Consider the following 72,089-nt stretch of genomic DNA (forward strand, 5'->3'; position numbering starts at 1 on the left):
CGTCAAGCAGCTCAAAAAAATTCAACTCTTGAACATTACCCTTTCATCAAACCTTTCGCGGGGCACAGACATTTTATGAGAGTATATTAAGTAAGAAATTGGCAAAAGCTTGCAGGAAATCAGCTAGATTTTTAAAAATTTCTTTTAAACAAGATAATTAATTTAGGATATGTTGAAGAAATGAGGATCGGATGTTCTAGAGTCACAAATAGATTGGGCGAGAATAAATCTTTAAGAAAGTTACAGCTGAGTTTGCTTTAGACAGAAGGTTGAATTTTGATGACCTTGCATAACACCGACACAATGGAGAATTTAACAGGAAAAAGTAAGTTTGAGAATACTCCACTTTTTCCCTTTTCCCAATCAACCTGCCTAATTCGGATCTCTATATGTCTATATTTGGCCTTAAATGTGTAATTTACCTGATATGGTGAATGAGAGTAAACCAAGATCCTAAAATGAATACGTAGGTATTATCTATCATCGAGAGGAGCCTCTTGTTTATGTGTTGCCTGAACGGTAATGGTTTTCTCTATGGTATTTAGTTATATAGTTTAATTATATGCTGATGAGAAAAATCGCGATATATAAGTCATCTGATTTGAAAGGAAATGGATCTCAGATAATTAAAATTCAAATTTTGGCCGAGTTGAATATTTTTACGCGATTATTCTCTCCATATTAGTTTAGTGTATCTTATAGTAGTGTATTTGTAGATGCATTCTCCCCGGTGATATGATTTATTGATATGGGTTAAAGCACCTATTGTATTCCATTGGGCTAATACAACAATACATTTGATTTTTTGATATTTTTTCTTTTTTACATTTAAGGGGTGTTTCATAAAGTTATGTTTGGGATTTAATTATTTTATTTAAATATATTTCATCTAATAATAAATGGCGAGATATTTTAAGAGATAACTCAGTTAAAAATAAACAGCGAAGTTGGAGGTACAGAGTGGAGGGTTGCAGGGTCTATCCCAAAAATACGTATGATGATTTTTTGCCACCAATGCAGATGTCTGGAGTGGGGTGATTTGTGGTGGAAAAGGTAATGGAAGATCTTTGGAAAGCAATGCGACCCACGTCAGTTAACTGTGGGCATTTACCGTATGCGGATTGCAGCTAGACTGGGCCCATGTTCGACGGTCACGTCATGGGTTCACGATGCCACTTTCCATGGAGCAATGACATGCGATAAAATTTTGCATGAAACTTGAAAAATTATGTTTGGAGACCAAGACCATGTTTAAGGATGCTGATGGAGATGGATGAATTTCCCAAGTGGTGGTTTTATGCTTGCAGAGGATGTTTTGGGAGGATAGCGAGGAGGTTGATGATGAGGAACGCCCTGGACATCCATCAGCAACACAGAGGGATGAAAATGTGCAAAAGGTGAGACACATGCTCAGCTCTGGTTGACCCCCAAGTGCCAAGTGTGTTTGAAGAAGAGTGCGATATTCAGAAAACCACAGTGCATTGCATTCTTATAGAAGATTTAGCCATGAGGAAGGTGTGCCAAGATCCCTAAGGTGCTGCCAGAAGACTGCTTGTGTGACAATCTTGCCTTGGACTTCTTGGACCTTGGTGAAAGTGACCCGAATTTTGCAGAATATGTGGTTACTGGTGATGAGACATGGGTCTTTGAGTACGACCACAGTATAACCCCTTTGAGTACCATTTTGGGCAGCTGGATTATTTCATAGAGGCAATGACGAGGTGCCTGAACGAGGGTCCTGTTAATGCCTTACAGGAAGTATACCACAACTGGCGGAGGCACTGGTATTGATTGTCGATACGTAAAGGTTCTCTTATGAAGAATTTTAAAAATTTAAATTTTGATCAGCGAAAAATATTTTTCTCCACATTTATTGCACTTATTTTTGAGGCAGGCCTTGTATAGGTAGATTGAGCGAATTCTTCTCCTTATTTTGTATTTGTTACCTGTAATTATTAAATGAAAATTGAATTTCATGCAGTTTGATACTATGGATATTTTCAGGTGTAAAATTAGGCTTCGATGTATCTCGAACGATAGCGATTTGGTCAATTAGAGTAACAATTAATATGTTGCCCCTCTTGAGAGTCTTATTCATAAAACGATCCTTAATATAACTTGTGTTTTGCAGTCGTATTGGTTTTACTTTCAGTTTATAGATGCACTTATTTGCCCTAGGTTACGCTATTCAATAACTGGATTACAGTATGTCCTCAGCCCACTTCCTCAGGCTTTTTCAAATTGCCATTTCCAGTTTTTCTGTTTCTGCATCGCCAGCAACATTATGGTTAGATATTAGTTTTCCGTGGCATTGCACTCTGTTTACCTCTTGGCCGCTCCTTTTATTTCCTCATAACTCTTACATCCAAATCGCTCATTGATCTCCTTGAGATGACCACATTAGTTGATTGAGTAGAATCCCGGAATATGTTCATCAGGTCTTCCATCATGGAATACCTTTATCAAAATTCTTCATTCCTTATTAAGAAATAAAGTAGCTTTATTTAACATTTTTTACTCTACGTATGTTTTCAACTGACTTCTTTCTTCTCATAATATATTTTAGTGTTCGTAATCGATGATTTCCTTCAGAGTCTTAACACTTCGTCCAACATTTTGTGTGTGTTTCTCTTGAAGCTTCCTCCATCATTGGTTTTCTACCCCTTAGAATGGTATGCTCCATTTTTTTTGGCAATGAAAGGTTTTCTTACGACTAAGTTTACGCTCCCAGCATTTCTTCCGATCAGCAGCCATCGTTTCGTCAGATTTTCCGCTGCAATATCCTGCTTTTAACATAGCTTCCTCTCTTATGGCACCATGTCATATATTATTTATTTCTCTTTCCGCTATTCATATTTACATATTCGTAATTTTCATATTCCAACTCTCATCCTGCTTTTGTGAGAAAGTTATCTCAATACTCTACAGTGAAATGTTGCTCTTCACTGACGATAAACTGAAAGAGGGTTCATTCAGGGTGAAGTAATTTTGCGGGTATACGTGATGTTGAATTGAACTACCGATACAAATTGCCCTAAATATTCCAGAATTTGAAATGAAAAATCCTAACAAATTCATTGCGCGTGGATTCTGAATATAATTTTTTTATTTTATGCAACTCCTCAGTATTCTGCAAACAAATAAGCTTTGATCCCTGTGAAAATAATTTTCCGTCTTCTCCACATCGCATTTGAATGTGTGTGAGGGAACCCTGTATGAGAGAGGTTACGCCGTAAATAATGCTGTTATCTGAAAACCAGTAGATTGAGTCGTGGTGAGAAAGCTTCACGGGAGTGCGGTTGGGAGATTCGGCCACTGTTTTATGGTCCCACGAACAAAATTACTAATTAACGGAGCCAACTGGTGAGCATCAATTTCGATTACCAAGCCATGGCAGGGCAGCTTTGGCGCATGCTTTTTTTAATTCTCATTGAAAAAATTATCGCTGCATCGACATTGCATGAGTTACTTTTCCGGAACCGGCTGACGCATTTGGTCGCAGATAGGATAGTTGCGTCAAGAATGAGCAAGTATTGCCCTCGGGTACATAAGCATGACCATTATATTTTAACCTGAATTCACCTGCGACAAAGGTGTATAGAATTTCGTTCGCAATATTTTAGGGTGAGCTGCGATTGAATTCCCTGATTTCTGCGGTGATTTATATAAATCTGGGCGTAAGTTTCATCTTTCATATACCGTATTCAAATCCGGGCCCATAAAGATAATGAGTATGAAAAGGAAAAAAATTCTTCAATAGTAAATTTCAACGTTGTGTCAGCACAATTTATAGCGTAACCATGAAAAGGCTTACCGCAAATGCTTACCATCCACAAATACCATAGACAAGTACACATACTTCAGACTCAATTGGAATTAGGAAACTTTAGCTCGATAATGTTCTCGCCCATTTTGGAAAAGGTTTCTCATTTAATTGATCCTTTCTCCTTGCTCTGCCTTTAAAAATTGATACTAATATATTGGCAGTAAAATAAATGGCCATCAAATATATAAAAGAAGTGTTAATGGGCTTGCTGCAGAAAATTCAGTGCCTTATTAGATGACTCTAATAGTTTATTCTTATTTTTTAAGCGCCGTAGTGCAATTTACTTATATTATTAAATTTTGGTGACTCCTTCCCTGTCTTAATAATTTTGAATTTTACCACTCCCAATTTGTGATTTCTTTTGGTTTGCTTCCATAATTGTTTCCAATGATGTATACAAAATCCCACGTCATCTAAACTTCGCGACGGCGCTTTTAGAATTGGACGGACAAGGCGGTGCTTCGTAATGTCCCGTGCAAATTACTTTCGAGTCTTTACGGAACTAATTTCTTCATTTCTATAATGTGATAGATAAAATGTAGCCGAAAAAATGTTACTTGCTGCTTTTGATGGTTCCGACGGGCATCGCAAAAGATTGTAAGCGTGATTACTCATCTCGAAGTAGGTACACAACTCGAGGATGCAAGTCCGAGGATAGTGAGGGAAAAAAACACACCTTTGGGCTTGGCAATCTCCGAGGGCGCGGGAATTGCTCGCGATCCACGGGAGGTTCGGGGAGGGAGGGCGACCTCCTTACAATGGCCCTTCGCCTCTCCCTCCAGCGCGGCCCCCGAGCGGGGGTGAAGGCGCACTTGCTAATAATCTCCGACCGCATGAAGCGACGATGCTATCGCCACTGCGTCCGCCAGGGATTGGATCCCCTCCCCTCTCTCTCTCTCTGCCTCCTTCCGACCCCCTTTTTGCCTCGAAGGCGATGCCGGCCGAGATTAAGACTGGCGCGCGTATTGGAGGGCGTCGATTCGCCTCATCTCTCACCTCCTTCCCATCCGCCCTCCGACCAGAACCATCATTTAATCGGCTCATCTCCGGTTATTCCCGTCCGTGAATTTGTTTGCTCTTGGTAACGGGGTCCGGCGAGGGGTTGGACCGCGGGAAGAAAGATGAGGAGAAGCGTCACCCTATCGGTAACTCCAGTCGCGTTATCTCTTCTGCTCTTCCTCCTAGAATTTCGGACATGCAACGTGACACGGTAGATAACAGGGGTGTATGGAGTGAGGGAAGGGGTTTGGGAAGGCGCGTCGGACCTTGGCTCTAGGGTCGCAATATAAATCACCTCACGCCAAATTTCTTTTCTCTTCGAAAGTAACTAGCTCCTCTGCACGTGCAAGTTCCGTCCCTTCAAGAAATTGTTTCACCCCTCTGGAGACCTGTTTATTCTACTTAATTGCTATGGTACACTCAGCGTTGCTGGATCTAAGAGACAAAGAGGGAGTAGGCAGTGAGAAATTTGAAACTTGGCGTTCGGCTCTCTTATCTATGCGTTAAATCAGTGAATGTTCGGGCTTAAAATGTACTTAGTGTCATAAATTAAGGCTATAGAAGAATAAGTGGTGTTTCATTTGGATATTATAACCTCTTTGGAAATGTCTCCTTGGAGAAACTGATTTGTCTTGATTCACCAAGTGGAGCTTTATCGATGTAAAACCTTGTATTTGAGGTAAGAGGATTAGCGTAGGTTGGAGAGTTTTGAGTCAAGGGCTTGGCAAAGAATAAAGAAAATAAGTTAAAGAAAGGGGAAGGCAAACGCTGAAGTTTTAAATGGGATGGCCAAAGAGTGAAATATACGGGACAAATGCGGAAAAAACAGAACAATTGTATTTGAGGAAGTATTTAATGATAGTGCTATCACGATGAAACAATTTCAGAGTGTAAAAATCATTCGTCAAGGTGAATGGTTATTAGAGTCTGAAATTGTTGCATTGTAATGTACACTTAGCGGATGACTTCGTTAAAAGTTACTGTAGCGGTATATCCCGCAGTTACTTGGAATATGGTAGTTTTATATTGAGGGTAATGATAGAGGGGAAGTAAATAGAGGTAGAGGAAGTCTGAGAGTAGGCTTCTTAGCAAGCATGAGGAACATAAGAAGTTAGGAAGGAATGAAGAATGAAATAATTTAGGGCCATTGAAAGGAGGATTTTGTGTGCATGTAAAAGGTTAAGTCACTCAAGACTGTCCGAAACCTACCTTTACTTGGTTGAATACACTGAATTCAGTGAAAATTCACCGAGTAAGTATGTTGGAGTAGATAACTTTCAACTGGCTTTTTACCTCTCCATTGTATCTGCCGAATATTTTCCTTAAGTTTCTATAATTTTTTGCCAAGTATTACCTACTTTTTATCATCATTCGGTGAATCTCTATGTTGGATATATATACAATTATTCACATAATATATAACTACAGGCAATACAGTAAAATCTAGGTTTCGTAACAAAAGATTGTACCGTCTACCTGCCGTGCTCAGAAAATGGGACGCAATGGTCCTGGCCACGTAACGGATGTAAGTCGTGTGGTGGGCGGTGTTAGCTCACCAGCCGTGCATGCACACTCAAAATCATCATCTACGCAAAGATCAATTCGAGCATGCCCTGAAACAAAGTTGATAACAGACAGAAGGTACTTACATGCAAGAATAATCAATAACAGGATATATTCAAATCATTCAAGAGGAGTGTTAAAAAGAAGGTTCTATTTAAAATGTATGCAAGATAATGACAAAATATATACACTACCCATAATAATTACCCCCGCGATAATATCGTGGTGATACTTAGCATTGGATTTAATATATATTTTAAATCATTCCTTTCTAATATCTCCCTGATTTTACATACGCCATTTGATCTAACATAGAAAGTCGGGACCTGTTATGTCTTAAAAATCCTCAGATAAGTCACCGACCGCAAATGTATGAAGTAAACTCAAACTGACTTTCACGGTCAACTAGGGGTTCCCATCCTAATTTTTCCAATATAATTATGATACTACTACCTTGTTCATAACAACTTTTCACAAAACTAGCTGCTTTTCATTACTCTCGATCTAGTTGTAAAACTAAGCCTACTTCGTAAGGATCCCATACACCTCCGTTCATAAACTTCCGGAGCACTTTTATTACAAAAAATACTTCACTAATATATTATTTTGCAGAATGCCCTTCAAAGAAGTCTCCTCAACGTACGCACTTATGCGAACGGTGTTTTCACTTTAAAACAGTCCTGGAACGCTTCTTCCGAAATGTTCACAAGATCTTCCGTTGAATGTTTCTCCATCACTGGAATGGTAGAAAATATTTTCCTTTGAGCGAAATTTTTAGTTTGGGAAATAGAAAAAAGTCACATGGGGCCAGGTCTGGTGAATAGGGTGGGCTAGGGAGCACGGCAGCCTTGTTTATGGCTAAAAACTCACGAGTTCTGAGATACAAATGCGTTATCGTGGTGAAAAAACCACTCGCCGCTCCTCCAACGTTCGGGCCGTTTTCGTCTAAATCTCTCTCTTAAACGTTTTGTGACCTCCAGGTTTTACTTCGCGTTGACTGTGCTGTACTAATGTCGCGTTGTCTGGGGTTGACTCTTCCCATTATATTCATATGGCCGTAGTTACCGTTCGCTTTATACACATCAGTATTCTTATTTCTTCTCCTTGCCCTCACTGCATATATTTGAACGACTATGCGTGTGAGACAGCAGTGTTATTTTTCACTAGCTGATGACAATTAAGCATAGAAATCCGAGTGGTTTTGTATTTTATTGCCTTAATATCTACAATACCTTTAGTTAAATTTTGATATTGTGTAATGTACTGCTCGCTAAATTCACATTTAAAATTCACAAAATCCTCGGGAAAACCTTCAAGCCCTTTTTTTTAACGAATTAGCTCCGTCGGAAGGTCTTTTGAGGGACACAAAGGGTGCATACGTTCGTAAAGCTACAATCCGCTCAAGAATCTCTCCACGGTTTTCTACCCTGAAGCTCATGTTGAACATATTTTTGGCTCGTCCTTCTCTCACCATTCATTTACTTCTCAGACTTGTTCTTCTCTCCCGCCCTTCCCCCCTTTCCCCGCCTCCTTGTCTCTCGCCCGTGGCTCTCATAAACCTCATCGTCAGTATTGCAACGGGGCGTGGCCCTGAGCGAAGGGGATAGTTCATCGAAGAAACATTGACGGCCAGTGATGGTAGTTATGGGGCAAACGCTTGAGCCAAGACGAAAGGAGAGTAACCAGAAAATTAAGGGAGTTTTAAAAATACCGAACGTGAACCTATTTGATATTTTTTTGTTTCTTGGGGCCACATTTCCCTCTTGTGTTTCCTCACCATATTGTGAGTTGTTCTGCCAATAAATATTTCTTGTTTTTATTACATCGTTCATCACTCCTGATATAAATGAGATCCTTAAAACAAATAATTAAGGAGATTTTGAACATAGGTGCTCGCATTTAATCAAATTTTAATGATATTTTCGCGCATTAAATGTATCTGCAGCGCACTTATTCGTATTTGATTTGCCTCCTTCGTTAAGCATATTTCTTATTTTGTTAAGTTAGGCTAACGCCGGCCCCATACTTTTCAAACCATACATTTCTCACTACTTGAGCTTTGATTTCGTGGTGTTTTCAGCTTTCTGCATTTCTCTAAATTTGAGTGAATGTACAATATTGAAATATTTACGATTTCCAAGTTGTAGGACGTTGTTAGAATGTTCTTAATTTGGATATATTTGGTCGTGATTAAAGTTCTTCGTAAATTTTAATTTTTAATTTTTGATATGTGTTTGTATTGTATCAGCTGGATCTAGACGTTATTTTCTCGTGTTATTTCTATCAATAATTTCTATAAATATGTTCTTTATACATTGCCGAAACTGACCAACTCTTGGGGCCATTGCAAGGGAAGGTAGTCCTCAATTCTCCTAAATAAATGTTTGCAAAGTATATGAATCGTTCTGGTACCAGAAAAGTGCTTTTTGCAGTTATATTTATGTTTAACTTGGAAGGAGGCAATGGGATATTTTCACGATGTATAAACCAATTTATTCATTATTTATTTACTTTTTCATGCTTAATCTAATCCTCTCTATTGATCATGTTTCGTAGATTTTAGTAAACAGCATTGGTTATGCGTATTTAACTCCTAGAAATTAGAACATATTTTTCATTAGCAATTTATTTTTGGGCATAAGAGGTACTTACAGAGAAAAGTAGAATTAAAATACTTCTTATTTTTTACGTAAAATAAAATATTTCTTATAATCACTTTTCTTGTATATATTTAGATTTTGTAATGCGCAAATTAGTGAATCCCATGGTATTTAGGGATCTCTCCATGGCATTTAACACTCATTCCCATAAAAATTCTGTTTCCTTTGACCCCGGGGGGGGGGGGGGTATAAGAAACCCCGCGGATTTCAACTCCTAAGGACTTTTGCAAGTAGGCGAAAATTTTTGGTCGCGCCCAAAAACACTTCCATAATTTATATTCATTGAGGATGCCGTCATTTATTCATTATTCTGGAACAAATGTTTGCTGGTAAAATTTAGAAAACATCTTTCAGCCTCTCAAATATCATTTAGAAAATCAGTTAATGTGTTAAATCGTTCTTATCTTTGCGACCAAATTCTAGGACAGCTGTAGGGGCGTATTTGAAACATCTATCAACTACTTAGGCAGAAATGATGATAGATTCGATTTAATGGAAGAATGAAGATCCAAGGCTCATTGGTGTCAGTCATTTTGTTGGAATGCATTCTGAGTCGTGTGAAGTCATTAGAGACATCAACTTCAGTAGCTTTTAGGAAATAAGAGATAGCTTTACCGCAGTCCACCGTCTTTTCAAATCGCTTAGCCTCTTTACTACCTTTTAATATTCGATAGTTGTGTATATAATTATCATCAAATACAATGGTCTTAATGGTTTTCTCACGTCTATGTCCTTTAATCCTTTCTTCTTAAAATGCCGCAAAAGTTCCTGCGAAATTTTTACTGCATAGAGGAAATTGCGAAATCTTACTTTTTCACAGACAAAACAGTTGAATGATTCTAGCGATGCAGTCAAAGGAAGTGCATGAGGACGGGGATAAAGTTGGAGGAATGCAGAAAGAAGAGAGAGTGAAAGAAGAAAAAAGGCAGTAGGTGTACGTGATTGGCGCTAGTGGGAAGACGCTTTGTAAAAGGCTCCGGGGAGCGCGGCGTGAGGGATAAGGAAGGGAGGTTTGGGTCCGGGGCGGAGCCCTGGCTGGCTCCTGGCCCCCGGCGAAAAGAGAAAGAGAGAGAGGAGGGCGGGAGAGGGAGTGGAAAATGCGAGGGGAGGGGAGATGTTGCAAAGGGGCGATTGGAATGGATGTTACCGTCTTCGCGCCGATCTCCTGGGTGGCCTCTCTCGTGAAGGGGTCTCGCGGGGAAAAGGGGAGGGAGTAGGACGGAAGGTGTGGGGAGACGGGCGAGGAACAATCGGAAAAAGGAAGGGGCGAAGGGAGGCTCAGGAAAACATATAGGGGCGACGGGGGGGGGGGGCGTTGAGGCGTGCGAAGCAGAATGAGGAGATGAGAGGCGGAGGGACGGGAGTTAATTTAGGGCAAAATTGAGACCATAAAAGGTTCATTGTTACATTAAAAACAACCCAGCAGCAGAAACATTAAAAAAGTAATTACGGTAGGGGCTTCCTTGTAACGTGAGGGGTCACTTTCTTCAAGGGCATCGCCTCGCGGGGGAATTGCTCTCGCAATTGAAGTGCGGGGAATAAAAGTTTGTCATTGGAACATCCAAAATGGTTTTTTAGGTGTTAGTTTAGAATAACTAATGTGCAGGTGATCACTTCAGGAAAAGTTGATACTTCTTCAGGGTTATTATATGCGTATCTCAATTCCATTTCAACGAAAAATGACTCCAGTTTCTATTCACACATTTAAGCAGATACACTTTACTCGAATAATGAGTTCTATGCTAAGGAACCTAATTCTATGGTTAACGTGGTCACAGAATAATTAGGTGCCACTTCAGTATGACTTGAGAAGTCATTGAAATTATTTGGAATCATTGTGCTTGTATCACTCACTCATTTTTGTCGAATTTTTGACAAGATTTTTTCAACCAGCCGATTTGTTGATTTGTTTTAAATTACTATAATAAGGATTCGCAAAAAGTTCACTGTCGAACATTATAGATTTTTGTAGCGCCAGTCATTTACGTATTTCCTGTTTGCTTGCGGATTTTGGACTTCATTTATTTCAATATCATTTTCTTAAAAACGCTTTCCGCTTTGCCATAAATGTCATTAACTAAAAATTGCCATAGGATATTCTCTGCCTATCGATTGTTCTGAAAAAAAACTCCTTTTCAAAGAGATAAAAATGAAGAATAAAAATCCTTTCGTTTAGAATAAATTTATGTTAAAATATAAAGTTAAATTTTAAAAATTCCATTAATTCCTCCACTCCGCGCAGGATTTCATAAATTCCAAAAAAGAGAGAATACATTATATTTTGCTGCTTAGAAATTTACGTTTTTTTACGATAGAAACTTCTGAATACGTTTTTTTAATTATGAGGCAATTCAGGTGGTAACATTGCCGGGTAACTATTTTACATTTTTTTCTACGTTCGTATACTGGCAGCCTCATAATTTTACCTTCACATTTATTATTTTGCCAATTGGCGTTACATTTGGCGTCAGTAACCATGGTTTACTGTTTAACAACTGACCACTATGATGGAAATAATAACTTTAAAATTAAAAGCATAATGAATTATAATGTATACTTAGAAATTAGCGCTTTAAAATGAATCGAAATGGCCCACAGTGTATGGGAAAATCCTTGTTCAATGACCTCTCACGGAAGGCGATTTTCCATTTATCGTCCATCCTGTGCCTGCTACCGCTTAAAGGTTTTCTCTGTCAATGCAGACATCATTGTTCTGTATCTTTTTATTTCATTCTAAAATTACTTTTCTTTTTGCAAAAACTTTGAACAAATAAGCGTCTTTTTATATTATCCTACGCGTTTGTAACCATTTTCCTAATTATTCATTTTTCCTGCCTCTCATAACCGTTCCTCGTAAATTTCTAGTGCTTCATAAAAAAGACTATCGTAATGACTTTCGATGTAGTTTAAATGATGTCTCCAAATGAACGATAGCACATTGCTCATCTGCTTCATCCATACGCCTCTTTCGTAATTTTCTTCTTAATTTACGACTTGATTGCTATTTGAACCATATTGTGATACATTTGAAAACGATGCTCCTCTCTATTTCTATTCATTATATGATCTAATTTTCAGTGGTGGGTAAACGGCGGCGTTTTATTGAATAGTAAATTTCATATCAATCTTTTAATATGCAGTATTTTATGCTTTAAGTCAGTGACTGTTAAGTAAATACGTTCCCGTAAACTTCCCTCTAAAGTATTCGTGCATCGTCAGTTGCAAAAAAATTTTATAATGCTTAGTTTTAACTTCAGTAAATTCCATGTCACATAATTATTTTAAAAATAATAGTTAAAAATATAATCAATCAGGAGAGTTTTCCATTTTACTAATGCTGCTTACCACCAGCAAGTTATTCGACACAACCGTATATCCTGTACGTCAGATAACCTTTCTATTTGTGTGGTAAACATTTTGACTGTTTTCAAAAGACCAATTTGAACCCAAGTCATTTATCATGCTGGTACGTAGGGGTGTACCGATTTTTTTCTGAAAATTTACGAAAAAGCGAATTTTATTCGTTTATTTTCCATGTGCATGTGTGTTAAGTGGATTTGATAAATTGTTTTGAGTAACTTCATTTTCGTTAATTGTAACTTTATACTTAAAACAAGCTGGAAAAATATTTTCTTCAATGCAGCATTAGAGAAAACACTCATTATTTAAATAAACTCAAGTCATTCGTTCTATAACCATATTTTACGACACAGAGAGCCATGGTTAGATTATTAATTATACTTCAATTGGAACTAGAACTATAGACACAAGTACCTCATTAGTTTTATGTATAATCAATCCATGCTCATCTAATAAGATAAGTTGAAATGGACTCATAATTAGACTTTTTATACTACCTCTAAAATATAATTTATGTCGGAAATCGGGCATATGATTTTTCTTTTCAACTTCAAATTTCACAGTTTTTTCATGAATAGAGTCAAAAGAATTTCTGATTACGTTTACCATGGGAAACAGTTTTTATTCTCTTTCAGTCATATTAAATGTAGATCAATAAACTTGTTAAACTTGTTGTGTGCTTTGTTTTTATATATATATTCCCGATTCATATTTTTCTTGTTCTTTGAGAACTTAGTGTTAAATATTTATATCTTTTATAATTCATTCGGAAATCCATTGTTTATCGGCATTACTTTTGCGTTAATATTTCATCAAATGTTTGCTGGAAAGGAAGGACAGAGAAGTTCAAAGGAAGTAATGGGTAGAAAAAGAGTTCATGGAAGTATCTCGAGTGCACATGAACAGTATCTGGATGCTCATATCTGGAATCAAACGTAACTGACTATGCATGAATTTGGCCATTAATGATTTAAATATAAGGGTGAATTAATTTTAATCCGCATTTTATCGTGAAGATGTTGTTTAAAACTATTTTCCTGCCTCAGACTTGAATAGCTTGAACCGTTTCAGTATGATGTTACCAATGGTATTTCGGTTGAGACTTCGATTCGTTCAAAATTGACGAAATGACTACTTCCACGTTACTGCTTTCAGACTCGATGTTGGTTTTCGTATCTCATTTCTCATCGTTGAGTATTCTTTAATGTTGGCTCACACAATGTAGATAGGGTGCGAGGGATGGATAAGGCAGGATAGACGGGGAAAGCCACCATTTATAACACGCAGCGTGGAGCTAGATCCCATTTACCACTTTACTGTTAAGTGCATGCACGCCAACCTGGTATCGGCTACAGAAATGGGATGAGAAACCTGCGAAATCTTAGATCTTAATAGAGTGCCTGAGGGGGAAGAGTGAGAAGTTTGTGGACCGAGTAGAGGAAGGTTGGGGCGGAGAGGGGTCGGTGAGCAGATGGAGGATACCGACGTCATCGAAGACAAGGCAAATAATTTCCTATTTACGACGTAAGTCCATTAATTTACAATTCTAGATTCAATCTACATGATTTCGGGCCCTGTTACTTTATGAATAAAAGGAAAGGGTGAAATAATAAGGCAGCAGAAGCCTTTTGTTCTTGATGCCTTGCAAAACATCCGAAGAAATTTCCTAATTCTTAATTAGGGGAACTATCAAGAAAATGTGCAATAGAAGGAAGATTAAAGGGTATTGCCCATATTTTTCAGAGAATGTTAAGCTTAAGAATGTCACATGACGGTAATGCACAGTTTAAGCAAGAAATTCATAATAGAACATGATAACATATTAAAAAGCTAATATCTAACTCACTCCTCCCATTTTTTTGTTCTTAAGTAAATTTTTATTGGGAAAATATTTGCGCGTACATTTTTTACCTAGGAGAATAAATCTTATAGGCCATAACCCACATGCGGAGAATATGAAGCTTATGAGAGAATAAGAAGCCTTTCGTCAATAGATTGCAATGAAACAGGTATTTTTAGAAACTGATATCAAGACATGGCAACGTATTAGTATTTTGAGAACTCGCCACGTTCCCTCCCCATATTTCTTCATCCTTGATTAAGAAATTAGTGTTTTCATCTTTAATTAAAGTGAGTTTCAGTATAGAAATGTCCATTCCCTGTGGATCGCCCTTTAAAACGTAGCAAAAGTGTGCGGGAAAAATTTACTTGATTTAAAATGAAATATGAAGACGGTTTAATAATACGCTTCATATAATACATTTAAAAAATCGCACAAGGCTGCACGGTAGCTGGTCGAGGAATAAACGAGAAGCAAAAACTTCCGACTTCATTATGGCGGAACCAGATGGTCCTGTCTGTCATCAAACCAATTTACAAGGAAGACGGAGTTTGGAGATGATCTGGATTGGAATGAGGAGTAATACTAATGGATTTTTAACATTGGAGCTTATGTTCTGGATCTCCTGAGACGATTCGATTCCCGAGTTGCGCTCCAAAAACTGCTCTCGATTAATCACTGGGACGAAACGTCTGTGAATGAATATGAGTGCTCATGAAACACGGAAAGCGGTTGGGAAATAGCCTCGTGTGTTAGAGTTAATTATATGCATGAATTCGTGCTTAATCTTCTAACGCATCTCCGAGCGACACCACGCATTAAATATGCACACGAATCATTTTCTGTCGATGGGGAGTATTGTGGGTGGTCAACACTCCAGGCGCCTACTCTTCTCTCTCTCCGAAATCTTATCCTATTTCCCTTGTCACGTCACTTCAACACATCCATTAGTCCTTTCTTACACCACAAAGAAATAGCTCAATATTTGAACTAATGGGTAATTTTTGGCAAAGATACGGCTCTAAATGAGGAATAAAGGATTAAAATTGCCTCAAGAGAAATATTTTAGCGTCAAAATAAAGAAAGACTACATGCATAAATTATATTTTACCACACCTCCGACGAAGTTATTACGACAGTTTACATATTTATACCCCATATCTCATATCGTTTTATTCCTTGCGGAATTAATTAGATCTTACCCACACAACTACATGACACAGACTGTAACGACACGTCATTTTGCGATTAAAAAAATCTATAATCGGTCTTCATTTTATTTTCCTATCGTCAAAAATGTTCATATAATGGATTTTTATGGGTTTGCTACCACAACTTTCGATAATCACTGATACTTTCTGCTTAAAATAATTTCAATAATCACTGATAATATGTCATGTATCTGTTATTTTTACATAAATTCTCTTTGACATGGGAGCGAGAGTTTGGGCAAGCCTTTTTATAATATAGGCAATTAAATTAAAGAAAAGTGAAACTTTCTCGCCCAGCGCCTATGATTTTTGGGATACACTCAATTATGTTGCTATATTTTTGGAAATTAAGTACATTCACGCATTTCGTACCTTTATAACTATTTTTGTTTGACCTGGGTCGAGTGGTTTTGACTTGATAGCTTTTCCCAAAATATTCGTAAATTACCCTGTGAAAACATCAATATTCCCTTGTTTCATACCGACTTATAAAAAATCAAGAAAATAATGGGAAAAACTGTCGTCCAGCAATATAAAACAGAGAACTTTTGGGGATAAAAACAAACTGGTAAGATAAAGATTGTTGTGTTGAGAAATGAGGGCCACCAGCTTTTGGGTTTCACAGTTTAACCACCGCGGAAGTCTTTCATCCAAAAGTAAGTGTTCTGGAGTGGTCTGGGAAAAACTATTTTTAATTAAAAAGTTTAAATGGTTTTCAATAAAATATTTTTTTAATCATTTGATACAAAAAGAACAGATTTGAAGGACACTTGCGAAGTGATCGAAATCTTACTGAGAAATATACGTATATACTTATAAGAAAGTGATAAGCTTTAATTGATGTTAATAGCAGTCAAGACCCCAAGGGAACGTTTAAAAAAATAAATCTTGGGACATGACTGGATATAGCTTGAGCCCAAAAAAACAGGTGCAACGTATGATTAGTATGAGTACTAATTTGGTTCGCTTCTAACATTATACGTGAAGTTTAATAGAGCAATATCAAACTCACGAGTTTTCTCTGGTAGATTAGTACAGGGTGAATATTTCCAATTATCGTCACGACAGCCATTTTTCTGTCCTCGTTTTGCAAAAAATATTTGTCCTGGTAGTATCCGGCTCTGTCTTTGCCAGTTATAGTCCGTCGTTAGTACGTATTTTTGAAGTGTTAAAGCCATTGGAATAGTTGTTTTCACGGTAGTGTTTTGTAGCTCACATTGAAAAAGAAGGCACTTTAATCTCAGGGCATTGCAAGAGAATGTGATGGACATATCATAATTGCAGAAAAAAATAGAGAGCAACAAGATATCCCGGCGCTATAAAACCCGCACACATTTCCTGAGATCGGGCAGTACCAGGTCCCTGGTTAATGTAGAGAGATCTTAGAACTTGAAGGTAGGCTTTGCGTAATTCATTAGGTGGAAAATATGTATCTTTAAAGGGCCAAAATAATGCTCATCGGTCTTACCTCCTACTTTAACTTTCTACCCATTTATCTTAAGTTTTCTTTGGGAAATGGCCATGTAAAAGAGGATAGGACATGTTAGTACGGCTTCGCATTAGTTTTCATTGGAGAATGCTTGTTAGTATTCCGTGATTTAACTTAATGATGCCGTTGAGAGGGGAATAAAAAGGACTTTATGTTCACATCTAATGGCAAAAAGAAGATTGCCCCTAAGATCACTGTATATGAAGAGATTCGTACCATAAGTATTCCTTGAGGAATTTAAGATTATCATTCGATTGATTGAAAGAATTGAGTCCTCCTCCTTCCTTGCGCTCTCCCCTATACCCACCTGCCTCCTTTCCCTCCGATTCTTCATTGTGTGTTCCCCACCACCACCACTACATGTCTCCCACTCCCTTTTTCCATCCATCGACCTCTTCCTGAGCGCTCCACAGAGATTCACGCGGGGTAAGACAATAGACCGCTAACTCATCCCGCGCCTAAGGGGAACGGGAGGGAGAAATGGAGGTTTGGATGGGGACTTGAGCTATAAAGAACCATTTAGGTGGCGCCCTCCCACTCCGATTGACTCAGGGTCATCCTCTCCTCCTCTTAACCGTCTTGATGGACACTCGGCGGTCCTCAGTAGATAGGTTGGGCAATAGGGAAGGAAGAAGTTCAAGAAGGCCTTTCCATACCTCCTACCGTCCCTTTGATCAACATTTACTATCCATTTCCATTTGAAGCTCCTTACCATAACCATCCCCCTTCACCGTCTGGACCTTGATCGTGTGCCGTAGGAAACGGTGGTCCTTCGGTGACTGTCGAAATGAACAGCCCATCTCTAGTAACGAATTCTGTCCTGGAGAAGGAATGAGAATCCTAGCATCTATATCCCTGCAAATTCTAAAGGTTTTCAAGAATAAAATTGGTCAACTGGTATCCACGAAGTCAAATATATTCCTTTAAAATACGGGACAATGCTTCACTCTTTTCTGATGGTTCGGAAAATTAAATTTAATTAATATAAATTTTAAAAGTTTTCCAATTCTCAGACCTCAAGTCACATTTATATATTTCCATTATGTGAATGAATATCACGCTTGACTTCTCATTTGAAAGCCTCAGGCTCATTTTTATCATGATCATGGATGTTTTACTGTCAGTAACGGATTAACATAACAGTTTCAGGCTTAACTTTGTGGAATACCTTCATGATGAGGGTAAAAAGAAACTTTGCCTTTCCACCTAAAGATTTATTACTTCACACGACCATGGTTTTGATGCTGCGCATCATCATCAGGTGATGATGCGGAGCATCGAAACCAAGGTCGTGTGAAGTAATAAATCTTTATGTGGAAGTGCAAAGTTTCTTTCTCTACCCTCATTAGTAACGGGTTGGTTAAGTAACTTACTACTCTGATATATTTTTGCATTTAGCACGCCTTAACGCTGTAATTTTGGATCTTTTTCTGTCGTAATGAAGATGGATCCTCTTTATCTTCATTATAAAATCCTCTTTACCTTCCTACTTCATATTTTAGCGTAATAAATGTTAAAGTTTGCTTAAATTTAACCCTCAATAGGTCTCCTTGTTATAACTAACAAATGTATCACTTTTAAACGATTAATCAATATTTTTCTGATACTTAATCTGGTTTGGAGATTTATTCAATGCGTCTATTTTAACTTTTTAGCAAAAAGAGGACTAAACGTTAAATGTGCGGTAGGTTCGATGGCTTTGATAATTTTAAGCAGGAAATAGACGTGCACTTTATTTACAAGGCCTCCATGAAAGTATTGATTCGAAGATGGCTGACATTCGCGGCGTCTATCCCATAAGACAGGATTCTAATATTAAATATGTAAAGAAATTCATTGAAATACTATAGTCATTGTTGACATTCAAATATTTAATTCATGACAATATCAGAATTATAATATATTTCACTGAGGTTTGATTATTAGGAATCCAGTCGTTAAAATTATACCTTGTAAATATCGTACTGTTCTTTCGGAGACTGACCAGTTTCAGCCCCAGGCATAAAACGCGATGAATACCCGAGAAGTATACCGAACTCATCTAGATGTGGTATTGTGTAGCTATTTTGACTTTTTAAAGTTGTTCCCTCATACCGCAGAAGAAGTAGGCACTGCTTCTTCATCTGTGACCATTTTGCCGCCTGTGGACGAATCAAGAGAACTATTTTAACAAATTTTAACTATTTCTTGACATTTAATTATACTTCTTTTTTAATTCCATTTTAAGAATTTACCCCAATTTCCAAATGGCAGGAATTACATCAACCACTATAACTATCGTGTGATGAAATACTTATTGAGAGCATTTTTGAGTACTGAATATGGACGCTATTAACGTAAGGTAAACTTGAAGAAACACTTTGAGAGCTATGAGAGAAGGAACGTAGCGGTCGTCTTCGGTATTCCTGCGTGGCTGTTTTATTCATGGTCTTACCTCCCCTTGGTCACTCGTCGACCGTGCGCGAATGCAATCAGCGATCACTTTAATGAACCGCCCTGTTCGCCTCCCACCACCTCTCCTCCTTCCTCCCGTCATCTCTCCTCTTTTCTTCTCCCCTCCTTTGGGAGGATTTTATTGGCACAAACCCCTTTCTCCTTCTCTATCGCCCCACAGCTTCTCCGCCATAAATTTCTTCTGAAAAGCGATCCCACGGCCAAGGGCAACTCCAAACAATCCCCCGATCCTCTCCGCAGCAAAATCCCTGACCTTTCACCTCCAGCAACAGTCCTCCCCCCACTCCTCCTCCTGTCACCTCTCACCAAGTCCAGCGTGTGCACTGACTGGCACAAGAGGTATCTTATGGAAAAAAATGCGTGTCTTCCCGCGGCACGCAATGCGCGCTGCAGGGATTTATGACCCGTGTTCACCTGCGGGATTGAATACTGTGTTTGTGAGAGTGGCCGTTCTTGTGAAATCTTCGTCTCAATGCTAAGGGTGAATTGCCGCGTTAAATTATTCGAGCTAAGGTCCGTCTCCTTCACAAATTCACGTTTTTTTTAATTGGAAAAAATTCCAACATAAAAGTTATTGATGTCGAATAATACGCTCTTTAGGAAATGCCAAAATTACACATAGCTCAGTCACGCATATGATTGTAAATAAATGCGTTCACGGTTGGAGTTTCGCCGTGAAAAATCGTATCAAGGACAAGAGAAGCCACTGATTATCTAATGCCGGTTAAGTATGCTAAGAATAAAACATACACAACACTACTTTAGCCTTTAGAACTAAAATTTTGGCAGTATTGTTTTACTAGATATGCCTTTTAAAAATGCTGATAATTTATCGATATAAATTGATTATAGAAAATTCTGTAAAATTTTAAGGAAAATATTTCATATATTTCTTATGGCTTGTAAGCCCTGTATGAGCTATATCATAATGGTGATGACCCCATTGTTAGGAAAATTTTCAGTTTATCGGAACAGGATGACCACCAATATTAACAATCAAAAGCACCCACCAGCTAGCTATATACCTTAATACTGCCAGAGTGTCCATTTCACCGGAGCTGAGGAGAGAGGTTTAAACCTCAGACGCCGAGGAGGTACAAACTAGGCAAAACACTCCTGGGTCTTAAACTGAATGGCATTACTTCCAAGCAGTATAATATATCATCCCTAGCATATCTCCAGAGTTTTGTTAGAGTAATTCGCTTTAAATGATATGTATTAGTATTGAAGCATGCATAAATATGCTGCAACTCCTCTACTTTTTTGTGTGAGTTGTGATATTACTTCGTATAACCTTTTAATGCTAATATACTATGGTTATGCTTGGTTTAGAATGATCATTAGCCTAAACTGTAGCCATAAAATGCACTATAGAGTGCCTATGAAGATATTTAAACGGAGTAATAAGGTAAGGTTAACTATCCTATAGGAGAGATATTTTATTTTCCTTTACATTTATTTTATGAACTCAGGTTTACCGGGAATCGCATAGTAAAAGTTAATATCTATAGACCTCCAGGCAAACTCCGCCGTTACGTCCGCTGGATATCTACATCTACATCTCCACAATACACCGAAAGCCGCCGTAAGGGCGTGTGGCGGGGAGCTTCAGGTCACCGGCCATACATGAAAAATCCCATTTATGTCACCTCTAAACAAATATTAGGCTGATCATGCACTCGTACAGAGTTAATCACACGGAAGAAAGTACTTGCGTGCATTAATATTCAATAACAGAATACGCATATTCAAATCATGCGTTAGAACTCTTAAAATCATGCGTATATTAAGTAAAAAAATAACATGCAGGATTTGGACAGAATATATGTACAGCCAATCCTATTTACCTCCTACTCAAATGCTATTTTGATCTCTAATGGTACGAGGGAAAAACAACATTCGTAATCAATCCGATTTACTGTCTCCCTGATTTTATGCACGTGATTTGATCTACCATGGTAAGTCGGGGCCTATCGTCACATAAGTGACCTGCTTCAAATTTACGCAGTAAATTTCACCTGTATTTAAACCTGTGGTGAACTAGTGGCTCCCATTCTAATTCTTTCAATAGTGTTATGACACTGCTACCTTGTTCATTAGAACTTTTCACAAACCTAGCCTAGCTGATATGATGTAGGTGTCTGAACGTAAGACACGGGATGTGAGAGTTATAAAGATTAATTCTTTATTAGAAAGGAATAAATTACCTCGTAAAACTGAGCTTGTACAGAATCAAAATTCATTGATTGGAAGGTTTCTTTTTTGGACCGACACGCAAGTACGTATTTACGGTATCCCCGAAGAAAACCCTGTCTAATTTTGTCTATTTCAATATTAAGATCATTACGGTGGATATAGACTATATGTCAGAGTATATATATTTTACCCTGAAATATATATTTTGATAATTGTTTCATTAAGATTATTCACAATAAGCCTAAATTGTTTAGACTAAAATGAACTAGTATTGCCAAGTCTTTATCTGCTTTTTATGATTGCCACAGAATTTTTTAAATTCTTGTGAATATTCCATTCCTAATCTATCTCCAAAGGGAGCATTTAAGTAATGTCTCTCTTCATTCCTTCTTTCCAGCTCCCTGTAAATTGCTACGTTCCATTCCATCCACAAAAAACCTCACATCTTTCTTCTCCCTATCTACCTAGTTACAGCGGTAGCAGACGAATCTCTCCATTTCTCCATTCCTTTTAGATTTTTATACATCTCGGAGCCGCTTTAACACGACATTACTAGATTGAAAAATGTGCCGCGGGTGGAAATTTCACTCAATATCCCGATTTATTTTTCAATTAACGGCGGAGATCCAGGAACCACATTTTTCACCCCAATCCTCTGACGCCTGCTACTAACTACTGCATGCTCACAATTCCGAAAAGCTTCCGAAATTGAATTCTCCTGATAATGAGATGGTATGCCCATGGGTGTTTTTTTAAGCAAGCTGTTAATTTGTTCGATGCGGGAGGCGAGGCCTTTTGCAGTTGCCGCTGATGAATTTTTGACTCTGAAAAAATGAGGTATACAGCTTGAGGTTGGGGGAGATTCTGCGTCATTTACAGACTCTACACCCATATCAATGACCATGCCTGCATACCGCATGCACAGTGAAGGTACAAGGCTTTTTATAAAAAGTATCGGAAAATTAGATTTATTTCAGATATTGCTGCAATGCCTCAAAATTCTTCCAAGTACATCCTTAAAGTGTCAACGCACTTTGGCTAGCGGGTTTTTCACGACTCTAAGACTCTCTGGTACGCGGAATCCGAAAGGCCCTTTGGGTTACGCTTGTAAGTTCTTTGACGGCACTTAGGGTCTAATGATTGTGTCCTTCGAGGAAGGATTTTACTTTTGAGATTAGGAAATAGTCTGCCGGTGCCAAGTCAGGCCTTTAAGGGGGTGGGGGAATCATCGTGATGACGTTTTTCGCCAGGTATTCGGTAACCTTAGAGCATCAAGTGCTCAAGACCTTCTGGGCGAGTTTAACGGAGACTTTCGCATCGCCAAATTTTCAACGATAATGTTGTGAACTGTCATCTTATCAATGCCAATACGATCTGATATCCTGCGTACACTTGACCGATGGTCTGAATTAAACACTTCGCGCACACCTTGCTTGCTAACGTCGGTTCTTGTCGTTGACGGTCATCCAGCGCGGGGCTCGTCCTCCACAATCTCTCGGCAATCTTTGAAGAGCTTGTGCCTCTTTAAAACTGCCGCTTGTGACATGCTTTCATCCTTAAACACTTTAAAAATCATGACCAACGGCTTCGTACCCGATTTCTCCAGTCCAACAAAAAATTTGTTGGCATACCGCTGATCAATCGTTCGCTACATTTCGCGCTTGCACCCAGTCACTCGGCAGGGGTTCACTAACGCTTGCAGGTGATTGGTGTTTGACGCGTGTTAAAGATCAGATCCCCATTAATTAAACCTACGTGGTACGAGCGAGCTGCAACGTACACATACCTCAGGAAAAAATTGTTCCCGATACTCTTAACACAAGCCTTCTAAGCACAGAAATCAACCAAATGTTTGATTTTACGAATGCGGTTGGAGTTCATCTTGTAATTAGCTTTATACTTCGTTAAATTCACACATAATGGCGGGAGAGCAGTTCCATATATTTGGCACCTAAGATTTCCTAAGATTGTTCCGTCCCCGAAAAATCACGCTGCTTGAGTGAAGCTGGAGGATCATCTGGGCTTTCTGCACAGTAGACGTACCAACTAACGGCTGATAGTTTATCATTCTGTCCATATTGATGATAAGCAATTAGGTAAGCATAAACAAAAAATGCGTATTTTTATGTGGCACGACTGATTTTCATAAATTTTATTGGCATTAGTTTTCAAAGCACTTAAATTGCTCAACTGAGTCCTCTGGTTTGGGACCTGTAGGCATACAGGCATAAATGCGATGGAGCACGCATCGCATTTAAAATCACGTCCTATCCTGCAAATCCTATCTTCTTTGAAAACTTTTACCAGCCGAAGCAGGATCCCTGGCGATGGAAGAAGCAAGAGGGATAAGGTTAGAGTAATAAGAATAACGAAGGCTTTCTATTAGAAATTATAAATGAGTGTTATTGCCTTCGGTGAACGGATTTGGATGCATTTTTTCTATTAAAGCTAGTAAGGGCGTATCATTAAAATTATTTGTTTCTCATATCGCTGTTGAGTTTTCACGTTACCTTCAGCTCTTCTGCTTCCGTGCGAAGTTATTTCCGTATTTATTTCGGGCGTATTATTCACTCCGCTTTTCTCATTCACTATTTAAGGAGTACCTTCACACAGTAGGGAAATTGTAATCAATAGCTGCTGGCCTTCACCAAGTAAATATTTCCCCCCTGATTACTGGAAATTTTTTTGATGATTCCTCGAATTTTCAAGTGTGGAGAAATTACACTGGTGAAAAAATCCTTGGTTATACGACCACTTCCACCTCCAGCTCTGCAATCATTTCCTCGCCGCCCTAATTTCCTGGCATTTGATCGCTGCGCTGCTTGAAAAATCTTTGAGTCAATTAGCAAGAGAAACTTGTTTCTGTAAAACTCCGTAGGCCTTCCTTCTCCATCGCACTGGCTGCAATAGATTCGTATTCTGCTCGTATTTTTTCAGATTTTTTCTTATCGACTAAAACTTACAAGATAGATCATAGTAAGGCTATTTTCGTTGAAGCGTTGCTAATAACCTTTGATTGTTTTATAAAGCGCTCTGAGAATTAATTCTCCAACCCATGGCCTTTTTACTGTTAAATATAAATAAACGCCATGAGGTCAATGGCATACGTAATCTGTAATAAATGTATCCGGTAGTACATGGCAGTTTTAGGCAAATGCACTGGCCAATAGAGCAATTGATGGCTCTATGCGTCCGGTGGAGTTTTTTTGTCGAAAATAAAATAAAAAACACTTATTCGACTATCTAGATCCCGTGGATGGGGTTTGTGTCACAAAATACTAAATAATGCTCATTTCCGGTTAGAAACTGATATATTTTATCGAATAATTATTGGAGAAAGTCATTTTATTTTATTTTCTAATATTTGATTTTTTTAAAATTTTATTGTTTTTATGAAATAGAATAATTATCCAAGTACAAATTTGAAATGTGAAAAGTCAAAGCTAAGATGCCTGCAGTGAACGTAAAGTAGATGGTCTTTCTAGCAGGGCTAGAGAAAGATCCTGTTTAGCTACTTAAGCAGCAGGATGACTAGCAGTGACAGAAAGGAAAGGGAAATTGTTAGCGGAATAGGAATGACGGAGAACGGTTTCTACTCGTACCAGAAGTAGCAACGACTTGTTACTTGTTACTATTTTTGAATGGATATTAGAAACAGAACAATTGAGAGTCATTTATGGATTCTACTTTTTTACAAATTAAACAGGAGGAGAGAGGCTCTAATTGAACACTTCTTGAGACTATAATGGAGGCCACGTTTTTCTACTGATACACGTATTCTACTGATGATAACTAATGGAAAAAGGATGAATTATGGAGGGAAGCCAAGGATAAACTGCGGTAAGAATTTGTCAATACATGAAGTTATATGGGGAGAGTTTGACAGGGAACAGGATAGTTTGGAAAGCTGCTGTAACCCAATACCTGGATTGATTTGCTGCCTCGTCTGTGATGGTAAAAGTGAATTAAGCAAGATAGTTTTGGGGAAGTAGATCGTCTCCCGCGAAATCTCTGATCTTGCGCATTCATTGGGTTTTGCTCGTAAAAAGTTCGGCACCTACAACTCCGGTCTCGCCATTCTTCCCACGTCATCTTCCCTCGCAAACGTGAGTGCGTTTTTTTCACGAAGGATAGGCACGCGTGCTCAGGACTCCGGCGCCGCTCACGGCCGCCCTTTATGGAATCTCCACTCCCGCCTTCTCCCTTCCGCCGCCAACCGGGGTGGTCCGTCCCAAGTGGTAGTCAGGTCTCCCAGATAGCCCCATAATTACAGGGCCCTAAAAATTTTAGGCGTTAGTTTCGTGGACGTGTGGGGAAGCGAAATTTCCTCTTAGTGTGAGATTTTTGTGTGAGGGAGGGAACGGGAGGTTCTGGGGAAGGGGGAGAGGGAATTTTCAGGGGTTGGGGCGAAGGGCGGAGTGTTGGCCAAGGGAGGGGCACTAGGCGTCATTGGAGAGAATATCTTCCCAAATAGATTCAGTCTTTTTTTTGGCGTCTAATCAACTCAGAGGGTAGGAATTTTTCCGGTCACTCGGAAAGGGAAGCAGTATAGAGGGAGATAGCTGGTGGAGGTAGCGCGGGCCGTTTTAATGATGAGTAGCCTGAGGAGAGGAGGCATTGGGAGGCTTGGGACGACGGAATTGGGAGGAAATATAATAACTGTAAGGCACGAAGAGGGAATGCATCCCCTTCCCTGCAATTGACTCATTTCGGGTGTGACGCTGTGGCTAATTCGTTTATGGTACCCTTCACCCATTTCTCTCGCCTTCTCCCGGTCGGTCAAATACAAAGGCGAGCATTTTAAATGACCGTCCCGTGACATCTTGCGCCCCTAATCCTACCAAGGATATGGTGACTTTGGTTCGTGTCAGCTTTTTTCAGTGTTTAAACCTGCTGCAGAGATTCTTTACCATGGATGGATATAATCCGGAATGATGAAAATTGTAATTTTCCACGATTTATTGCGTACAACGCGTTTCAAGGCCCATTTATCATCGTCGTGTGCATAATTTAGACAAAACGGAGCATTATACTCCTGTTTATGAGAAAAGAAGAGAAAGTCCAGAGAATGATACAATAATTGTTTTAAAAACATAAAAAATTAGAATCGCGTGAATGGGAGTTACTAATTTAGTTTAGAACATTTAAAGGACAGATGAAATGGATAATTTCTCAGACTAATATTTAGGATAAAATGGTTTATTTTCCATATTAATTTTAAATAATTAGCAGTTTTGAAAATATTAGGAATCAAATTGGGGATTTGTCAAAAATATATTTGAATTGAATCATTTTCATAATTTTTCAACCTTTCACATGGATTTGATCTCAGTTCTTATTAGTAATCCCGTAGATATTCCAGGAGATATAATATTTTTACTCTAAAATGTTTCTCAACGAGATTCTATGATTAATTATATTAATCATTCAAGGACGAGTCTAACAAGAAGTAAAATAAAACACTACATAACTATAAAACAGCTAAAGCTTTGGCCAGGAAAACATCTCGCCAGGCGTTGACAGAATTTTTAAATAAAAGTATAGGTGAATATTTGGACGATAATCCAAAAGCGTTTTGGTCATATGTACGGGAGGTTCAGGTAAAGAAGTGCCCTCCTTAACAAACAACGGCAAAAACTTACCACATGTTTAGAATAAGCTAAAACATTAAACCACTGTTTTCATAACATTTTTAATGATCGTTCACAGGAAAAATCCGAGTCAGCGTCCGATCACTCGCATGAACCTATGTCTAAAATTTTGAAATCTTTCCCTAAAGTCGAAAGCCAACTTAAAGACATTAGTCCAAACAAATCTTCTGGCCCAGATCAAATTCCTACTCGCGTATACAAAATGATGGCCTCAGAAATAGCTCCTTTCTTGGAAATAATATTTTATGAATCCCTAAATGATCGCTCCGTAAACAGACTAGAAAGTATTTAACGTTAGTCCCAATATTTGAAAAAGGCAACATACGAGGTCTATCCAATAAATACTGGTGCAACCTGGCGGCCATGACGCGGGCCCCGGCCACTTGCGGCGCTAGTTGCCTGAGACCCAATGAGCTGTCTGTCTTCAAGCTGTGCGTATGGTGCCAATTATGTTAGTTTCTATTGTCCTTGTTTTTACTGTTTGTCGAGAATGGAAATTGACGAAATCAACGCATCAAAATCAAGTTTTTGGTGAAGTGCGGTAAAAGTTATCAATAAATTATTGAAATGTTGATAGCTGTTTACGGTGATATTGCTCTGAAGAAAACATCAGTTTTCAAGTGGATTAAATGAAACCAAAATATCAAGAAAAAGCCGGTCGAAAATCAAAGTCACGCTCCTAGTTTTCTTTGATGTCAAAGGTGTTGTTCATCATGAATTTATTCCTGATGGACAAACAGTAAATGCTGAGTTCTACCTTACAGTTCTCAAGGGTTTGAGAGATCGCGTGCGACCAAATTTGACTCAAGGCTATGGATGGATCCTTCACCATGACAATGCACATTCAGTATTAATTGTTCGCCAGTTTCTGAAAAAAAAATTCAATCAATATCCTTGATCATCTTCCTTATTCGCCATATCTTGCCCCCTGCGACTTTCTCCCATTCCCAGAATGCAAAAATGTGATGAGAGAACATCACTGGGAAGATGTGAACACAATAAAGCAAGAAACAATGACAAAACTAAAAAGCCTAACTGCCGAGGACTTCCAAGGGTGCTTTGAACAGTGGAGAAGAAGATGGAATAGGTGCACAGCATCATATGGAGAGTACTTTGAAGGACACCTAATCGATGTAGACTGAATTTTTCAAAACGTTTTATGGCCTCAGTTCCCGTATTTATCGGGCAGCGCTTGTAGAAGACCCGATTAATTACCAACCCATCTCCTTCATATCCATCTCATGCGATATGTTGGAGTGCATAGTTGTAAGTTCAATCATGAAATATCTCGATTCGCAGAATTTACATGCAGAAAACCAACACGGGTTTCCGAAAGGGTAGACCTTGCGAGTCCAAACTGGCACTTTTCTTTCATAATAATCTGGTCTCGGGAGACAATACGTCCAGATTGATGGTATGATTAGATGATTATGATTAAAAAGTCATTCGAAGAAGTCACTCATACGAGTAAGAATTGGCTCTAAAAGTTGGGAAGCTACGGGATAGAAAAATATGAAACAGACTGGGTTAAGGAAGGAAGGAAGTTTTATCGGTCCGCTATGATTCCTTTTATTCATTAATGTCATCAGGTCTCAGGTTTCTAGTAAAATTCGTCTAAATTTTTGACTATGCCGTGATACAAAGGGAAATATCTAATCATTAACATAGAGTATCATCAGCTAACCATCTAGATGCAATCCAAAAGTGGTGCGAGACATGGGAGTTAGAATTAAATATGAATAAATGTTTTTCGATGGATTTTGGGAACCAACATAACACACGTAGAATCAGTAAAATACTTAGGTGTAAAGATAACTTCGGATAAATCCAGAGGAAAACACATTCGTGAAATTTCCGAGATTGTAGCTTTGAATTTGTAATTCATAAAATGGATACCTGGGAATTGTAATGAAAGGGTCGCAGACCTTTGTTTTTTCACGTTAGTTAGGTCCCACCTCGAGTATGGTGCAGGTGTATGGGATCTTCATGAGATAGAACTTAATTTTGGAACTATATCGAGTTAAATGTGGAGCAGCTAGGTTTGTAAAAAGTTGTTATGAGCAAGTTAGTAGTGTCACGGCATTATTGGAAGAATTAGAATAAGAGCCTCTAGTTGACCATAGACTTAAATACAGTTGAATTTACTGCGTTAATTTAAGGCAGGTTACTTATCTGAGAATGTTAAATACTTATTAATAGCCCCGACTTACTACGGTAGATCTAATCACCAGCGTTAAATCAAGGAGATTTATTGTAGAACGGATAAATATAAAATATGGATTTTTCTTTGCACCATTAGAGAGCTAAATAGATATGACAGCAATGGAGTAGGAGATAAATAAGATTAGCTTAGCATATAATTTTCCGATATCCTACATGTTATTTGTTTATTTAATAGACCCATATATTTAACAGTTCTAACGCATGATTTGAATATACGTATGCTGGTATTGCATATTGTTTCATATAAGTACTTTATGAATAGAATGGTTTCAGGCGTCACTTTGTGAAAGCGATTCATTTCCGAAAATAAATACTTGGTTATTCCACATATATTTTTTTATTAAACACTAAAAAATGTGGGTGAGTGTTTAATAAAAGTAATAAAATAAAGTGAGGTGTTTAATAAAAAATATATGTGGAATAACCAAGTATTTATTTTCTTAGATATAAGTACTTTCTTCTGAGTGATTAACATTTTTCGAGGGAATGATGAAACTCATATTTGTGTAGAGCTGACATGATTGGCATTTTGCATACATGGCTGGTGACCTAAGGCTTCCCGCCACACACCCTTACGGCGGCTTTCCAGGTATTGTGTAGATTGCGTAGATATGACTCATGCTGTTAAATTTTCCGGGCTATATAATTAATTGGACCTAAATAATTGAGCCGAATTTGTTTCATTTTCTTGTTACTTCATCCAAGTGTTTTGGCTTATTTAAGAACAATTAAAATAGAAATATTATCGATCCACTTTACAGCGTAATTATTCTTTTCTCCGATAGCATACATGTATTAAATATATTTTATATTTAATAATATACCATAAGAGTATGTGGTATCATTGGCACCAAAAGTGATACCAATGATACCACTTTTTTAACACGCGGTATATATGTTTGAAATTGGAAACTTTGAGTAGAAACGAAAGCTTAGAAATAGAACTATGAGAATTAAGCAGTTCATAAAAGTATTCTGAAGATATACATCCACGCAATAACCCACAAGCCACCGCAAGGGCGTGTGTGGGGTGGTGGGTGTTAGCGTACCAGCCATGCATGAAAAGATATAAGTTGATGTACGGATTTAAATATATATTAGCTATTATACGAAAACACTGTAGCTTATTCATGCATAGTTGCCTATGCACATCTTGCAATGATTAGTGTGTTTAAATAAGCCATTAAATGATATTCTTTAAGTTAATATATTCGACCGCTTGTTTCCGATTTTATTATGATGGCTTATCGTGCTATCGAAGAACGAATTCTTGAATTAGTATGTGAAAGAAACTATCTCTTATTTTATTCCACTGGTCGAAGCAATTATAATAAGAAAATAAGAAAACTATTAATATAAGAATCAAGATAATTCAGGGACCCTGTATCTTTCTTTAAGTCAATCTTTCCTGCCGATTCATAAATCAAGAAGCTTTCAAACTGATTTCTCCAGCACAACCTTCACGTTTACTCTCTTCTTGGAGTAATCCATATCAAACCCAACGGTTTTGCTCTGAACCTTATCTAATTCTCTAATTAACATATTCTCCTATAGACCCCAGATACTTGCCGCGTATTTTAAATGTGGCATAACTAAAGTTCTGCTTCGCATTAGTTAGGCCACTGCTTTCTCTCACTTTTTCCTAAAACCCGTCAATGAAACAGAGCTTCTCTATAGCTGACCCGTATATTCTTCTATTATGGGTACCTTATCAAAGGTTTGATTTCAAAGTAACACCCAAGTATTTATCCTGTACTGAAATGATCCTGACTCAAGCCCACTTATTGTACGACTTACATCTTATTTGTATTTCCTTTCGTTTCAAAAATTCAAAGGTTTAAATTTTCTTATTCTTAAGTTATAAAATTCATTTTTAAAATCACTCCGATATCTGGTCTAAATCGTTACGACAGTCTGGCGAGGTCCTGGGGTCTCTGTAAACATCTGCGTTGTCTGAAAATAATGTAAGGTTGCTTTTAACGTGAGAAACTAGGTCCTTTATGTAAAGCAAGACCCACAAGGGCCCTATAACACTTCTCTGAGGTACTCCTTAATGTATAATGAAGTCCTCTGACGAACTCAACCCATTTAATGGTACCTTTTATTTACGGTTAGGTAACTCCCTGTTTCTGTTGGTTCTTCTTCGCTAATACCTATTCATTTCTTTTATAATAATTAGTTAGCATACATGTATCAGTTTCTCGGGAGGGACATTTTCGAAGGCTTTCTTGAAATTGAAACACACAATATCCACCTGTGTACTCTCTTCTTTCATTTCAGAATCACATGAATAAAATGACCCATTGGGTTTTGCAAGATCTGCTTTTCCTAAAACGGTATTTTTAACGGAAGATTATCTTGTTACTAACGATAAAATCCATTATATAATATTTATAACGATTTTTAGTAAGATTTTGCAGAATTTCGATGCTGAAGAAATCGGTCTGTAGTTACTGGGTTCCTCCCTATCATCGAATTTGCAGTGTGGGGGTTTTGCGCGATAGCTTCCAGTGGACATATCGTACCGTCTACCAGACTTATTCACTGCAACGAAACTTTTGCCAAAATTGCCAGATTTATCCCGCCCCATTGTTAAGTAATCTTTAAAAAAAATTCACCATTAGCCTTACCTTTATGCATTCAGTTTCTCTTCATATACTCGATAAAATGTTCTTTGGTGATACGGAAAATGCGTTCGATTTCCGGTAGTATATATTTTGTGTTTTGGCATATGGTACTACTTTATGTAATGCCAACTATTTGGATATATTATTATATATTTGTGAGAATTTAAGCATTCTTGATGATTAAATCTTCTACACTAATGATGTCTATATTAGTTCAGAAGTCTACTGTGAACGATCAAAGTATACCTCAGTTTTCATTAATATTTACCATCCCGTATTTTGATCAAATCTCTGATCTGGAACAGTAACTAAAGTTTTCAATTTGTAATTAAAATTTCTCAAAAGTCTTAAATGAACGAAGAAAAGGTTGGGAAGGTCAAAGTGCAAGGAAAAATGAAACTAAACGGGAGAGCTTGAAAAGTGTTTCTCTTGATATGCCGTTATTTAATTCGAAATGACAGTGAGTAAACTTTTTTTACCGATTCGCATTACGTTAGAGCATTTTGAGGGGTTAAAATTAATTAGGGCTTTAAAAGCAGATTTTTTTAAAGTTTGACCTAAGAACATTAAACGTTTCATGATTCGGCGTAGTTCCAGGGGTCAATATGACCATGATATGAGGTGCATGATCCCCTTGTTCCCCTGGTTAATCTGGTCCTTTAACACTTACGCGGATGCTCATATGGGGTACTTTGGCAGGAAATTGAAACCCAGCCTCGTGAAACCTATGTAAAGGGTCGAGCCTTGAGCAGCCTTCTCTTGCTCCTTCTCTTTAGGGGGGAGAGTGATGGCTAAGACTTCACATCATCCGTTTCCCCGGTCGCCAGCCAATGCGTAAGAATTCCCTCCGTTCACATCGTAGCCCACCTTCTCTTCGGCAGCCACTTTCCAACCCATTATACCCACACTGCGCGCCCGTCTTCACACTCCATTGGAACACCTACCAGATGGGAGTAGGAGGGTGAGATGAGTGGGGAGTCGTCCCGGGCTCGGCGGTGATTGCATGACTCCCCGTGTTCTTCATCCCTCGAAGGGTTTATGATGGTGCTGAAAGAACCCAGACGCTGCATCGCTTCGTGTCGGCACGCGTCCCCCAAGATCAAGCGTGTACTTTCTACTGGATGATATTTATTGGAGTGTATAACCTATGGGGCCCCTGTTTGCTGTGGGTTATGCTCTATTGGAATCTCTTGGGGTCTTCTCGAGATGATCCATTCCTTCTCACACAGCACCTCAGATGAGATGTACACATTTATCTCTGGGTTATCTTCTCTTGGACGCTTAGGTTTATTACTATTTTTGCGTTCACCTATGTAAAATGATGTTCACTCTTTTCAGAATATTAGATGTAGACCTTGTGAAATGGCGGCTTACACCTAAGCCAACGTGATCCAGGGCCATTTCGGCTGGTTCCGCAATGTTGCTTGCTTTTACATAGAGAGCTAATGATGGACGTGATAAAGGATATCGTAATGCTTTCACGAGTTCTGATTTCTGGTTGGACAGTGTATGTATGAATTGCAGTTATAAGTCAGACAAACGGAGTGTTAAGCCGTATCCTCTTTTATTCTAACGATGGCCGCTGTTGATATCTTCTCGTCCTCCCATTTACCACAAAATCATAATATCAGGCATATGGCCTCAACTATCGACCTCCTCGCTGAATAACTATAACTCATCGTACTAATGTTAAATCTTCCCAATTATTAGTTTTGTACTACACTGTAGTATTATTGACGCATTTTACAAGAGAAAACTCCACTTTTTACAAAATGCCATATTTCATGTAATATGATATATTTTTTAGTTGCGCTTACGATTTCAAAAGTTTCTCCTCCAATTATTGGATAAGTACGATAAAGATTCAGGAAAATATGTTTTCATTAATGCTTTCACGCTCTTACTCACTTGCGGTGTGCAATTACAAAAATGATATGTTATTATATTAAAAGATATAAAAACGATGCCTCGTTTGAGAATATGACTTCGGAGGGAGTCTTTTAATTTTTTTTTCCTACCAGGAGTTTTAGGATATTTCACCATTCTTCCTACCAATTATTTTTGAATAAGGAAACTTTCGGCTAACCTGCGATTTCTATGGACTAATTTTCGAAGTCCATCTCTCATTCTTCCGTACTTGTGGCGCGTCTAACGTATAATCATATTTCGAATCCTTAGAGTTAGATTTTTTGCCGACCTTATTCGTCAATCCTCGTTTATATTAACACATTATGCACTTTTGAGATCTGGATAGGAAATAAGGATTCTTCTATCCGATGGAGCCATTTTTAAGAATCCAATTTCTAACAGACTAAGCAGGCGTCGATTTGACTCCCGAAGGTAAAAATTTTAGGCTTCCCGGAGAGAACCGACCCCAATTTTCTGCTTTTAAAGGGCCCCTCTGGCCCTTAACAGAATCCTGAAGTTGTTCTCTCCTCCTCCTTCGACCGTCTCTATCCCTTGGCAATCGCCATAACCCTTTGTAATCGACACCTTTGTCTCGTTCATCCCTTCGCGCCTTCTAAGCTATGTTTTCCGCGCGAGTGGCCATCAATCGACACGCCCCTATGCGTTGGCCCTTAATGGCCCGCTCAAAAGCTCCTAGGCCATGTCCGATAATGGTTTTGAACCATTGATCAACTCTTAACTCAACTGTGGAAACTCTCCAAAAATTCTTGTTGGTGCTTGTGATTTTATTTCTTCCTAACATGTGTTTTACTATTCAGTCCGGAATGCTAGTGAGTATCACGAGCTAGGAGAATAAATTCACGTTTTGAGGCTGTGTTCTTCATATTGCAAGGAAAATACATATAGCCTGCCAGGAGGCAGAAACTTATAGGCTGCTGTACGTATCAATCGAGAATAACCACGAGAAATAAGAATGCACTCATGGAGAGGGGTATGGAGGTGTTAAAAAAGTGGGATTAATATTTATGGCCTCTGTGGTTTACAAAGTGACACTTTTTTCATCCTTCTCTCTCGGAATGTATCACTCCTCTGGTAAAAATCAATTTACAAGATACTTCTGTGGCTATGTTGTTCAGCTATCAGATGCTGCTGATACCCTGTGTTTTCATGAAGATCTCGATGAGGCTTTTCCAGCTTGTCATAAGGTTTCTCAAAAGAGATGAAATACCAGAGCTAACTCTTGCCCAAACGAGGCAAAAATCTAAATCGCAGACTTTAGCCTTGCGAAATGTTAGGGTACCAGAGCATATCACCAGATGGATGGGAACCGGTTCAGACTGTTTTACTTTGTTGCAAAAATAGTTTCATTGTAAATTGTGAGGAAAATGAACTCGCACATTCTGGGTAGGTAACCTCTTCATAATTTTCAAAATTCCTTCTGGTATATATTTTGAATAATTATTATAACACTTTGATGATAAAGAAAGGTTTTAACCGGTAAAAAAATCTTTCATTTTGAAAATTTCCAACGCTTCCATACCGTTCGCCAAGCTAGGACTTGGGAATTAAAATAAATATTTGAATCTAATTGATTGTGGATATATTACTATCAAACGTTGTACAATTTTGTAGGCTGTTTCCATCCAAAATCTCTCTCAATCGGTAGAATACTTATAATAATTATATCACTTAAGTATTATTTCCTTTTTGTTTACGTACACTATACTCTCCGGGCTGGGGTGTACGAATAGAACTAAAACAGGTTATATTTCCGTATTCACAAAGATTAAGGAAACCAATCTTCTAGCACGAGTTGAGAATGTCTCCAATTAGTTGTTTCAAGGGAATGTTCTCTGTTGATTTTATCTTTTGATAAGTAAAACAAGAGGGGCTTTCTTAGCAAGGCTTTACACGCCAGGAACACCACGACTTTGCTAACTTTTTTGTCCGAGATCGTTTATTTGTCTTAACAATCAAACTGGAAGGAGAATCTTAAAAATTAAAGATTTGTGTATTCTTTTAGGAGCGTTAGTTGATAATTTCAATTTTCAATTGATTGACTCATCAACCGAAGAGAGAGTGTAGTTTTAGTTTGATTTCTAAACGTTTATCGGATTTTCTTTTGCAGTATATTAGTCCGACAGATATTTGGAAAGTTTGTAGTCGTTTTTACATTATACTCGTTTTTCATACTTATCTACGTTTGGTGCATCCAGTTCATATTTATGATCAAGCTTCTTATTTCTCTTATTATTTTGTCCTTAATGTTTACCCCGGAACATTTCAGATTTTTTTAAGTTTCATTTCCGACTGGCTTGGACCATGATTATTGCTGCTGTACGGGATAGGGAGGTATTTTAAAGGAAGAGTAAATTATGGTTTACACCTTCTTCCCTTAATTGTTTGATATATTATGAAATATCAGGTAATATTTCTACATCCAAGATTACACTTTTAAAACAAGTTTTTGCATTGGTATAGATATTTATTCCTTGTTTGAGCTGCCAGGGAAAGAAATGACAATGTTCAATGCTTTACAACGCTCTTTGCTCATGCATTCACTTTACATTAGATCAAGAATAGAAGCGCATTCGTGATTTCAAAAACTGAATATGAAGCTTACCTAATTAGTATCAAACATCATGCACAAAACAATACACTTTCGCCAATATTATTCTCGCCAAAAATGACTTTCATTCAAAAAATACCTACCATCTGATTTTAACTCGAGGGTGTGGCTTCTAAAAATCAATCAACATATTCTCCGAAGAGAATTAATAACGCAGAATAAACCTCCAAGGATTTTTGTTAGCTTCATATGCATGGCTGTCAAAATTCTAGGAAAACTATATGATCAATATATCCGTTGGTGAAAACACGCATAGTGATCTGCAATGATTCAGAATCCTCCAGAGAAAATGCAAATAGTTAACACATAAAATCGGGAGATCTACCAAATTTGATAAAACTGCTACGAGGAGAATTCTCGTATAATATTGAAACTATGGATCCCCTACGACCAGGGAGAGAACAAGCCGGACTAAGGCTATAGAACTAGTTTTCAAGTGCTAAAATTTACTCCTGACGCCCAGTGATTTATAATAAGGCCATGCTACATTGGCAGATCAAAACGCACAGATAAAACACGGGATATGGACTCTACAATTTAGGTAGCACCTAGCGGATTTAAATATTCGTTCACCGCCCACGTGATTCTCTATCGTTATTAAACCCGAATGAAACAGCCTCCTATTAGCAATTGGAAAACTTGGTCAACTGCGAAACAATCTTCACTGGTGGGGGGAATTGATATCAGAGAAGTTGGATAAGAATTCTAACAAAAGCCTCGCTAAGCCTTTAATATGGACCGTGGTTATGTGCGCTTCGGAAACATGGTCATTGAAGAAAGATGATAGGCATAAACTGGAGGCTTTTTGAAATGTGGAAGTGGAGAAGGATGATAAAAGTGAAATGGACTACGTTCATCAGGCTTGACCGGTTGGGCCTGGTCTTTTCCATTCTTTATCATTCAATTTCACACGGTCGAACCTAATATGGAATCATACCCTTTTTATTTAACTGATTCGGCAATAACCACCTAGTTCCCTATCAGCCAACCTCGTTTAATGTGGAAACAGATTTAAAAAGTCATGCAAGTGCAATTTCCTATTTAGTGCCTAAGGCTAAATTATGTATTTAAGTAGGAAACACAAAGCAAATTTTCATAGTTGTGGTGTTAAGTTTAGTAGATAAAAAAGGTCGTAACCCCCAAAAACAAATTTCATAAACAGAGGAAATTTATTGTTCCCAATTCATCATTACTCTTTATCACACGCTAAAATCTCTCGGGCCTTCCCTCTGACTTTGTTCCGAAGGTCCTTTTTGGTGAAGGAATCAATTCAGAGAAACTCCCTCCTTGAGAAACATCGAAATTTTTGAAGCGAATTAAGCTGAACGCTTTATAGGTTTCATCGCTAAAGACCGAGTATTCCTTGTCCACTTCCGTCAATTATCCTCATCGCCAGATAGCTACCGGCCTTCCTATTAACTCATACCATCGCGCCTTTTTCCCGTTTTTGTTTGGACCTCCTTTTTTAATCTCAATTGAAAGTCAATCTTAAAGAGATTTTTATTTTGCTATGTTCCTAACCCAGACCAACTGAACTGGTAAGGCTCTGTCCTCAGTCACCTCGGCCAAAAGGGACCTCTGCCATCAACTTGCCAGTCCAATTAAAATGTATTTTAAAAAAATCGCTAACAACATAAGGAATAAAGTGAATATTTTATAGAATGTCTGTGTTTTAAGCTCTGGAAGAGACTTTACATGATTAAAAGACTCCAATTAAACAAGCTACAAAGGTTGGTAATTGGCTTTAAACTTATTGAAAGTATAAATATAAATATTATTTGAAAGATAAATATAAATATTATTTAATTTGTTATTAATTTATTATAATATTATTTATTTTAAAGATAAATATAAATATTATTTGAATATAAATATTTATTGAAAGTACTCGTTGGTGAACCCCATGGCCAAAAGTCCAAACCGTAAAAAAAGTCATGATATATTAGCATAATGGCATATTTGACTAATCCTTACAGTTTACACGTTATATGCATAAAGTAAAATTCAAAGTATATTTGTGAAGAACTCGACATTTGTCTTGACTTCGGCCAGGATGAGAAACGGAAAATGATGTCTTAATCGATTTTCTGGCCTTTTCGAGGGCGACAATAATATTTTTCATTTATTCATTCCCAATTTTATAGGTATCTAAAATATTCCTTTTTTTCAATGTTTAATAAATGGGTGTACATTTTTATACATGCGAATATAGCGTTGATGGATTTTGCGAAACAATTTCAAAGTCTCAATTAAGACCTCAATATGAACTCAAATTTTATCATATATGCGATGAATGAACATAAGTGATTTGGTTAAGGGAGGGCTGATTTACGAGCTTGTAGCTTATTCCAATCCGCTTTCGCTCCTGTCCAAGGTTTTAAGCTTTTTTCAACATCTAGTCAAATATCTTATGCTCGGGACGCTATTAGTTAACGGATATCCTAACAAAATGAGTAAATTAGTTATAATGTGCACGTCGTGACACAGTTTTGTACTTAGGTATGAGTTTGGTGGCCAAGAATTCATTAACATCAGTAGTATACCTTTTTGATCCTTTTCATACTATAGGGATAGTTGATTTTACTTATGATATTTGTTGAGTAAAAATGGCATATATCTATAAATATAAATACTACTGCAATCTGATAAAATTAAATCTTAAAGATAAGGTAAAAAAGAAAAATGACATATCAAAAGATCGATAGCGGAAGACGGTTATAATGCATAGCTAGAGAAAAGTTGTAGAAATATGAAAAATTGACAATGAAGGATGACGGTATTTCTAATTTTTGTTTTCATTGTCACACTGTTCCTACTAGTTGAGTTGATTATTATTATTACGATTGATATAGAAATGTCTAATTTCTTAGGTATGGTCATATTTCTTTCAATCATATGATGTATTGCCATTATTTCTCTGTGGTTTTACACTAGGTGTAATCAATGGTAATCGGATGATTTCAACCCCAGTGATTCCAGCTTGTACACAATACGTTCTGGACGGAGATGATTCCCTCATCCTTCCTACCTTCCCCTTTCCACATCATCCCCTTGCTCGTCACCACGCCCACTTCCCACCCTAGTTTTCAATAGTTGGCGATCAAATTCCTCACGTTCGAAATATACCCACTCCCTCTTGGTTTAAGTGGCGCCACGGCATCAATTCCCTCCCTCGAGTGGGCACATATGGATGTAACTAATACACACTCTCGAGAACGTTATCCCTTCCCCACGTAAAATACGTTCCATTCATTCGAAATTGGTGAAGACAATCCCCCCTACAACTCCGAATCACCCCTAAACAAACCCCGGGGCTAAAAATGTACATGATCTGCTGGAGTTATACAAAAAAGTCGTCGGAATGAACTATAACTTCTCGCCTGCCAAGAATGTGATCTCAGTAATTTTCCCCCTTTAGAAAGATGCGTCCATAACTCTGGTAAAGGGAGGCTGGAAACGAGATCGAGACCAAAAAATATCTTTTCCGATTCCCGTGGTAAGATGACACGCAAAGGATAGGTTGGTCCTCTCTCCGACGTATTTATTAAGGACTTACGCTCCTGCCTTTATCTCCAGCGTCCCATCTCGGTCCAATTTTCAGCGCGCACCCGTACCGCTTCCGCTGGGGATCGTGAGTACGTCCACGTCTCAAAGCCCTTGAGCGCACGAAAAGAAGGTGCTGTGGACGTAAGAGACGCAAAAAATGAGCCGCCCGACTAAATTGCCCTGATTCGTTATCTGAGTGAGCAGTGTAAACCACAGCCATTCCGTCGCGTTCCATATGTAATTTGGCGATTTCGTTCGATCAGAGGAACGCGTTCGCGGATTTCGCAAGGTCCCCTACCATTTGCCTTAAACAACCGAGGAGAGTGGTGTGCTGTCTCCTCTCTCAGATCATCGGAGAGATTCGGTTTCCGTTCTGCGTTAGGATACAACGGCTTTCCTTTTCTTCCACGTATCCGCACGCCTTCAAGAGCGTGCGTGCGCGTCGGTTGTTCTGCCGCAGTAAATTGAGCATCGGAACACGAGGACGAAGATTTTATTTTAAATGGTAGTCACCGTTGTGGATCGCCTTTCCTTTGCAGTATCTGGCAGTCCCGTGAGTCTGGTTCCATGCCTAATTCTCAAAGAGTGTAATGTGGTCCACGATTTCAATCAAGCTGCCGAAATTCGTAGTTTTATTGAATGTGGGTATGCCACAAGATACATGACGAAAGGTATGATTGACGAAAATTACACTTGATTGCAGATGGTTAGACTGTGAAATCATGGGCATAAAAAAACGGGTATTAACCCAAGCAATATGTTGTCTCGTTTTGAAAAATCGGAGGCAGTGATCTTTACACCAGTGCTTTAAACATCCTCTCATCGAGAGTACTTATTATATTCATTGGTACCACTCAGTTCTCGGAGTGATTATTGACCTTTACTCCTCGAGGGATATTAAATATCTGATTCTTTACCATGGATTCGTTACAGATGATATGGTACACCTGCAAGAAACAATAATGACACTTTTTTTTAGTATCTTATATTCAAAAGTGTGGGAAAATGCCGATTTGGAGTGAGTTTGGTTTTGTTTCGAGTGAGTAATGGCAGTATAAGGGGAAATATTGACGTATGAATGGTGAAGTGCCTATCTCAATATCACTTTACAAATCATAATCTACCTTTTATGTTACAATTTTTTCATTGGAAATATGCCCGTTTATGTTAACATTTAATAATTTAAAACACTTAATATGAGTTCATGATTTTTCATTAAGGAAAGTTAGATGCTTTTGCTCACTTTGTCATATCTTGATCTTTTTCAGCTGTTGAATATTGATGAAATCTCCAAAATTAAAAATTGTTGGCATGAGATGTAAGCAAATGACAATCGAAGCCTGCATTACGGAAAACCTTTAGCAAAAATTATATATATTTTCGTATTTGAGAGTTATATATTGGTTTCTTAAATTTTAGAGTCAGTGATTTATGATTATTTTTTTTTATTTGTTCAAATGTTCATTTTTAAAAGTCAAAATATACCATAATTAATCACGGTGGGTTATGAATATCAGGTTATTATGTCTCGATGATAGTTGTTGGCGCATACACCATTAATGATCGAAGTAAAAAGCTGGAAAATCATAGTATGTAGAAATTTTATGAGCCACAACCTCCGGTTATTCCTTAAAATATTTTAGTCACTTCCTATCTATGGTACACTTTCCATTTCATTTACTTGGAGTCAGTTCCACTGTTTCCCTTGTGACCCCCTCATACCCTTGGAGGAAATACATCGAATTTAAACAGACTTCTTGAAATCCTCGATACTTTGAAATATATATGATGCTACGCCACGATATGCAGTATGAAGATACGCCACGTAAGAATGACAAAATGCGCCATTTAATGATTATTGTAGCATCAATTTTTTTAATTCAATGATTGTAACGGTGCGTTCACAATGAAAATAATCGGCTTCTTTCACCTCTCACGATATTGTGCCAAGAAGCCTTGAGAACAAACGTTGAATGTTTATTTCTTCGCAAATTTCAAGATTTCCTCGTAGGTAAAGTCACTTTCCAATACATTTTAACTCCTGCATGCAGTTAATTCAAGGTGCAGACGTATTTGGCCTTCTTCCCAATAAAATTTGACCCGAGTGAGTGGGAGATCACAGAGACCGATGAAATATCGTGATTTAATAAAACTAATGAAATCTCCGATGATACTTGCAGAAAATCACCGTGCACGTACAACATTACCCGCCACACCGCTCTATAGAACCTATGCTACGCGATCATATTTAAATTCTGGTAAAAAATGAAACTATTTTGGTGATCTATTTTTCCGTTCAATCTTCTTTTTTATAAAATAGAGGTACGCCAATTCCTGGTGGTAATAGATTGACTTGTTCTCATAAGTTTCCATTCAGGTTAAATTTTACGTATTTTACCACTTGCGATAACGATATTGATTTCCGAGGATATATACATCCTCCCACAAATACCGTACCATCTGCATTATATAACTCCGCGGCCGCACAATACCACGAACTTAATTCTGAACCCGAGGGCAGAATGAAATGGCGAAATGTCAAACTTCGTGCAATGCAACCGTGAGGTCGATGATATTTTAGCCGAAAAATGAGATTGTTAGGCATCTTCAGGCTCTAGTTTGAGATACAGCCGGCGCCACCCCGACAGCGGCTGGTCGCCAGCCTATCAACCAGAGCGCGTGGGCGAAGTTGGTCCCTCTCCGGATGGGCTCCACGCCCCCTTCACCCAGCAGTCGACGCCGTAGGAATATTTTGGTGGCCTCCATCGCGTTGACAACGTCACCCCAAGCAAGAATCAAGGATATGGCCGTATCCTGCAGCCCGTTAGCACAATCCAATATCCCGAGACGCTCGTGGACCCGTGGAAGCATCCACACCCAAGCCTCAACCACTCGATTCGTCGCAATTATCAACAAGAGGGCGACACATGTGTATAGCCTGCAGAAATCAAAGAGATTCTATAGTTACAGAATATGTAGTTTATGTTTTACATTTAGCATTATAATTATCACTGTCGTGAAAAATATCGAAGGTTACCTCGAGACATTTCATACTTGAACATTAGGTATTAGGAGGTAACTCCAAGTGCCAAGCAACACTTACATTGGTTTTTAGTGAATTTAAGCGCTAATAATCCCAGTAAAAAATGATAATCTGTAATCATTAAACAATATTTCAAAAGCCAAATAATTAGAATAATTCACGGTTAGTTACTGTACTACTCTCACTACTAACTGCACACTCACAATGGAGTTAGATGGTGAGATAAATCCCTTTTTGTGCAAATATGTGTGCGTGCACCAAGGCTCAAATGCAATTTCGGAGTCCTAGGTCGCGTCTTCCGTTTCTTTTTTAAAATAGCCACCTTAATGCTTTGAGTCGTATTGGAAACTCGGCTTACCCATAAGTTTCAATTTTTGTTATAATATTGTACGTGTAACTTAAAGAAAGAAAGTGGAAGTGTAGTTTATGATATCGAGTGGGCACGTGCATAGATATTTAGGGTACCTTTTCGGATACGCTAATAATATTATCATGACAACGTTTTACAAAACTTGCTCCTCTATACCGTACGCGATTCAATTCAGCAATCAACCCAACTTCATGAGGATCCCATATACAAGCAGCATATTCTAAATGAGGACGAACCAGCGAAAGGAAATATTTCTCTTTAACCTTCTCATGTCATTTCCCCGACACTCTGATAAAGCCTAATTATTTTTAGGTCACCCATTTATACCCCACATATGTTTCACCCAGGAGATGTCGTGAGTGAGGGTAATGGCTAAGTATTCAATCAAGTCTACACATTCCATTTCGGTGTTACCGATGCAGTTGGCATTTGAGATGAAATTGTTCTTTTTCCAAAAATTCATCACTATGCAATTTTTTAAGTTTAATTCTGATTTCCAGGTGTTGCACGAGCGTTTTGTAGCATTTAGGTCATCTGATAAAGCTACTGTATCCTCAGGATTACGGATATCTCTGTAAACCACGGCATCGTCGGCAAATAAAGGTATTTTACTAGTGGTTACGGAGTCAATGTCGTTAACATACATTATAGTGCTTTAATTCTGAAGGCTCCGATAGTGCGAAGTTTCTCTAAAACTGTTAGAGCCTTTAACGAGTAACAGTTAACATATGTGGAATCATTGCTTGTATTGGAGTATAGAATTTTGCCATAGTAAATTAATTCGATGGAATCGCCATTATTAGAGCGTCAATGATGGCATTAGGATATGCAAAATATTTGTTAACCAACCTAGAAGAGAGTGGAAGGAATAAAATTAATTACTTATTCAAAATATTTTACCTTGTTTTTATTTTCTTTGTCCTTTCGGACTCTGTAGTAGTTGCGTCCACTTTGGACCAAGTCGTGAACAAGGTGGTGGCGGTGATCAAGCAGAGCAACAAGTTGCAGGACAATAAAACGGCTTCCGACCCCAGTAGACACCCCTGCGCGATGCTGTTGGCTGTAAGCAAAAATGTTTACAATGACAATTACTTCGCAGATAGTATTCAGCTAAACTACGAACTACAACCTCCGTCATGCCATTTAAGACATTCGAGGTAGTCACGTGACCGGTTAAATTGTCATATTTTATAGTAGTTAGTGAACATAGCATAGTAAATCCTGCAACACACAATTTGCGCTTTTTGTTTGTGAGAGCAATACCTCGGTGGACGCGGCTTTTCAAGATTGAAAAAATGATTTCTACAAAATACCTCATAGCAAACTACTCACAAAGCTAGAAGCCCATGGCATAAATAACAATATCTTGGGCTAGATGAAAGACTTTTTGGATGGTCGTGTACAAAAGGTAGTTATAAATGGCATTAGCTGTTATGCAATAGAAGTCTTTCAGGGAAGTGTTATCGGACCTCTTTATTCCTTATTTACGTTAAACACATTAACTCCGTGGTTAATAGTATGATAGTATTTGGTGTATTCACCCCCTGCATTACACTCTGGTGGTGGCTTGCAGGGTACTAGAAAATACGAAACAAAAAATATGAAGATACTTCTACTTGCCTACGATACTGTGATTTACCGAACACGTGCAGTCCTGAGGATGAAGTAGCTTCACCAAATGACTTAATGGCTATACAACGCTGGTGCGCAACTTGGCAGTTAGAAATAAACTTGAAAAAGTGCCCATATATTTACATATATGGAATCATTGCTTTTATTAAAGTATACAACTTTGTCATAGTGAATTGGTTCAATGAATTCACCGTTATTAGAGCACCAATGACGGCATTCGGCTATGTAAAATAAGCTTAAAAAAGTGTGTAGTGATGCACGTTTGGAATAAAAGCAGTTTCCTCCAGAACGTTTAGAGCTTAGAACTTTATTGGTAATCGTTACAATAAAATTTTAATTTTCGTTCATGACAAAGTTAGCAAAAACCATATAAAAATTTAACTTGAGGATACTGTAAAGGAAAACTTTAGTTCAGGTTACTATTTAATGAGGCATGAGTTTTGAGCAACTATAAGTGATACAATATGCTAAGGAAGCCAAATTAAAAACAATTATCTCTATCGTCAGCGTGTACTTGATTGCATGTATTATAATTAATACAAAATCATCCTTTAAGATTCCCTTAGTTGAAACTCATGACTACATTTTCAGTATTAAACACGGAGAGTATTATTTAAAATACGAATAAGCTAATTTTTTTCTCTCGGGGTACTATGTACAAAAAAATCAGACTCACTCACTTCTTACTCTCCATATCATTTTAGGGCCTTGGCATCTTCCTATCAAAACGCACCTTCTCCTCAGGTGACCCGCGCTTTGGTTTGGACTGTATACAGCTAATGTGAGCCTTGACAAACAACACTAAATATTGGCGCATTGCCTATTATGTGAATATTGCTGGTTCGGTGGTTGCAAAATTTTGCTTTGACCTTTTTGACTACTTTCGAAAAATTCCACAGTTGTATCTTAACTTGTTATAAAGGAGTTATTAATGCTTCCAGGAGATTTTATCGACGATAAATCGGGTCAGAAGCAAGCGTAAAATTTTATACTTGTACATGGAAAATTTTTGATAAGGATGAGAATTTTTTGTTCATGATCTCTTTCTTACTTTTGATCATTGAACATTTTTAGAATTTTCACAAAGGTTTATTTTGAGTAGGGTCCTTTGGAACAGAAAAGGTTGTTCTAGAGACGCCTGCATTTTAGGAGCTCAGCGGAAAGGTATTTTTTTATAATTTCAACATCTGTTTTTAAGGTATACAGTATTTTCATTCGCATGAGGGTTGGTTCTTACTAGAAACTACGACAGAACATTTTCCTTCCAAAGAAATTCAAATGAAGTTTACGATTTTTTTGTGTTATTTCATATCATGTACAGCGACTCAAAAATGAACATAGCTGAAAGAGGAATTTCACCCATTTAATGATATTTACACTCCTTTCACTTCTACCGATAGGTTTGTCTTCTCTTTTGTAGTTTACTAAGCATGCTTCTACTTTTTGAAGCGGGTAATATTCTACTTATGCATAAAACCCCGCAAGCCCCCAGAAGGGCTTGTGGCTGTAGGTGTTAGGTTAACACCCGTAAAACAGTATAGAACCACATGCAAAACCAAAAAAAGGATGTCAGTCTACAACCACAGAGGGTATATATTCAATGTATACATTTTTATCATGAATTCTGAAACCAATTCTGAAATCCACTCTGAAGGTGATCTTATGGAGTAATTATTGAAGATTTGTGCGGTACGAACTTAATTTTTGCCTCTTTGGTGTTTCTCGGCTTTGAAAAGTGTCGGTACACATATAGTCGGTACACTGGTTCTGGGCGCTGTACTTCGCGAGGTGGTTGCGGAAAACAGTTAATGCGTGAATTAATTTCTTGTGATAACCAAAGGATAATAAAAGCATCCAGTTATGGACGTTTGTAGATGACATTGGCTGTTTTTAATGAATTTGGTCATTTTCTTTTGTAATAAATGCATGGTACATACCTCTTCTTTGAGGAACGTGAGTACGGAATGAGAGCAATGGAGACTCCTATCTCATAAATTGCTGATCATGAGGCCAGATTTACTGCTGTAGAGTATGTTTATCTGATTTCACGATTTGATATGTATGCCTGATTTTGCTTCGCGAAAATATTGACAAGGTAATGGCAAGGCGATGCATCGAAATATTCTCTGCGGATGATTACTAAGTTGACTTCTCCATGGATAATAAGAGGGAAGATAGGAATCACATTTTTGATTTTTGCAAACGCTTAAAGAAAGTTAGTTTCATGTTACTGCCGTTGTATAGATGTTTAAAGATGAACGCAAACTGGCAATTGGAGTTACGGAAATCATTTTAACTAGTGGAAAAGAAAAAAATCTAAATTTTATTAATTTATTTCGTATTTATTGCTTTCATCGATTTTATTTACCTGACATACTCCCACCGAAGATGTCCTCTATTCCAAGCATTATACTTTCCCCAAGAAATATACCTCATTAGTTCTTGTAGATTTCATAACAGTTTTATTTTGAAGATACGAAATCAGATAAAGAAAGATATTATGTAATGAAATTATTATCATGTGCATATAGTTGAAATCTGAAACTTGGTCGTAAGGTAGAGATGACAGGAGTAGATTGGAAGCTTTTACATATCATTGTAGATAGGATTCGAAAAAGTAATGTGGACGAGAAGGAAAACGAGCGAAGTACAAGGCATGGTAGGAAAGGATAATATGTTTACGACTTATTGTCTTTTCACTATTTGTATCCCAATGCATGTGATTGCGTGTAGGCTTGTATGGTATATACGTTTTCGTTTCTGTGAAAACGCTGTGGCAGGTTGAATAAAAATAATGCATTATCGGTGATAATGTATGGTGATTTGTGATAAAAAATAAAAAGCTTCAGCTGACAATGATACCCCATTCAGTGAATGAGAGACTTATCCTCTGTGAATATTTAGACCGCAATATTTGCAATAGGAAAATCAGAATTGCTACGGACCTTTAAACCAGATATAAGAGAGAGAATTCTTGGGATTGAGTTGGTTGTGAGGTATATCCGGCAAGTGCGACGTCAAGCCAGAAGTAATGGTTATGATAAATGGCCACCCCAGGGCGTAGATTGTCCTCACAATGGCATTCCTCCTCTTCAATCCACTGGTTTTGGCCAAGCCGGTAGCAGCAATATCCCCCCAGGGTGACCTGGGATCCCTGTAATTTATAATAAGGGCAAGGTATTACCCAGTCAATCGCTGATGTCCTTACATTATTTTAAAAACTATAATTTCTTGACTAATATAGAAATAACATAAAATTCTCTCTCTCCATTTTTCATTTCTCTTGATCAGTGATCAGTTATTTGATTCATCAGTGAATTATTTTTGTACAATAAAATTACGAAGTAAAACGTGTTGAAGAGAAATATCACTTGAAAAACTTATGATCATTAACTTTTTATAATTAGAGAGATTTATCAATGTAAAGCATGTATATTGATTTTTTAATATTTGGTGACAGAAATTTCTTTTTTATTTTTTTTGTAATAAATTTACAAAAAATGTGTAAGATGTATGATGCATAACTAATTTATTTTAGAAGATGCTAGGAAATCCACGAGGGTATGTAATACTTTTTAACGGTCCTCAACTTGCCTCTATACAATAGACTATCTGTAACAAATACTATCTTATGCTAAACTGTATGAGATATGTCTGAAGGGCACCTCCTGGTTATGAAGTTTCCTATGTAATTATACTTTAAAATCTCACCTTGGTCCAATTTATGTATTAATTAAACTATTTAAACTTAAAGTATTTTCTTCTCTTGCCTTAATGTAATATTAAACACGCCTTTTGTTTTTGCGCGTGACACACGTGCGAAGTATTACCCGTAAATATCGTTTAGAAACGAGAATAGATTTTGTATAAAGAATTATAAACTTCAACTCATGGTACTCGTCACGAATAAAGATTTTTGATTTTAAGCTTTTTTCAAACCAAGATTTCAGGACACTTACCTGAAGTTTAAGTAATAGCAACAAATTTCTACTAGAGTTGATAACATATCCAAGCATATATTCCCAACCTGGGTATATACATCTACTATATGCTGTCCCTCGAATTACTCTGTATTAATGAGTTGCATATACACTGGGGTAATATTTGGTGCCGTAATTGGGTTCTAATTGTTTTTAAAAGAATTACTATCAGGTGAAGTAAGAAAAAATTTCCGACAGGCCGCAAAAAAACACCATTTGTAGAAATCTATATTGCAACTATTTCTCAAAATTGACATGCATTATTCTAAAAACTTTAATAATATCCCAACACATCGCAATAAGACATTTAATTGGCAGTTTAAGGTGCAAGGAAATCGTTCATAAATGGACTAAAATCTTTTGTAATTGTAACTTATGAGCTGTTGGAGTGAAGATAATTGACCCCATATTATAGATCATAGTTTATTGAGAAAATCGTTATAACCTGTATCCCTAATTAGACATTTTACAATCTGCAATTATACAAATCAAGTGACTATAATATGTAGCGCTACCAAATGCCAGAATTTTCATGTATTTTTTATGTTAAGAAAAATATATGTTATGATATTAGGGGCTGGTCTGAATCAGTTTTGCGTACCGTTACCTATAAGTATTTTTCCTCAATATAATTGAGTTACAAAATATTTGGCAAGTATTTATACTCACAACTTGCAATTAGTATAATAAAAGACTGATTGTACTTACCGCGTCAATAAGAAAGCATCCAAACACATGATGTTGAACCAAAAAGCGGAGGTGAGGAGGAAGAACTGTACGGTTAGCGCTAGAAAAGGAGATAAAGGAAAACATTACATTATCTTCCCCAGTAAGACTTCATTCAATTAAAGTGATGTATTTTTTAAACTGTAGTCAGTATTTATGCCACATCAGACAGTTTTATAACTTTTTTTGTGAGCACTTACATCAGAGTGCGAACGATTACCTATGCCAATGTTGTTTTTGCGTTTGAGGACTGTTTATCGTTAAGTTTAGAAGAATACGCATTATTTTACTTCATTTTGGTTGTAAAATTTAAATACATAGGATTAAATAAATTAAATGAGACTACTCTTTTCCTATCTGTCTTTCAAAATCTGACTGCGGGTACAAAACTACAACTTGAGATACAATGAGGCAGGAAAAATGGATGCAAAGCATATTGATTGGCAATGGGATGTTGAAGACTGTGATAGAGAGGAAAATGTTGGGAAAACTAGGAAGGGGCCGAAATAGGATAGGAATGTTGAACGGAATGAAGGGAAGAAGGAAGTATACTACCTTGATCAAAAAGTTCCCGGAATAACCACCGTGTGCCGCTCCCATCGTTCCGATTTGAGTTCTGTTTTTTTTGTTAAATTGGTACATCTGTTGTTGATATTCCCTTTAAATCTTAGTGTCATAACTTGACATTTGCAAAAGTTACGTAGCCAAGAGTACATCTATCTCTGTGTGTGTTGGCGATTTTTTACAATTTCAGAAATGGATTTAAATTTGCAACAACGAACTTGTATTAAATTTTGCGTAAAAAACGGATTTAGTGGCGCACGGACGTTGGAGGTTGGAGACCTACCTGACCTGGTTGGGAAAACTGGGAGGAGACCAAGGGAGACCTGATCACCTGGATTCGGAACGTTGGAGACGGAGGATAGACCATCAGACCTGGATATACCTACAGAAATTTCGACGTACGCCTCCCTTGGAATATTCTACTGGATACTTCTAACCCTGGTTGCTGACATCATTAAATAATCGAGGGACAGCGAAGCAAGGCGCCGGTGGCGCCCAATATGGACATCGTGCCGCTGCCAGCGGACACTATAAGGACTCCTCTCGCCCAGCAGCTGGAAAATACTTCTTCAAACCCTGTTCATACTGCCGGCGCTCTAAATATGGACGTTTCCATGCATCAGAACGGGCCGTCTGCCCCTGCCGCGAAATTCAACGACGACTGGCGACACGTCAAGGATCCCAGAGGAGCCGGGAAGCGTAGCGCACCATTCCTTTCCATTGAAGAAGCAACTAATAAGCGCCCGGTAAGTACGAGTAATAAATTCTCACCGCTCGTCACGGATCCGGACACGGACAACTCTTCTGCTCCCGTGGCGATGGAGGCTGAAAATTCATCTGCACCATCTGGATCCCCGGCAAGCCGAAAAAAGGAACCACGCCCCCCGGCACTCATCATATACGATGTAGTAGACCACGCGGCCTTGCTGAAACTTGTCCGATCCAAGGCAACGGACAAGTCCTTTACTGCAATCCATACAACCGACTCGACGAGACTTCAACTAAAGACTGCGGCTGATTATGCGGCCATAAAGCAGCTGTTGGTGCAGTCAAATGCACAATTCTCGACCTGGGGCCCGAAATCCCTACGAGCCAATTTCTACGCGGTTCGTGGACTTCCGTGCACCTACCCAGTTGAGCTACTGAAAGAAGATATGGACGCCATGGGGATTCCGGTGGAACGAGTGCATCTGGTGCGGCAGGGAACCTTCTTCCTTGTCGTTGTCAAGGAAAACCCTGAATGGCAAACAAAAGAAATGCTTGCCATAAGATACATCGGCAATTCCCGTGTCAGGGTGGCAAAATATCAGCACAGGGAGCCACAAATGTGTTACCGGTGCACCCGATTCGGACACGCATCTTCCAACTGCACGGCAGCCCCGCGATGCTACAAGTGTGCTGGTGCACATGAAGGCATCCAATGTCCGGATACGGAAAGGAAGAAGACTTGTTGCTGTAACTGCGGAGGAAACCATCCTGCATTTTTCAGGACCTGCCCTGTCTACGCCAAACAGAAGGAGATGAAGATGGCTAGCCTCCGGAGGAAAGGCGCACCAACCCAGGGGGCGAAGAACACCGCCGCTGAAACAGAGCTGCCTTCTCCTCAACAGAAGACGCTTGGTACCTTCAACGCGTCGAAGCCGGGAGACCCAACCAACGCAACCCAACGTCTGACCATGTGCAAGCATCTTGACTTTCCTCCTTTCTCGACGCCGGCTCCGGTCGCCAGGGAGACAGCAGAAGAAATAAAAATTCCTCTTCTCCAGAAGAGGCGGGCTGCAGACTCGCAGATGCCGACTCCAACTTTGGCTACATCCCTCTCTTCCATCCTGGAAGCATTGACGTCCTCTGCTGCGCTATTGCAACAACAGCTGCAAGCTTTAACTGTCGCCCTTACCACTATTTTCCCAAACCAAAATGGACCATAGGCGAGAATTAAATAAATCTATCATCCTAGCCACATGGAATGTCGGCGGCGCATTGAAGCGAAAGACCCCTGAATTGCTTGCCTTTCTACGGAAGGCAAGAATCTCAATCGTCTGTCTGCAAGAGACTCATCTCCGTCCTGGAACTTCATACGGCGTTCCAGGCTATGCAGTTTACCGGGATGACCGGCAAACAAGAGGAGGGGGCACGGCGGTCCTCGTTTCGCTTGACCTGGCTGCGAGAAAAATTGACCTACCAGCTCGACTGCATCTAGAGGCGACAGCCATTGAAGTAGATACTTCGATCGGCTCTCTCACAGTGGGGTCACTCTATCTCCCCCCAAAACGACCTCTAGCCACACAGGATTTCGAAGTCATCTTCTCCGGGTCACGGCCGTCGCTTTTTCTCGGGGATCTAAATGCAAAGAATGCTGCATGGCATTCAATTACACCGAACCCTCGGGGTGAAGCGCTGCTCACATGGGCTCAGAACAACGGAGTACGCGTCGCGGGTCCACATGGGCCAACGCATCAGCATCACGGCAGGAGCGAAGACGTCTTAGATATTGCGCTGCACCGTAGGCTCACGAGTTCGCTTTCTCTCGTGGCGACACCGACGTTGGACAGCGACCACTACCCAGTCTGCGCCTATCTGGGATGCTGCCCAACGTTACTTCCCCCACGGCCGGTGCGATGCCTGGACAAAACAGACTGGACAGGGTACAGGCAGATCCTGTCCGACATTTTACCGGAACAGCCGCCATCACTGACGTCACAAGCTATGCTGGACGAATATGCTTCTGTCATAACAGCTGGCGTGGACCAAGCATTACAGAACACCGTGCCAATAAAACTGATCCGCCCTTCTGGACATCTGACGCTGCCTCATTCCATCCTTCGCCGCATCCGCGAAAGAAATCGGCTTCGACGACGATTTCAAAGAACCAAATGTCCCACGGATGGGGCACGGTTTAGAAGAAAACGAGCCGAAGTGAGGCAGCTCATCCAGGACCACAGGCAGACGACGTGGGAAAGGAAGGTTGCTTCCCTCCGAACCGAAGATGGGAGCATCTGGAGAATGGCAGCTTCTCTTCGCCACAGCATTCGGATCGACCCACCGATCGACTCACCTGGTGGCCCTCTTATCACGGAAGACGAAAAGGCTGAATTTGCAGGAACTACGCTGGAGGCCACTTTCACGTCGACTCCGGATCCACTGGTACCGGATGATCCTAGCGACTTTCCTGAAGAGGATGAAACAACGGAGGAGGGCACCATGACGGTAACGAAGGTTACCGAAAACGACCTGAGAGCAGCCCTTGGACGACTACGCTGCAAGAAAGCACCAGGAGAGGACAACATCCCGAACGAGGCCCTTCGACAGATGCCTGTCTCGCTCGCAACTCACCTGATTACGCTCTTTACGGCCTGCTTCTCCATGGGACATTTTCCGGCCATCTGGAAATCGGCAAAAGTCATCCTATTGCCGAAGCCGCCGAAGTCCGCTAGGAACGTAGAGAACTACCGCCCGATCGCCCTGCTAGCGACCCTGGGAAAGCTGCTTGAGAGGGTACTGCTGCCACATCTCCTGAAGCACATCGCGGCCTACTCAATCTTGCCGGCATCACAGTACGGTTTTCGAGAGGAACACTCCACCACACACCAGCTCGTCCGTCTCGTGGAACAGGTGACGGCCGGATTCAATCGGCGATGCTGCTCAACGGCGGCGTTCTTTGACATCAGGAAAGCCTTCGACCGGGTATGGCACGCTGGTCTCAGGCGAAAACTTGCAATACAGCGGTTTCCAAATTGGCAGCGCCGCCTGCTAACATCATACCTGACAGGAAGGACTTTCCGTGTCGCCTGGGGACGCGCGCTGTCACAGCCGAAACAGGTCCACGCAGGCGTGCCGCAAGGATCGGTGCTCGGACCGATACTTTTTAATCTATATACGGCGGACCTCCCGGTAGACCTTGGACGACATACCATGGTTGCCCTGTATGCGGATGACGCAGCAATAGTGACCACTTCGCGGAGAGCACACATGGCGGCAACATACCTACAGCGAGCAGTAGACAAACTGCTGGAGTGGTACGCCCTGTGGCGAATCAGCGTCAACAGCGCAAAGACACAGACGATTCTTTTTTCACCTGGAGGACTGCGAGAACCAGGAGAAATCCTCGTGGGCACCGAGGAGGCGCCATGGAAGGAAGAGGTGACCTATCTAGGTGTGATACTGGATAAAAGACTGACATTCAAAAGTCACGCCCTCGCTGCCACCAGGAAGGCAAGAGGAAGACGACTACAACTCTCGCCGCTGCTGCGTTCACCGTCCCTCTCTATCAAGACAAAGACGTATCTGTACGTGGCGGCAATTCGCCCAATCTTGATGTACGCTTCACCGGCATGGAGTGGCAGAATGACTCAGACGGCCTTCCACCACTTGGAGGTAACGGAAAGAGGGGCACTCAACAGTGTACTTGGGCTTGGCTGGAACTATGCCGCAGAAATTCTCCACGCCTTAACTGAAACTGCGCCCATTGGAGATGTCATCAAGACTCGCGCGACGGCCTTTTACGAGGAGCTTGAAGGCAAAAAAGAAGAGCACTTGCGGTCGATCGGCGGCTTAAAACCTGTCTCCTGGGAAAGGCACAAACGCCCAAGAGCAGCAACGGGACGGGACGACGACCAACCACCATTGAAAAGGAAAAGGAGTTGATTGGACCTTCCTTCATCGACGGGCTAAGAAGCCGCAAACACAGCAGCTGAATGATTAAATCATCGGGCAGCTGCAAGCCAAGCGTCAAGAGGGAACGTTTTGGCAAAAAAGAAGACGAGGACGGACGTTGGAAATGTTGGAAAAGTGTTTCGGCAACGATTCTCTAAAAAAAACGGTCGTTTACCAGTGGCACGAGCGGTTCAGAAGTGGTCGTGAGTCAATCGAAGATGATGAACGCAGTGGCAGACCATCGACATCGAAAGTCGGTGAAAAAATTGATAAAGTAAAAGAAATGTTGGTCAATAACCGCAAATTAACCATCAGAGAAATAGCGGAGGACTTGAACATTGCCTATGGATCCGCCCAAGACATTGTGGTTAATGATTTGGGTTTCCGTCGTGTAGCAGCAAAGCAAGACCTCAATTTCATGCAAAAAAGAGACCGTGTTGACGTCGCAAAAGACATGATTTGCGAGGCTGAATCCGATCCCACATTCATCAAAAGGATCATTACTGGAGACGAGACGTGGGTTTATGAGTACGACACGCAATCCAGACATCAGGCAAGTGAATGGCGTTCACCAAATGAGCCGAGACCAAAAAAACCACGTCGTTTTCAGTCAAAAAAGAAGGCAATGCTGACGGTTTTCATGGATTACAACGGTGTAGTGCATCATGAATTTTTGCCAGAAGGCCAGACAGTAAACAAAGAGTATTATTTGGGCGTTATGAGACGTTTGCGTGAAGCAATTCGCCGAAAGAGACCAGAAATGTGGGCAGAAAACTCGTGGATTTTGCACCATGATAACGCACCGTCGCACAGTGCTATCATTATTCGTAATTTTTTGACGAAAAATGCAACAAATACCATCCAACAGCCACCGAATTCACCTGATTTGGCTCCCTGTGACTTCTTTCTGTTCAATCGAGTTAAAAAACCATTACGGGGAACGCGTTTTAGCAGCCGAGAGGAAGTAATGGAAAAATCGCAGGAAGCACTGATGGACATACCGAAAACCGACCGTAACTTTTGCAAATGTCAAGTTATGACACTAAGATGTAAAGGGAATATCAACAACAGATGTACCAATTTAACAAAAAAAACAGAACTCAAATCGGAACGATGGGAGCGCCACACGGTGGTTATTCCGGGAACTTTTTGATCAAGGTGGAGTTGAAGTGGGGCTTATTGTAAAGTAGGACGCTGGGTTGTGTTTTGTTGGTAGAGACAAGAGAATTGTTTTAGCAGCAGCGCGTTGTTCAATGGTGTGTAAAAGAAGACGAGTCGTGGCTCATAATTTAGTCCATAAGTATATATCTACAGGTAGAGGGATGTCAGGTTAAGTCAAAGGAAATCTGAATGCGACCAAAATTTTCTGATAAGTTGCTTACTCATGAGTGGGATATTATCTGACGCTTGTTGCGTTGACTTGTATATAAAGAGAAAACTTTCGTAGCGCCAGTGCAATAAGTAAAACCTCAAAGTAATTATATCATAGCTTGATGTCGTGTCTTACTCGCACATGCTAACATTTAATTAATATAGAACATATGGCGGCATAGTCATTTCAGCATCTAATGCTGAAAAAAAAATTGGAAGAATGGAATGTTTGCCTGATCGGAAATAATTATTGGATGAAGATACTATGAATTTATTGGAATTTCGAGGTATCATCATTCGTCACTACTTTAGGACAGAACCGGACGGCGTGGAGGCAGTAAAGCTCGATTTTAAACATAGGATGCTTGACAATTATAGCACTGCTTGGCATTGAAACGACGCATTTAAAGTTTTTATTCGACATTTTTAGAGTTAATCACTTCAGATTAATTATGCATAAAAATCAACACATTTTATGATTCGAAGGATATAACCGTAAAGGATTTTTGTCGTATTAATGCATGATATTGAAAATCAGTTATGTCGGTATCTGCAGGTCAGGAAAACAAACTTGTGAATACATTCTTTAAAAATAAAATCTAAGTCGGAGGGTTGGTACAGTGAGCAGCGCCATTCCTCTGTTCCCTGTTCCGTTCCTCTGTTCAACAGCCTATCTCCCGTTCCTCCGTTATCGCTAGATCTGAAATAAAGCTCTATTGGATAGTCGGAATTTAATACTGACATGGATGAAAATGACAGGACCATTAAAAAAATGTTTCCCTGATAATCCTACATTGTATATAATAAAAGATATAATTTTGTTTTCAGCACTTGTTTTACCTCAGAACCTGTGAAACTAAAATTTTGATTAGTAAATTAACTTTAAATCGGAAATGTTTTTCTCTTCCATAACTATACAATCTCCCACAAGGAAATATCATACACGAGGAAGTAGGATACGATCCTCATTTTCTATAGAGTGCAAACCATTAAGTATAACCAGAAACATCGACCTCTAATTATTTTCTTAAAAGATCACCGCCTTGATTTGGAGGCGCCAAAATATAAGAAAACTTGGCGGAAACCTAAAAATTAATTGTTATTCTCATTATTCTAATGTCCTACAACAATGCGCTAAAAGATTTGGTACCTGCTATTAATGTTATCCTATGACTAATAATTTAATAAATCTAGTTTTTAAATTTTTTTTCGATTGCCTTAAACCAAAAACCCATTGGTGTTTTACAATAAAGGATTTTTTTAAGATTTACTTTTTCATTATTATTCGTCCTCCACCTTTAGCCATTTGTTTTCTTAAAAAAACTTCTTCTCCTAGTCAATTGTAATTTTACACGGAACTCAACCATCAAATGTTCGACAACCTCTGCTCAAATTATACCTCGTATATGTACGTACCCAAAGAGAAAGTGTCCATTTTCGTTTCCCGATTCGAAATGATAGTCACGAGGACGTACGAGATACGCCCGATCAACAAGCATATCAGCATGTAGGTCCCGTTCTTTTCAGTCGTCGTCAGCTTCCCCGATTGACGCGGAATGACGCAGGTCAGTGTGGAATACAGGAGGAACACCATCGGGAGAATCCTCCAGAACGGGAATCCGTACGCGGAGAGGTCGTGAACCACGCCCAACCGATCGAGGCACACGTAGGGTTTCCCTTCATCTCCACTCTCCGGATCCTGCTCGAAGCAATACCCATCCGGTCCAAGGTCCCCGACGCCCGAGTTGGGAAGAAACAGTGTCCCGTCAGGTCGCACATAGTAGGCGTTGTCAGAGTAATACTCCGGCCTCAGGCGGTAGTCTCTCCCTTTGCATGGCATCCCAAAGAGGAAGAAGTAACCGTCTCTCAGGGACACGGGCGGGTAGCCATGTGGGTCGTCGCTGGCGACTATTACCCTGAAGTCGCGCTCGGTCCGTTCGCATCCCTTCTCTCTCCCCAACCTGTACGAGTGGCCGAGGGGGCAGCATTTGCGAAGGCACGGTTTGAAGAGTCCGCAGGGGCAACCCACGTACGCATGACCGACAGAGTCGCTCACATACCACTTCCCAGGCGGGTAGGTCAAGTTCCTTGCGCCGTCGAGGAGGTTCCCGTTCAGCAGGGCCACGGGATGGGATATCCTGACGCTTAGGCTGGCCGGACAGGGCGCGACGTCAGTCAGATGGGTGCTTTGTTGCTGCAAGACGACTTCCGACTCAGTAGCGGTAATCAATAGAAGCACGATGGAAGCGAACGTCACAAAAGTCTCATAGTGGCAATGCATTGGATGGATTTGTCTCTTTGGCGCGACACTTAAGTGAAGGAAGGCTCGTTTCTGCCACTGTGCCGAAAAGAGGAATGAGCTATTGCGGCGTAACTACAAACGGCGGGCGGATGTGGCTAGAAGGAAGCAGGATACTTTCTGCCCGGGCTCTTTATTTACGCCACTTCCTGTGTCGTATCAGGTTATGCTACCCAGGAAGAAGAGTGTGACAGACGAATTAGCCTGAGACGCAGTTAAGAAATCCTTTTCTTACGTTGAAAGACGCCAAGATTGAAAATTCGATTGAAGCTTACAATTATTGAAACACGAAAGAAGTAATTACATTTCTGGAAGATGGTCTACATCTGTTAAATGGTGGGATTCTCAAACTTATTTTCATTTTACTTTTTTTCTTAGAATATTTAATTTAGTAGAATGAAAGTAAAACCTATTAATTGTTGAATCTCTCTCCGTGTACATAGCGACCATGGAAATCACCTCAAAAACTCTTTCAAGAGATGGGTAATTAGTGAAAACCTTGCGTGTTTCTAAGCGATGAAAATGAAAAGGTGAAGAGTGAGGACAAGAAATAGACTGAAAAGGAAGTTGAATTTGGAAATATGTCACCTAGTGGGCATAAATGTGTGCCTTGTCTATGTTTTTATCACTTCTATCTTATATGCATGCAGACGTAAGGTATTAAATCACCACATGGAATATTTTAGGAGAAAATTAATGCAAAATATGTTATTTTTATTTCGCGCTGTCAAATAATGAAAAATACCCGTACCATTCTGACCTGAAAAAACATAGGTAAAACAATTAAATTTGACCTGAAAATTCCTAGAATGTTTTCACCAAATTCGCCAGACCCCATGGTTAACATAAAATGAGGTGGGTTTGCCCTGTCTCCCTGATACGGCTGTCAGAACTTGAAGGAAAGTTTACCGTCCAAAAACCGCCTCCCTCTGGGCACATTACGTCTCTGCCACGATTCCTTGACGGGCGGGGAGAAGAAGTTATCCCTCTGGCCCATATTTTGTTTCTGCCCGTGCCTTCAAGAGGTTTGTTCACCGCCCCTGAAGCAGACCCGGGCCCTCCCCGACTGCTGCCACGCCTGCGTCACTCAACGTTGTCTCGTGCCGTTAAAATGGTCGTAAACACGCTGCGGTTCTGCTCCACTTGGGGATAGTGACCGCCGAATGACGTCCCTGGAAAAATATTCTTTACATTCTGGGTCTTCTCTGCGATAATCGAGAGTTTGGGTTCTCGGAAAGTATTTGCCCTCCTCTCGTCTGCCTGATCATCACCATCTGTGTGTTTAAGCCTCAGTATTAATTAACACGATGAGCGCCAATTTTCATGGAATGATGCATGAAGACATTTGAAATTTTTTTAACGAATGGTTCCTTAATTATCTATAATTATATTCATTAAGTAAGAACGTTACGTGAGGACGTAAGAGGGTTGGGTACGTCTCATCTGCCGTTATGAATTACCCTCTCTTTTTATCGAATTACATAGATTGTGTGCTTAGGTGGTTAGCACACTATGTAATTATTTTTATTGAAACGACTGGAGGGATTTCAATCGTCGCTTCCTAAAACGAGTTCCATCAAAAAACTACTCGTTGATTTTATGGGTTGCAAAAGAAACAGCGAATGAAAAAAATTCACCCCTTTTTCCAATATTATTCCCATCCAGAAAATCCCACATTCATTCTTAATTGGCTCTTCAATTGCTAATTTTGCTATATGAAAAGCTGCTAAATACTACATGTGGTTTTAATTTTGAATTCATTTTGTTGATTTCGTATCCTTTGCAATCTTTCCTTGCATTAGTAATTAATACCTTTCCTCGGTGTCCCTAAAATGCACTTAAAATCGTTTAGAATCAATATTCGATGAATATCAATGAAAAGCGGACGAAAAATAACCGAAAGCGGCTTTCCTCACAATCATGTATACCTATAGCAGCGCCCGATGATTGATTTTCCATGCATGCTATTACCTATTATTCCAACATCCAGGGGTCAAAAATGGGGCCAGCATAGTGTCCAATACAATCAGTTTCCATGGGATTTGATGGAATATCTTCATGATGAAGAAAATAATTTGATGGAATTTAATACATTTCTCTTTCTTAATCAGTAAATGATTTCGAAGGCTCGTTTAACGTCCTTCCAGTATGTTGATGCCTATTTGAAATCTATTATCGCTCCAATCGATTCTTCCAAACGGGATTCTTTCGTCCATTTATTGATCCGGAGGATTTATTCTAATACTGGAATGGAAATTTTCGTTTAAAAGAAATAATTAAGCAATGATCCTTCCCTCAACTTTACTTTATCCATAAGCCAGCAAAGAGCCCGAATATTTTCTTTACATTGGAGAAACCTAAAAGTACCCCGCCAGTTACCGCCAAATATTTTCATCATAAAATCGAAGGTACTGTGCACATGAGTAAACATTGTCTTTTTGCTGAAATAAAATCAATTCATAGCCATTGAAAATGCAAAGCATTTTCCTAACCTGAAAAATTTAATAGTATCATAGTTCATTATATTACTTATTTACTTGTAAAAAAAGGCATCCTTAAAATTGCTCGTGTATTTGAAGAACTTAAGATAGCCTTGAAATTGCAATAAGGCAATAATGCTATTATCAATTTACAAACTATTCCCAGCAAATACGTTTAACACAATGGACAGCAAAGAGTCTCCATACAAGAGCTATAAAAACAAATAATAGTTATATTATAGGATTTTTTCAAAACAATTTCAACACCTTCAAACCCATAAATATCTCGCCCCTCACCACACGCCCCTGCGGCTGCTCGCTGGGTATGTGTAGATAAAGAACCCGTCGTTTTTGACGAATTTGTGTTCTAGTTCTTCCATTATTCTTTATTTTATTCGCTGGGATTGATCAGGAAATATCCATGCTAATTTTACTTAAACTAAATTGGTTCTCAATCCATTCTATTCAGTGTGAAATTGCCAATAATTATAAGGCATTCTCATTCCTCTGTATTCATTATTAATACCAATTGTCATTTCCAAGTTAGGAGAAAAAACTTTTTTCATCCTCGCAAGATGATGTTTCCCTTGTCCCTGAAAACAATCGCTTGGTTTGCGAGTCCATTTTCGGAAACATACTAGGTATCAATTTGCTGGAAGCATCGACGGAAGAACAGAGATGATCACGAAAGCGAGTAAAAATGCACAAAGCCACACCTATGATAATGGGGCTCGACTCGCCCACTTCAGCTATTCCAAGAACCCAACGATGGCGTGATTGGATGGAAAACTTTGCAACGTGCTACGTTGCGTCACGAAATCGATGAAACGCCACTCACAAGCCACCTGCAATAACTTTCCCTCGCCCTTTTTCTCATAGGAAATGGAGGCTTCCTTTAGTTTAGAGAATTGAAAGGTATGAAATGAATGAGATGGGCCTCTCTCCACTTCCGTCCCTTCCTTCTGAATAAAAAAAATAAATAAGAAGGCGGCTTGAAAAAGGGTGCGTGCGAGTGAGGGTGTGAGAGATCCCCGCGCACGCCTACGTGATACCCTAACCCATATATATATATATATATATATATATATATATATATATATATATATATATATATATATATATATATACAAACACACTATGATATATGTGTGTCTGCTGACTGACTGACGTGCTTGAAGGGTCGTCTTTCTTTGTAGGTAAAAATAATCATAAAAAAAATACTTCAGGGGTTCTTTCGATTTTCTTCCACTCCCGACCTTGACCCAATCCCGCAGTTGTCTTCCTCCCGGCTGCCCTTCCTTTCCCCTGCTGGTGTCCGCAAGGTGCTGACGTTGAGGACGCCTCAAGACCCTTTGAGGAAGGGAAAGGGATCCGATGCGAGATGAAAACCTCTCACTTTTCCCACTTTCCCCGACGAGGGGACCCTTTTTCTTTCATTAAGGGGCGGAAGGGAAGACACCTGTAGGAGGAGGACCCATACGCAGACCCGTGCTCTGCCCCCGCCACTCTCTCCCTCTCTTCAGAGAGTGAAACCATCCCTCTCTCTGTCTTCTCCCCCTCTGCTCCACTCACCCACTCTTGTCCCCATGCGTGCCTCAGTGTTCTTCCTCCAATCGAAACAGCCAACCCCATTCCCGCCCACTCACTGCGGGGGTGGGAGGGTATACCCTTTCTTTCTCTGCGATACTTTCTCTTTCCGCTTCGTAAATCCCATCAGTCCCCTCTCCGCCTCCGGTGTGCGCCGGTGCAGGGGTTTCGCTTCCTCCGGGGAAAGGGAAGGATGCGTCGACCCGGAACGAAACTGGGTCATTCGACAGATTGCAGGTAGATGAAGAGTGTTTCCCTCCTCCCACAGGTGGGCGGGGGGTTGGGGTGTTGGAGCTCATGCCCCTCCCTCCATCTCAGTGGAGACGGCGGACGTCTCGAAGGAACGGAATGGGAGATTTCTTTGGGATGAGGGATTGAAGGGACCGCTCATCCCGGTGATCCGATAGTTCCTTCCTCTCATACCTTCTGTTTGACCCACATTTCGTCCCCTTCGCCTTGCTCCGCACCCAGCAGTCCCCCTCATTACAGTCTCCGCTCGCTCGGGTTGCTACGGTTATAAAGCAGCGGCACTGCCTGTTAGGTTCCCTGCACCATATTTATGTTCCTTGGGCCTAATTTCACAGTCGACGACATGATTCTACCCGCCACCCGCAACGTAAGAATCTACGCAACAATCAAACATTCTCATGTCTCGCGATGTACTTGTTATTTAGTTATTCGCCTGATTATAAACGTGACAGTAATGAGGCAAATTTTATCGCCCGGAATGAATCAGTGGAAAGCACTACATGTACTCGTAAGTTATTACCATGAGCCCATCAGGATCTGCGGTTTTTAAGGAAACATGAAATGGACACGCATTATTCATTATGTCCATTTCATAATATATCCTTTATCAAAAATGCTTAAAATCCCGAAAAGGGTTGCAGAATATCTTTTATTCATTGTGACCGTAGGAAGGTCTTTGTCTGAGTAACAGTTTTTCAGCAAATACGATTATAGGAATCGTTTAGTTCGTATGTTTTAATTCTTAAATGTTCATTTCAATTTAAATTGAGATACCAGTATTATATGCTATTATATTATCATTTTGTTATATGCTTAAGTGATTAGTTTGTATGCTCAAAGATTTTATCTGAGAATATTTGAAATTATTGTTTTTTCTTAACTAATAATTTTCTTTCATTCAAACCTCTTAATATATTTCCTATTATTCTTCACATGGGTTGCACGTTCATAACTGAGATGCGATAATTTCATGCGTAAAGTATGATAAAGAATTTTTCCATAAATGTAGAAATGAATTGATTCAGGAGTGATCTCACTTTCATGTTTGCCATTTAACACTCCGTCATAATTTTCTATTTAACTCAATGCGCTCATTTGGTCAAATATTTTAAAACAGAGAATGTAATAAAATTCATAATTATGTGATTTAGATATCTTTTTTGAAATGCGTCTTTTTAAAGAGAAAATAAATAAGCGATTCTGAAACCAACTGAATAATGATAGTCAAATTACTTTTAAACTTATTTATCGTGATAAATAGAGGTGAGTCATTAATTGAACGAGCGTTGCGACTCGCTCTTTGGTCAAACGGCGAAATATAGATCTTATTTTTAATGTTTCACCTTCCAAAAAAATTATATTGAAACCCTGAGCTTTAACGTTTTGAATATTCTATGATTCAGTTACGTTATTTAGTACCTTTTCGTACTTTGCGAATGACTATAACTCTTATCTTAGGTATCCTGATTCATAAACTTCGCAACAGAAGTGTATATCTGGCCGCATTCTATATAAAGTAAAATTAGATGTTCTTATACACGTTTCATTTGTTACCTCACCTCATTTCATCATAGAGTTATTTAATAAAGGTATGATTTGCAGTGCAATTTTTTTGATAAAATTTTATGCAAATTCATGACAAACTTTGACCAATATATTGTTTTGAAATTTCGAGGGTTGCCAAATTATCGCAGACGTTGGTAGAAATCACGGGTAATAAATCTAATGGGTAGGTTTTTAGGTTAGGAGAGATTTCACCTCGTAATGAAACCTATGGTGAGTTAAATTCATATTTTAGTTCATACGGTTTTCTTTCCCTATGCCAACTTCAATATCCCAGGGAGACCTGTTGTTAATATATATATCACAGTTCTGGGAATGTTTAGTGGGGTTACCCGGACTCGAACCAGAAACTCTTCGGTTATTATCTTAACGCTGTATTCTCTATGCTACCGCCTCACATTATTTTAACCAAGCATTAATTAAAACTACACGTCAGTTTCATCTATTATTTTAACAATTTTAAATCAATTTAATTTAAAACTGAAAACCCCTTCAAGAGTGACTATTGATGTATTGTTCTAGGTCTTTCTCCCTGTTTGCAACCACAGGCTGCCATACACTCCGCTACGTAAGACAACGTGCTCTTAAGTCCTCATAAATACTCACTGCTCACCCTCCAAAAGATTCCGAATTTAAGGTAATGGATTATGAGAAGGCAGCAGCGAAAAAATTATGTAAAGCCGGTAAAGAGGTAGGGTCTTCCCCAAGCTGATGTAAAGGGTTGTGTCATGTTGATTCCGAGGACTTGTTGCTCTTGGAGACCATTCATCGCTCCATTCCTTTCCGCCGGCGACAGCTGGCTTCCCTTTGGCCTCTGACCGCTTCTCAACCACGCCGCCGTGCACCTGATGGCTCCTCTTCGTTCCGGTAGGGATGGGGTTTGTGGAGCCCAGCAGGGGTTCGAGATTGCATCGGGAACGAAAGTGGAAACATTCCCCTTGACTTTCGCCCTCGATATATCATATAGCTGGTGGAGGTCTTTCTTTCGTGAGTTGTGACCTCAAGTGTCTCCCAGAGAATGGTATCACAAAGGGCCTACCTCTATTTATCGCCTCGCAGCCTTACTTTTGTTCTGGTGTGGGGTCAAAAACGTATGACGTCGCGGGCTTGATTTGCGACCGCTACACGAACACGAGTAGCTTCGCTCGTGATTTGAACCAAATAGCAAGTTCTTTTGGAGAAAACTTACCCTCTTCGTCGGAAATGGATTTGTTATTTTTTTTCTCTCATATCCGAATTTTCAAAGGATATTTATCAATTTTGATTGCTCATGTACATCTTAGACCACATTCCTCCGCAAGGGTGAATGGTGGTGGTTAGGGTATAGACTTTTATGCATAAATATTCGCTTAAAAATAAATATATATTTGCACACATACTACGAACACAATCACACATGCATGCATATGAACCAAATGGAATGATGTGTGTACTTGATTGAAGTTTGATATTTTGCTTCTTGATTTGAGAAATATTGAATCTGATTTTATCATGCTTATGAATTTATCTTGGAATCTAAGAACGATAACTTGAATCTTTTTCGTAAACGAGTGTCCTAAATTACCGATAGAAATGAAGGTTGCGAACAAAAAGATTTTATAATGATCTAATTTTCCCCTCTCCAAATAATAATCTCTGTTATTAACCACTCTTATGAATCTATTCTAATTAAAAAATTTACTATTTGAAAATTGATGTATCTGCTATACTGCTGCTAGATCGTATGATATACTATGGCGCTGGACATACGTACTTGAGAGTAAACGTTTTGAAAGGGTTCTCACTCGTCAGATACTGCCCTCTTCTCACTGTTTAGTCCCGTATTCTATCTTCAGAAATTTTTCTTGAATGCCATGCAGACACTTGTCCACCCTAATTGTTGAGAGAAACAACTCTAAAAGCAAATGAAAATGGTAATGTCACTGCGAAAAAGTTGAATCATGGACACAGACAAAGGAATGGATGTTCTCGTTTTATTAATTGCTTATTGATTATTAGGATGCATGTGCCATTTAAAATTGGTGGCCAACGGTCCACTAAAGGTTCTCACACATTTCTAATTATTGATAATTCCTCGATACTTTATTGGACTTGGTGAAAAGAAGTGTTTGTCTTCCAGTGTATTGTGTTCTATATATGGAACAGCCTTGCTTTACCGTTTTTGACAATCAAAACAATCGCCTTATTTTTTTAACGCATTGTAGGAAAAAAACTGTGAATGTCCTTATTGTTTAGATATGGGTTAATTAATTTGAAAATTGTTGTGCTAATTATCTTCAATGCTATTTATTAAGTAATATACGTCTCCTTGTGAAAGTGTCTTTGCCTAATGCAATTCTTCTTCTATGTCCGGGCCTTTTTGGTTCAGAACACTTTCGAAGTACGTGCACTCTTCCATCTGCTTTAGTTTATTAACTCCTATTTTAATTTTTAACATAGCCTTTCTTTTTTTCAAAAGCTGTTTACCCTTCGTTTTGTTTATTAATTTTTCTCATCTCGTGCCTATCGCACTGGTTTTCTAATGAGCTCAACCATGTTTGCAAATTCCTTGGCATACCAGCAAATTAGAGCTTGGTCATCAGCAAACCTAACTGGTTTTATGAATTTTCCACTGATTTTATTCTTACCTGAAGTTCTTCCCATGACTCTTATAATTTCTTCCATATATAATTTATAAAGGTGATAATTGACACCACTGTCTTGTCTCTCTTTCGAACACTGCTCACCTGGATTCTCCATCCGCTACTCGCACCTGAGAAGTCTGTACAGGTTGTGGATAAGTCTTCTATCTCTCCAATCTACTCCTATTTCCAGTAACACGTTTATTACAAAATCGAAACGGCCAGACTCCTTCCTCATTGAGGCTTCCAATTAGTCCATGTAGACTCCTCCTCCCACATTTTCCTAAACCTTTGAGTAGTTCCGCAATGTTGCCAACCCCCACGACCTTATTTGATTTCTCTCATCATCTTCCTTAACACACTTTCTATCTCATTGTCGAGTATACCTGGACCTAAGCTACCTTCCTCTACGTCATGTTCCTTTTCTATGTCTAAACTTGTTGGCCTAAGTTCTTTACCATACAGTTCTTCTGTACATTCCTTCCATCTCTCTTGGATATTTTTTGTTTCAACTATTATCTTACCCGACTTGTCTCTAACTTTTAACGCCGATGTTGTCTCCTTTCTCCCCAACAAGGCTATAACCATCTTGTATAGCGCAACAATTTCACCCTTCCTCTGTAAACTTTCCATATCATCGCGCTGCGTCTCCTACCACGCTTCTTTTTCTCTGTTTGTTTCCCGCTACAGTTTATTATTTAAATCTTTATACTTCTTTCTACTTAACACAGTGTTTATATTTTTTCATCTGCTGCTCTCGTCTATCTTTCTAAATATCTTCTCCGTAATCAATAAAACAATACACGCGCGCAAGTAAACATGACAAGGTATTTAGAGCGGGGAAAGGTCTTGATGGAAACCATCTAATAACTGAGAGGATAAAGAGCTAACATCTAATGTCAGCCTGCCCAGTTCAAAAATACACAATGCCTGAAATGGCAGCAGATTTCATTATTGACCCTCATACCAACATCAAGCCACCTGAAACTTCCTTCCAATATTTTCTATCTTAATTAAATGCCGCTCCTTGTGTACTTCTCTATTTTCAGCAAATTTCGCCTTTATTTTTTGCTAATATATTATTTTAAAACGCGAAGACATTGATGAAACATTAATTGCCATAATAATCGGTGATTCTCCAGGGACTAATCAGGCATTTTTCTCTTAGCTTCTACTGGTCAATGCCAAATAGTTTAGATTTTTCTTCGCCTATCACGTCTTTTAATTTTCACTTCAAGCTTCTAATTACATGTCTTCTACTGCATCAAAAATCATTCTTGTCAATATTTGGACGTCTTTACTTTCAGGCTTTTGTAAGCATTATTTTTATTGCCCTTTTATGCGAATGTATTTTGAAGTATGAAAAAGAGTTTAAATTCTAAGATTCAACAGCTACTGTCTTAACGCCTTATGCCCTTTGTGAAGACTTCCGAATGATTTTTAGAACTTTATTCCTAAATCCAGCTTCTCGTTTGTACTTAATTCCATTTATAGCACTCATTGACCGTAATTCCCTTGAACTGCCATTATTTAAAGGGTGTAACTTATTTTGCTGTTTCATATGATCAAGTTTTTTGTTTAATTGTTATTATTTAAAATTTGAAAGAACAATTTCCCAACATTAAATTTGAAAAAAGTTAAATTGAGATGTAGTTATATGCCTGGTGCAAGGAGTTAACGCCTCAAATACCCCTAGGACCTAAAGAAGTACACAAACCCGGAATCAAGTGCATGCGTCTTACCGGAATGCAATTTCCTCGCGTCACGAATCCAGTCACGACCTTTTCTCACGCCAACCTTTCGCGGAGAAAGGACTCTAGGAAAGCGTTGTGGAAGGCGGGCACGCGGGAGTAGAGATGTGGAAGGTAGAGGTGTAGTGGGCGGCGAAGAAGCTTGCTCTATGCGGAGATGAGTGCAAAGGGGTACCGGGGAAGGGGGAAGGTGCGACCGCGGATGGGCCAGTTGGGAGGAAATAGCTAAAGAAGCCACCGACCTTCGCCATCCTACTCCTATTCTTCATAGGTAAACATCTATATATCCGCATGGCCGCTTGTGAGCCGCCGCTGGGCTATGTGCTGGAGTGATCTCGTGCGATGCATGCACTTTGGAATGTTCAACGGAGGACTGATCAACAAAAAATGAGCATATACTTTTATAACTCTCTCTATTTCTCATAACTTACTGTGAAAATTTTTAAAAAATTTTTGCATTGCTAGCTTAATGTTTTTCGATTCCCGGGCAAGGCACTCTGGGCACCTGCAGCTCCACCCAAGCTAAAGTGATTTTTCGGGTACCAGGTCTTCATGGGAAACCATAACCGGCACAGGGAAAGGAACTGCCCCCCCTACCCTGATGTGTGAATGTTCACATGCCGTATAGGGCTTAGTACTGGGTGATCTCTACCATCACCTACCAAACCGACCTTCGGGTTGATTACGGTGTTTATAGTTTTTTTGGTTAGCTTAATGTTTACGTAAAATTTTAATATAGGGTCCTATTTATCGCGTGCCATCTCCATAATTACCGTAAGTGAACTGATAATGTTTCAACCTCCAACATTATCCCTTATGCATTGCTTAAGTCGATTCAATGGCAGTGGTACATACATCAAGCTATTTAACATCAAATTGATTTTTTTCTTAATATATTATGCTAGTAAAAAGTATAATCGCTTTTTATTGAATAGCTATTGAATTGAATATAGTTAAAATAGGTTAAAGAGGTCGCAATCATGCTACCATTAATTACATTATTTAAATTTTAAGAGGCAATTAACCCTAAATCTGGACCATATAAACTATGAATCATTTTCAAATCATTACCGACAAATATTAGAGGTTGAAAATATAAATACAAGCCATTTGCCCATTCCGTGCTTCGTGAAGAGTACTCTAAGTGCATTGGATTAGGACGTTAAGCTTCAGATCCATGGGCATCTTTCGATATCAGTAGGCTAATGCCGGCGCCGGATTTATCTCGATCCCTCTTCCATGATCATACGCTCCTAAAGGCACAAATGTCGTCGGGTGTCGGTCGTCTTCACTGAATCCTGCCGCTAAAACTACTGCTGTTAAAGTGTTCATCCAATGCTCAGAGAGAGAGAGAAAGAGCACAAACACAGCCATTCGACGTGTTGGCATGTTTATCGTGTTGGTTGTTTGCATTCGTTAGTAATTTTACGCCAATCTTGTGAATTACAGTCAACTGAATCACCACCAATAGCATTTGATATAATGATTTCAAGTGGAAAAATGTTGAATCTCGCCTAATCGTATAAGAATACTGTAATGATATAAAATAAATTTTACGTTACGCTACGCATTTTTCCATGCATAATGATCATTTAATTCTCAAAACAAAAAATATACACTTTTAAAGAAAAATCCTGGCTAATCAAATGTTACGACATTGGCTTACAATGCAAAAAGCGTCTGCTCTGCTGTTGACATAAATCGTAACATACTTTTGTAAATTATGTAATAGCTAGAGAAAGGATTCATGAATTAAATTGCTGCTTCTCATTAAGTGGACTAATTGAATTCTTCATTCTGAGCCAAACAACATTTTTCTTCAAAAAGTCTCAAAAAAGTCCAGGGATATATAGTATATCCACATCGGACGTTATTCATGGTACTTTCTGTATTTTTGCCTTATTTATGAAAAATATTAGAGCCCTTACTTCTACTATTTTGGCGTGATGTGTCCACAAAGAAACAATGAATTCTTATTGGATATATATATATATATATATATATATATATATATATATATATATATATATATATATATATATATATATATGTGTGTGTGTGTGTGTGTGTGTGTATATATTTATATATATATATATATATATATATATATATAATGGGCTGACACAATATAACACAAATAGAAAAGAATAGACACATTTAAAAGAACACTCACACGGTAAATTGTTCGAGCTTTCGGCCCTCTCAGAGGCCTTCTTCAAGAGAGACTGAAAATATGCTATTGCAGAGGAGAGGGGAAAGAGCTATGGGCGTGGAGGGGAGGTGTGGAGGGAATGCTGGGAGGGAAATTAAATATGGCGGTTTAGGGTGGGAATTTTAAAGGAACGGAAGGATAGTATGTAGGCGGATTCACGAGTTCTCACCTCTATGTTGGTGGCTGAATCAGGTAGGGATTCTAGGATGCTTAGAGCAAAACACTGGTCGAATGAAAGGTTGTGGGAATTGGCGTGTGAAGGGATAGGAAGAGAAGAGATTGAGGAAGAATTGCAGGAGTACCGGTGATTATTCATTCGGATGGATAAGGGGGTAATGCATTCACCTATGTAAAAAGAAGTGCAATGCTTGCATGATAAAAGATAAGTAATATTTTTTAAGAGGCAATTAGCGTGGGAACGAGGTGAGGGGGCTATGAGTTTTTCGGAATTCGAAAACCGCACCGAATGCAACACCACAGCCACTCTCAACAAATACCTTGCCAATCTACACCTTGCACTCCTCAAACGCGGTTACCCAGAAAAGTTACTACGAAATAAAATCCACCGTTCCACCCGACCAAACACACCACACAATAACAAGCCCACATCTGACGCAGGACTCAACCTTTGCACCACCTATTACCCCGGATCACACATACTGAAAACCCTCCTTAAAGAACTGTTTCCAATTTTACATGACAATGACGCGACCTCATCCTTACTACCCCAATGCCCATCTATCGCATACAGACGACCCGCCAATCTCAAAAACCTTCTGAGATCCACCAACCCTTTGGCGCCCCCC

The 72,089-nt window shown here is 39.2% G+C and overlaps 1 protein-coding gene across 2 annotated transcripts; it reads right to left on the bottom strand.

The window, feature by feature from the left end:
• Positions 1–23,872: 23,872 nt before the first annotated feature.
• On the bottom strand, positions 23,873–58,827 carry LOC139692241 (uncharacterized). Of its 2 annotated transcripts, none has more exons than XM_071590312.1 (5): positions 57,938–58,827; positions 49,916–49,994; positions 48,173–48,381; positions 44,496–44,655; positions 23,873–23,919 (listed from the first exon to the last, which is right to left on the bottom strand). In XM_071590312.1, the coding sequence occupies exons 1-5, from the start codon at positions 58,800–58,802 to the stop codon at positions 23,880–23,882; spliced, it is 1,353 nt and encodes a 450-aa protein (XP_071446413.1). In that variant the 5' UTR covers positions 58,803–58,827; the 3' UTR covers positions 23,873–23,879. The 2 variants fall into 2 exon arrangements, with proteins under 2 accessions (XP_071446413.1, XP_071446412.1); XM_071590311.1 differs by lacking the exon at positions 23,873–23,919 and adding an exon at positions 42,512–43,120.
• Between the last annotated feature and the right edge of the window lie 13,262 nt (positions 58,828–72,089).

Source organism: Hetaerina americana, unplaced genomic scaffold (assembly GCF_022747635.1).
Source record: "Hetaerina americana unplaced genomic scaffold, ioHetAmer1.1.p SCAF_4, whole genome shotgun sequence".
Taxonomy (NCBI): Eukaryota; Metazoa; Arthropoda; class Insecta; order Odonata; family Calopterygidae; genus Hetaerina; species Hetaerina americana.

Excerpts from the sequence above, each read along its gene's own strand:
- LOC139692241 (XM_071590311.1), bottom strand. The coding sequence starts at position 58,802 with ATGCATTGCCACTATGAGACTTTTGTGACGTTCGCTTCCATCGTGCTT. Across the intron at positions 49,995-57,937 it reads AATGGACACTTTCTCTTTGG|CGCTAACCGTACAGTTCTTC; the intron begins GTACGTACATAT and ends CTCCTTTTCTAG. Across the intron at positions 48,382-49,915 it reads GATGCTTTCTTATTGACGCG|GGATCCCAGGTCACCCTGGG; the intron begins GTAAGTACAATC and ends TATAAATTACAG.